Source organism: Maylandia zebra, linkage group LG17, assembly GCF_041146795.1.
Source record: "Maylandia zebra isolate NMK-2024a linkage group LG17, Mzebra_GT3a, whole genome shotgun sequence".
Taxonomy (NCBI): Eukaryota; Metazoa; Chordata; class Actinopteri; order Cichliformes; family Cichlidae; genus Maylandia; species Maylandia zebra.
The window spans coordinates 16,662,282-16,732,599 of NC_135183.1; the positions used below are offsets into that span (position 1 = coordinate 16,662,282).

The 70,318-nt window shown below is 43.3% G+C and overlaps 5 protein-coding genes across 6 annotated transcripts in view; 2 read left to right on the plus strand and 3 right to left on the minus strand.

Moving 5' to 3' along the window:
* Positions 1–659: 659 nt before the first annotated feature.
* wnt16 (wingless-type MMTV integration site family, member 16) lies at positions 660–7,972 on the minus strand. Its single transcript, XM_004564915.6, has 4 exons — positions 7,799–7,972; positions 6,554–6,780; positions 2,562–2,851; positions 660–2,483 (listed from the first exon to the last, which is right to left on the minus strand). Exons 1-4 carry the CDS (start codon positions 7,888–7,890, stop codon positions 2,025–2,027), a joined length of 1,068 nt encoding a protein of 355 aa, XP_004564972.3. The 5' UTR covers positions 7,891–7,972; the 3' UTR covers positions 660–2,024.
* An 865-nt stretch (positions 7,973–8,837) lies between these two features.
* Positions 8,838–36,623, minus strand: cped1 (cadherin-like and PC-esterase domain containing 1). The gene is made up of 21 exons (XM_004564975.5): positions 35,920–36,623; positions 32,906–33,080; positions 31,103–31,197; positions 30,941–31,025; positions 30,684–30,753; positions 30,467–30,614; positions 30,192–30,325; positions 29,815–29,887; positions 29,118–29,276; positions 28,632–28,736; positions 28,448–28,551; positions 28,313–28,365; positions 27,470–27,656; positions 26,731–26,899; positions 11,248–11,347; positions 11,004–11,140; positions 10,677–10,897; positions 10,487–10,588; positions 10,141–10,228; positions 9,920–10,066; positions 8,838–9,848 (listed from the first exon to the last, which is right to left on the minus strand). The coding sequence occupies exons 1-21, from the start codon at positions 36,112–36,114 to the stop codon at positions 9,627–9,629; spliced, it is 2,769 nt and encodes a 922-aa protein (XP_004565032.2). The 5' UTR covers positions 36,115–36,623; the 3' UTR covers positions 8,838–9,626.
* A 4,594-nt stretch (positions 36,624–41,217) lies between these two features.
* Positions 41,218–47,809, minus strand: ing3 (inhibitor of growth family, member 3). The gene is made up of 12 exons (XM_004564914.5): positions 47,648–47,809; positions 47,435–47,506; positions 45,376–45,476; positions 45,164–45,229; positions 44,405–44,501; positions 44,246–44,317; positions 43,444–43,560; positions 43,200–43,366; positions 42,474–42,667; positions 42,207–42,399; positions 42,072–42,110; positions 41,218–41,989 (listed from the first exon to the last, which is right to left on the minus strand). Exons 1-12 carry the CDS (start codon positions 47,673–47,675, stop codon positions 41,873–41,875), a joined length of 1,263 nt encoding a protein of 420 aa, XP_004564971.1. The 5' UTR covers positions 47,676–47,809; the 3' UTR covers positions 41,218–41,872.
* A 379-nt stretch (positions 47,810–48,188) lies between these two features.
* On the plus strand, positions 48,189–55,954 carry tspan12 (tetraspanin 12). 2 transcript variants are annotated; one of them, XM_012922906.5, is made up of 7 exons: positions 48,189–49,393; positions 49,816–49,898; positions 50,086–50,221; positions 51,491–51,556; positions 54,186–54,293; positions 54,435–54,578; positions 54,691–55,954. In XM_012922906.5, exons 1-7 carry the CDS (start codon positions 49,244–49,246, stop codon positions 55,021–55,023), a joined length of 1,020 nt encoding a protein of 339 aa, XP_012778360.1. In that variant the 5' UTR covers positions 48,189–49,243; the 3' UTR covers positions 55,024–55,954. The 2 variants fall into 2 exon arrangements, with proteins under 2 accessions (XP_012778360.1, XP_004564970.1); XM_004564913.5 differs by having other exon boundaries at positions 48,349–49,358.
* A 14,181-nt stretch (positions 55,955–70,135) lies between these two features.
* Positions 70,136–70,318, plus strand: part of gpr19 (G protein-coupled receptor 19) — an 8,273-nt gene continuing 8,090 nt past the window's right edge. Inside the window, exon 1 of the mRNA XM_004564912.2 lies at positions 70,136–70,257. The gene's annotated coding sequence lies outside the window, so the exon portion shown is untranslated. The remainder of the gene's footprint in view (positions 70,258–70,318) is intronic.

Here is a 70,318-nt window from a genome sequence, read left to right on the forward strand (position 1 = left end):
TAAATTATTTACAGGGTTAGACTGATCAAAAAAATAAAAAACTACATTCCAAGAGCTACATCTCAGACTCTACAGGCTTCAGTTAGCAGGTTAAAGGTTAGAGTTCATGACAGCATGGTTAGAAAAAGGCAGAACAGGAATGGCTGTTCAGAGGGGCTGGAGGAGAAAGCCTCTTCTCAGTAAGAGGACATAACAGCAGGGATCGGGTTTGTAAAGCTGCATCTGAACAAAGACTTCAGGAACAACATCCTTTGACAGATGAGACCAAATGTAGATGTTTGTCCATCACGCACAGCAAACAGCTTGGATCAAGTGTCAGCACGGTGGAGAAGGGATGATGATCTAAGTGCACCTTGAACTTCTTTTGTGGTTCTTCAGTGTGAGGCCATCTGTCCCACAGATAAAGTTGGGACCAACCTGGGTCATCAGCAGGACAAAGATCCAAGCACAGCAGCAAATTTGCAACTGAACGGCTGAAACAGAAAAGAATCGAGCTGCTGCAGAGCTCAGAGAGCTGTGCACAGTTCAGATCAGTTTGAATGTTTCTCAAATTGTTTCTACGGTCTGATGTTTCATCAGCTGTTCTTTTGTTCCTGCTGTTTAAACTGTCAAATGAAAGAAGTGATGGATGCGTTCATCACCAACTGACAGACAGGATACTTTCTCCTAACTTTATTTAAACACATCCATGTGAACAAAGCTGTGCAGGCTTAATATGTTTTATATGCTTGTTATATTTACATCTTTCTGATGTCTTTAATCATTCTTTTATTCAAAAATCAAAAAGAAGACTCTTCTTGGGTGAGGTGGAGGCAGAATAGGCAGGGCCTTCTGTGATCAGATGTAATGAAGTACTTTTACTCTACATCATCAGCTGCCTGTACAGCTATACTGCTGTACTTCCAGCTGGAATGTAGTATTTCCTGTTTCTGGATTATTCACAAGGTTTCCTTCTTTCAGGATGCCTTTTTGGGAATGTTTCTGGAATATCTTGTGAGGAGTTTTATGGTTTGTTAAAGACAAACTGAACCAAATCTCCTCTAACATTTTCTCTACCAGGCATTTTATTTTTTATTAGTCAAAGTATAATAAACCGTATTTGTGTGGAACCTTTAAACAGACTCACAGCTTTTTGTTCTGTTGTTTTCATGTTTTTGTTAATAAAGTTTGCCAACAGAAATTGAACAAGGAACTCTTCACGTCCAAATTTACGGGATCATTTCACCTTCTGATGTCAGTTTGATTCTTTTTGGACAGAAATTATAAAAATATGATTCCATACCAAATAATCAACTTTTAAAAATTATTTACACATAAATATCTTTATTTTAAAATATGAAATCAGTCTGTGGGCTGCAGAACTGGTGAGACTGATCAGGAGTCCATCTGGTGTGCTTCAGTCATTTAGATCTTCAGATTGAGTGTGCAGCAGCACTGATCCTCCTCCTGGTGGCACTCTGAATGCTTCAGAAACATCACGTTGGAGAAGTCTGTCCAGTCTGAAACATTTAAACGTTCAGGCAGTAAAGTCCTGTCCTGGGTCTGCTGCTCACAGGTGAACATGAAACAGCTCACACAGGAGGCATGCAGGAGGCTGTCACGTGGCTCACCTGGATCTTTCCACATGGAGCAGCAGCTCCGCTCTGAGCTCCTCGCCACATCGACAGGTAAACTTAAGGCTTCACCTTCACTGCTCGGCCCTCAGGCAGCTGCTCACCCATTTCTTCTGTGACTCTTCTGCAGGTTTACTCTAATGGTGATGTTATCAAGAGAGAAGGTGAAGCTGTGCCATGTGCTGCTGTAAATGTACCAAGTACTGCTGACCTCAGATTGGTCCAAGGAGGATCTGTCTTCACCTGAGAGGTTCAGTCCTTCTTATGTTTACACTCTTTCAGATCCAGATGTCCAATTTGTCTCTTCCCACAAATCCTTCTTTTATTCCAGGTGTTCTTCTATTACCAGGTATCATGCTGAGGTGAATGAAGGTAAGCTACGTGTTCCACGTGTTTCTGTTTCCAGGTGTGTTACTTACAGGTGTGCATGTCGTTCATGCTCTCGCAGCGCCTGCAATGGACGTAGCAGCACCACACAAACTTGCACTCGCAGCGCTGGACGTGTCTGACCACGTGTGTGTTGTATCCTCTGCCGCAGCACAGCAGGTTACAGCTGTCCGGCCCCGTGGATGTCCGGTTGCACCGGCGCCCTCTGGTGCCCGCGATGCCCCGCCGCCTGTCCTCCAGACAGTAGTTTGGAGACTTGTTGAGGAAGATGAGCTGGTGTTTGTCCACATGGAGACGCCGCTGGTCCTTCCACTTCATCTTCCTCTTGGATCGCTCCGTCACCTGCATGCTGTGCTCGTATCTGTCCTTCAGATACGTCCCGACCCGCTGAAACGGCGCCATCGTCCTCCAGCATGTCTTCACCGCGCAGGAGCCAGAAACACCGTGACAACGACAGTCTGTGGACATCGTCCTGTTGATCGCCTGCAGGATGCAAACAGGAAGTTAATCACACCTTGGACCTTTAGACTTTCAGCTTTAGTTTGAGTCGTCGACGTTCACCTGTCGCCCGGCCTCGCTGTTGTGCTGGTTCATGGTGCTCAGCGTGTAGCTGCTGCGGCTCGTCGACATGTTCTTCAAGGTGTGGTCCATGAACTTGCGGCTGAACCACGTCCCGTACTGGATGTGATCTGAGCAGCCGCCCCAGTGCCAGCCCTCTGCTGCTGAGCCGCCGCCCCGCAGCCGAGCATCGCAGCCGCACTCCGTCATGTTGCCCTGGCTGCAGGAGCGCGTGACGGCATGGACGAGCCCTGCTGCCATCACCGCATAGATGAACGCTGTCTCTTTGGTTCCTGCAGTGACAGAATGGGCAGACATGACACTTATTTCAGGAGGTTTCATGAGGTATACTTTCATCGTCTCAGATGCTTCTTTGCTCATTGGTTAACAATCTTCACCTGATTCAGAGTACCCCTCAGAAATGAAGGCAGAACCACTCTGTACTGGTCACACTCCAGCTGCTTTTATCTTTCAGTCCAAAACTAAAAGCAGTCAGTGTTAGCACACAGGCAAAGTCCTGTCAGTTAAAATTCACTGGCTATCTAATAATTTAATATATAATTAATAGATTTTATATTTAAAAGTGTATTAAAATAAAATATTTAAAGTCTGTGTAAATGTTTTAATATTTATGCTTATTTTAATTTCATATCATCACTTCACATACATTTTCATCATCAGAAGAAAATGGATGGATATATGGATGGAGGGTTTTTCAGACTGAGGTGCAGTCTCTGTGAGTTTCACAGTCTGTAGTCTCTGTAAAGTCTCATATTCAGACGCGCTGTCTGAAGTATTCTGGTCACATTGAGGAAGTGAAGAAATCATTTATCGCTAAGACTGGTATTGGTGCTAAAGGGAGCGCTGCCCTCTACAGGCAGAGACAGGAACTGCAGAAAAAGATTTAAACGATTTCTGAAACCTGAATTTTCTGCTTTGAAGTCTGAAAATTTAACTGAAGGAGAAAATTTCTCTCTTTGATGAATTTAATTTACAAGTCATTGAATGAAATGAGGTCATGTGACTACATTATGGGTTTATGTGCACTCTGACCATCACAGATATACATAAGTTTGTTAACCAGTGTTTTTCCTCAGACTGTAAAAGCTGATTTTACTCTCAGCGACCTCTGACCTCTCACACTGTGACCCTTGATGGTGTTACTGAATGCCTTGTTGTTGTAAAAATTCCTACTCTATTTACCCTTTTCCTCACTCTGCCTCACCTAACCAGACTTATTTTGTTTCCTCTTTTACTGTCTCTCGACTGGTTGGCTCTGGAGTTTGTCCCCTAATTAAACTCACCTGGCGCACATTATACAAAAATCGAATCTATTCTCAGAGAAGCTGAGCTAACACACGCCTGAGTGGAAAAAAATACATGGTTTCAGTCAGATTCATTTCAGCCAATCAGAAGCAAGCTAAAACGGCCACTGTTCAGTAGGATTCTGTGGCTGCTTTTGGAGAGCTTTGGAACAAATAAAGTTTCAGTGAGCAGTGGTGGTCAAGTTACTTAAAAACAGTAATTAGTTACTTCTCCAAATCACTTTATTTCTCCGAATCCCTTTACTTTAGTGATTACTTATTTTCAAAAGTAATTAGTTACTTTATTACTTAGTTACTTTTTAAAAACATGATAAACAACCTGAATATGTAATAAAGCAATAGACCTTTCAGCCTAATTCTATTTTTTTCTGCATAATCCATCATATAATATTGAAAATTCTCTTGTTTTATTAGTTTTAATCTTTTAACTTTATGCACATTTCATCAAGCAAAAACTAAATTATATTCAACTGTCTCTGACTAGAAGAATTTCTTTTTACATTTAAACCAGATTTGAAAACCAGATTTAAACCAATCTGCATATTCCAGCATATAAAATAAATTATTTTTTGTGTTTACAATCACTCTTTCAAATAAATGCAAGTTAAACACAGCAAAAAATGAATAAAATCGAAGATTCAGCATCACTTAGCCCTGTCGCTCTTAAATCTTATTTTCACCAGTTTCGCAGGAGTGGGGCCGTCGCAGGTTTTCCCAGTGCTGCAGCGGTCATGTCAATGGGGAGGATCTGGGGATTTCTCTGTGAATTTCACATTCCTGTGGCAGCGTGCTGGGTGCTTGCTATGATTTGTAGTTTAATTTTTTGCTGTAGAAAGAAGTTTTTTTCACACGCAGAGTGTACAGCAGACACTTCTTACAGAATCAAACTCAAAGTAAGGTAAGTACTTCCAAGCTTTAAACACCGCACGGTCGCACTCTCTCCCGCACTGTTGATCTGCACACGTCTGTTGCTGCCACGGACGTCGCATGCTATTACGTCACTGTCATAAGACACTGACAAACAAAATCAGGGTTTAGTAACCCAGTAATACAGCCAGTGGCGGTCCTAGCCTGTTTGGCGCCCCGGGCGAACACCCCCCCCCCCCCCCCCCCCCCCCCCCCACACACACACACACACACAAAACATATTAAGGATTGTACATTAACATAAAACTGTTGTCGGAACCACACTGAATTTCGCCATAGAAACACACACATGAAGAGAGAGAGAGTATGCATAGTATGCAAACAGCTACCAAGCAGCCATCATAATTCGTCATACAATGAGAACGGGATGAATCAACAACTGACAATGACTAGTTCATATTAAAATCTGTAACATAATGTATTGTTTGGAGTTTAGTCTGTTACTGTTGCTATTTTTACCATTTCTTCTTGGAGCAGCTGTAACGCACATAATTTCCTTAGGGATTAATAAAGTATTCTGATTCTGATTGTTTCAGGATGACCTGCCATTATCCAATGACACATCTGCTTACCTGTATGTTTTGCTCGTTTCTCTTCCTCTTCGTTTCTATTTTTTCTAAACTGAGCACCTGATGACTTTGAACTTTTCTTGTCCATCTTACGTTGGCTTTAATTTTGCACTCCAGTATGAACACAAATCCCCCAACTCGAGGATCACCACAACATGATCTAACACACCTACACCTTAGTTCACAGATTCACTTTGTCTAGGGTTTATTTCTGGGATTTCACACAACCCAGGATTCAAATCATGAATACATAATGGGCTTGGATTTACATCATTATGAATGAAATGTGCACTATTTGGAAGCAGCGGGTCTCCCTTTTCGACGGGTTGTGTGTGAGACTTTAAATCATCAAACTATAAATTATAAATTTTAAATTGTTATTGATCCCTTTACCCCTGGTCCTAAAGTGTATATTTATTTTCTTACTCTTCTTATATTTATTGTTTGTTTACTTGCACTGCTGTAACTGGAGCCTCGTCGTCTCGTCTCTCTATATACTGGACTGTATGTAGCGGAGATGACAATAAAGTTTACTTTGACTTCAGCAGCGAGCAGGTGCACCGAGGAAAAACATCGGTGCAAATTATAAGTCTGTATCATAATGTCTGGTGTTTTCGTGTTTGTTGGTTTGTTTTTGTTTTGTTTTATTCTGCGAGTTGGTTATTAGATGCTGCTCCAGCCAGTCAGTGAATCCCCCGCCGCCCCGCCCTCTCCTCCCTGTGCCGCAAGCAGCAGGCGCACCTCGCAAACGGAGGGCGCCCTTACTCCCAGCAAATGGGCGATAGAAAACCGATCGGTGCCTATGCCATTCCCAATATGCGCTGGCTGATGTGGGGGCAGCATGAGTACGAGCAATTTTTTATTTTTATTTTTTTGCCGATGCCCCTAATGCCGCCCCCCACCACGATGTCGCCCGTGTCGCCCGTATTAAAAACCGCTACTGAATACAGCGTTCTTACGGGAAAGTAACACTAATCTAATTGCATTTTTACAATAGTAATCCTTTACTATAATCATTACTTGAAAAAAGTAATCGGAACGCGCGTAACTGCCCATCTCTGTCGATGAGTGAAGCCTGTATTTGCTCCATGACGGTCCTGCTTCACCTGAGCAGTCACGCGTCCAGGTGAATCAGAGGGAGGAGTCCCCACCCCCGTTAAGTGATCTTACTCACCGCTCGTGAGCTCGTGCCCGAACACGGGCACCTTCTGATTGGTGGAACAGTTCCAGCGCTCGTGCCTGAACTGTCTCTGACACTCGGCCACCCCGAGGCGCGCGCCCTCCCGGACTCCCGGCAGCAGGATGGACTTCCTGCTGCACAGCTCGCGCTGCCGGGGGCTCAGAGACAGGTTGGAACACCCCAGCTTCTCCACCAACCCCGGTGACGTCACACCGAGCCACCTGTCGACAGAAATCAGCAAAACTTTATTTAAAATAAGGAAAAGTTCAGACAGCACACCTCTGATTTATTCATTTATTACCTGTCCATCCTGCACAGGTGTGAAGTGAAGCACTAACTCTGACGTCACGTTGTGCAGCGTTCCTGGCTGCGGGGTTGCTTATCATACAGCGTAACATCTAAATGAACGCTTGTATGTACCTGAGATGTTCCGTTATTCGGGCCGAAATCGATAAGAAACTTCGAGAGTGTGCTTATATGAAACGTGTAAATACTTGCTGTATTTATACTAAAATAAAACACATATTAGAGAAAGTGGTCGCTGTGTATGTGTGCCCCCCATCTGATTTCCGAGCCCAACCCCCCCGGCTCGGCGCTCATCTGCGCCTTTTATCAGGCTCTTGGCGTAGAGCAGGTCTCTTGCGCGCGTGCGCTGCTGCGGATTAGAAACGGTCTGTGCACGCGCAAAATTCGGATTCTTGGACATTACCGTGGAAAATCCGCGCGTTTCAGCCAAAAACGAGATCCAAACCTCATCAGCTGAGTGTGTGAGGGTCACAGAGAGGTCACACCGAGTCTGCGCGCATTTCTGTGAGCGCGAGAAGCTTTTAATGAGCACGAAAGAAGAGGCGCTCTTTAACGACACCGTTAATGCTCCTGTAGGCTGAGCCGGTGAATTCGCTGTTTTCCAGGCGGACTCTGCACTCAAGTTCTCCGCTGCCCTGCAGCTCACAGCCAGCTGGCTCCGTGTGCTCCTCCGGGAGCTTCATCTCCATAAACGTCTTCACGCATGACTCTGACAGCTCCGTGCCAGCGCGCGCTTTGGCACGAGACAGCTGAAGAAAACTTGAGCTTTTATTTAGCGTGTGTGTGTGTGTGTGTGTGTGTGTGTGTGTGTGTGTGTGTGTGTGTGTGTGTGTGCGTGTGTGTGTTTGTCATTGGAGCTGTGTGTGTGTGTGTGTGTGTGTGTGTGTGTGTGTGTGTGTGTGTGTGTGTGTGTGTATTTTGTAACATACTTACATCCAGCTGCCCCTGCAGCACAGCGGGCACACGCACACCAGCAGCAGACTCAGAGCGTTCATGTGTCGGACTCCGCAGTTCCGCGCCTCCATCCCTGCTCAGCTCCGCATGCTGACAGCGACCCGGCCCGGAGCAGGCTCCTGAATCCCGCTGAAGGAGTCCTTTCGCTACTGTGCTTTCCTCGATCTGCAGGAGAGGAGAAGCACCTTGGACCAGTCCCAGTCCCGGACGGTTCTCATTGGACCAACTCAGGACTCAGCAGCTGACGTCAGAGCTGGGCTATAACTGGCTGGATGGGTGAGAGGCTTCATGATAAAAAAAAACTTCGTGCTGACATCTGATCCCCGAAAAGCAAATAAACGACGGAACACAGTAGAAAAAAAAATCTAAAAGTGGCTGATTTTTGAATGAGGTTTGGTGAAAACATTTTAGTTATATAAAAATAAAACTTTAAAAGATTAAAACTGAAACGATTTTGTGAACTTAGAAAGCAAACCAAAATGCAAAAACGATACGGAGGAAATATGCTTTTAATATCTGAGATCAGATTTCATTACAACTGATGAGAAAACGTGTTTGCTGAGAGTCACTGCTTTCAGAAAGTTCAGAGTTTATATTGTAGTGCCTGTACTTAATAAAGATTAAAACTAACTAATAACACCGAAACTATTAAAAACGAAACATTTTTGAAATAATGAAAACTAAAGGAGTAAATTCTCCCTGGAAACTAAACTGAACTAAAACGAAAAAGTCTAAATGAAATAAAAAATAAACAATATTTAGGAAACAATAACTCTGTTGGATTTTTTTTTTTGAAGAATGCTTGTCAAAAAAACGTAAAGAAAAATTTCTTAAAGCAACTTTTGTCAATATGACCAAAAAATGCAATAAATAAAAAACAATTTATTTCCTAATTCTGGAGCTTTCAGCCTCCTCTGTGGACCTCCAAAAGTTATTCAACAACCTAAAATCTGTCCTGATGAAGCTAGAGATGATAATAACAATAATAATAATAATAATAATAATAAAGAGAAAAAGATGAGTTTTGTCCACTGGTGTTTTATTAAATGTTATAAAGCCATAAGTGAGACGGTGTTTAAAAGACTGAGTGGTTGTGGTTGTGAATGTGTTCACAGTTCAGGATTAAAAACTTTTGTTTGACTTTTTGTTGTTTGTATGAAGAGCAGAATGAGCACAGTCATAAAAAATATTAATTTCTTCTGTTTTCAGCTTATAAAAAGACACATTATACATCTGTAGAAAAATATAGAAATATAAGCAGAGTCATAAAAGATGCTTCTGTCACGTGATGAAGAGCTTTCATCAAGTCTTTGATGTTAAAACTGGTCTGACATACAGAATCGATCAATCAGTGAGGCCTGAGGCTAAGTCTGAATCAGGAAGCAGCTGCTTGAATCCACGCTAACTCATATCACTGTCAAACACACGGGCCAGCGAGAAGCAGCTGGTGCAGTCAGCAGAATTATGGTAGAGGATTTTTCTGGTTCTGAAATGGAAAATCCCAGCAGAAGGTCAGAGATTAACAGTCCTGCTGCTGGGACTGAAATGCTGAAAACTTTAAACATCTGCGAGCAGCAGGAACCAGCTGAGCGATATCTCGAGTAACCTCTGCTTATTAGAAGCCAGCAGCTGAGTCTGAGACCCTCAGCGTCTCGTCGGATTGGTGCTCCTGAGCTGCACAGTGAGGCTTCTGTTCATTCTGAATAATCCACCTCCACCATTGAGTCCCCCACCCCTCTCTGAAGTCCACGTCCTGGAGGGGGACAGGTGACTCTCCCGAAGGATTCACCTGGCCCCTCCTAGGTGTTCAGTTTCGGGTAATGGGACACAGGCGGCTCAGAAGGATCTCAGAGTATACTTGGTTCACTGGTCCTCTAACACGATAGGTTGTGGGTTGAGACCCCGCCTCCTGCTCCGTGTCTGGCAGGGTTGATTGGCTGCCGAGTGTATGTACAGTTCTCTCTGTTCTGGTCGTGTTCGCGGTGGACGTTCTGTCACTGGAAAGTTTTGTGGACCAAAACTTCTCCACCTGAGAAAACAGAGCAGAACATCAGCTGTGAGGACTGCAGCCCTGACCACTGGAAGCACAAGTTGTGTTACCTCGTGAAAGTGACAGGCACAGCGTCCCTGCAGGAACTCTTTGTATCGACCCATCGTGATGCTGAACGTGTCAATCACTTCGTACCCATGATGCTTGGCGGTGGTGATGATGTCGTCGTTCTCCCTGTACAGGTCCTGTATCTCTGTCTGAAATATTGATCAAAGAAAGCAGCTTTAATTCCCATAGAGGGGTATGAATGACAGCAGGAACAGGAACCTACCAGACTGAGAGACCTGATCCCGTCCACAGGCAGATGGAAGCCCATCCCTAAAGACTTCACCACCACCAGGATGTTACTGAGAGATTTACTGAGGAGGGACAGAAGTAACCTCACGTTACCATAGAAACCAGAGTCCTCAATAACATTGCTAATCCCGAACGCTAAACCCCGGGTTACTGTCTTTACTGAAAGGGTTTCTCATGTTACAGGAAATGCAGGACTGGAGTACAGGTGAACCTCAGGGATCAGCGTTAGGTCCTCTGTTCTTTAGATCAGTGTAAGCCCATATGGAGATAACACTGTGGTTTATACTGTATGTAGGTGGTGTTACACTGTGTCTCCTCACTTGTCCAGCACTTCACTGACTGTCCTCAGGTGATTGGTGTTGAGCCACTGGACTCCTCCCACAACCAGAACTGTTTGGTTAGAGTTCACCAGAGGCTGAGACCTTAACAGACAAGAACAAGAAAAGTCACCTGTTAAACATCTCACGGCTTCATGTAACATGCCTCAAAAGTGGATTGTTAGGACCTCACCTGTTGAGCAGCTGCTGCAGAGCCTCCCTGAACGTGGGTCGCTGCTTCTTCTCCAGCCAGAACTGAGGATAGTACGAGTAGCTGACCAGAGTCCGTCCTCTGTTCAGGTTCCTGTAGACCAGCGTGTCGTGAGCTTTGTCCCAGTCCTCCAGGGTGGAGTTCACCCTCTCCATCAGGAAGTACATCATCCCACGATTTGTTGAGTCCCCGATAAACAACAGCTGAGGAGCAATGAGAGAGCTGGTGATGTACCTCCATCAGGACGACTGCCACAAACTGAGACATCTGAGATGGACTGGTTCAAATCAGCTGATCAGGTGACCTTACCTTTCTGTCCTTCATACAGTCCTGCAGCAGTGGGTGGTCCACTATTGGGTGATAACAACCATCTGCCTGCCAGGAAACTTCCCTCCAGTCGCACGTCCTGTTGTCAGAACAACTGAGGCATGGAACAACCCAGCGTCCTGTCAGGCAGGTGAGACACACAGGTGAGGTGGCGAGAACAAAAAGTCACTTGACTTAAATTTGATGTATTATCTTAAGGAAGCAGTCCACCGGCAGGACCTCAGACCTGACACGTGTCCCGAGCTGCAGGCATTACGTTGACTCTGGGATTCGCTGTGGGGCTGAAGACCGCAGGAGCGATCTGGCTGGACCAGCAGACCGCAGTCCTGAACAACAGACATCAAACTGTGACAAATTTGCAATCAGCACTTCCAGGAAGTTCTGAACCTCCTGTGTGTTTTATATTGTTATTTGTTGTATTTTTATTCTTTTTAATTTTGTGAAAATTAAGCACTTTATGATTTTTATTTCACAGAATTTTATCTGTGAAAAGCGCTATATAGATACATTTTATTAACTTCTTATATAGCATTTTTCTTCTGTATCTGAGCACTCAAAGCATTTTACACAAATTGCCTTAATCACAAGCACTTTTTTCGATGCCCTTTCGTGTAAGTACTTTCTATCTAACATTCATACGCATTCAAACTCCGATGGATGCATCGAAGAGCACACAGACTAAAGCAGATGGGGATCAAACCACCTACTGATAAGTAGGTGATCTGCTCTACCACCTGAGCTACAGCCACCCCAAATAACACACTTTACCACCCAGAACAGTAATAGTGGAGGAATTGAGATGTTCTGGACACAGATGAAGAGGAAACAAAGGAACCCTCAGAGGAAGCGTCAGTCTGAAGTTTCCTTTAAAACCTGAAACTGAAACGAGTTTTTACTATTTTGTTTAATAAACACTTTACAGCTGGTTACATTGGTAAATCGAATAGATTCTGTTTTCTACTCATAGAAAATTACACATGAAAAACTTAAACACATGACTGCACCATCTTTTGTTTTAATCACTGAGTTTGATTCCCTGCAGGGTCAGAGGTCGCGTCCATCCCAGTGAGCTTTGGCCTCTGAAAGTAAATCTGCTGTTTGAGATCTGAAGCTTCTCGCTGTCAAACACCACGTCTTCTTCTTCATGTGCTCGCTGCTTCCTCCCTCAGAGCTTCTCTTTCATCCTCCTCTGTGGATCCGTCCCCGTCCTCCTCTGCTCAGAGGTCAGGAGTCAAGCAAAGCGATCCACGCTCACCTCAGAGTCCCCGTGGGAGCCTCCAGGTCTGGCGCAGACTTCACAGCCACCGCCATCACAAACGCTGGCTCTTCTTCTTCTGCTGCTGTTGCAGGTTTCGTCGTGGCGGCGTCACATTCCTCACGTCAGCGGCACAGCTCGCAACAAAGTGCGACAAGAAAACTTAACAGGGATTTTCTTGTTCGTACCTGTGCTCAGTGTACACGCTGCTCCGAGATCATCTCCAAACACACCGCCTCCAGCAGCAGCGGACCGTTTGAGGCCTCGCCGCCGCCACGTCGCCCCCAACTCTGACTTCATCGAGGCCGCGGCCACGCGCTCCTCTTCCTCACTCGGACTCAGAACAGCAACAAGAACTACAGCTTTTAAAACTGAGAGAGATGTGAGCCTTTCCTTCTGATCAGAATTTAATTTCTGCTTCAAACTCTATCACAACGCGACGAGAGAGCACAAATGTCAGTTTAACCATGGCGTCAGCTTTTGTGTAAAAGCAGCTACTGAAGCCTGATGATGTCAGATATGATGTGCAGTAAAAAATGATTTTCTTTGTCAGAATCATTTTTATAACTTCAGAGGCAGGGCTTTTTGCTTTTTGCCTGGATGATAAAAGAAAACTGTATTTTATTTTTTTATTTATTATCAACTGGGAGTTTAAATATGCAAATATAATAAATCATTTTCAAATCTCGTGTCCACAGGATAGGACAGAGCTGATAGAGTGCCACAGAGCAAACGCCAGATCACAGGTCTGAAACACTCGTCAAACATTAAAAACTAAATGAATTTGTAAATGAATGTGTTTAATGTGTCAGAGTGCCGTAATTTCCTGCTGATAATGAATGTGACGTGCTGTTTCATGCTTAAACCTTATTATTATTCCTGAACAGGTTAATTTTTTGGATATTTCATCAGTTTGTAAACAATATTTTCCTTCATTTTGGAAATCAGTGCAGTTTTTATTTTTAGTAAATAAATATTTGATTTTTTAATGATCACACTATAGTTCATTTCACATACACTAGATGTTTATGATGTACATTATTTACTTTTAAATTATTTCTAATAAAACAAGAATAGAAACAGGGGAGACCAGGTGTGGTTATAACATGGGAAGAGTTGCAGCAGCAGGAGTTGCACCGATTAGGGATGAGACATCAGGGTTCACCCACTTCTATCCCTGATTTTAAATGGGGGTTGTCACAGGCATATGCGGATATTACTGAGAAAACAAGAACAGGAAAATAATTTTTTCACACAGCTGAAGATTAAATATGATATGACTTAGAGTACATTAGTACTTAGTGAAGCACTTGCTAGTTTCAAACCACTATGCTAATACAATTAACTAAACAATGACTGACAGGGGTGGGGTGGATTGTAACATGGAAACATGGACCGAGAGGTGTACCTGCTGATATTTGACTGACTCACTCTTCAGTCAGATCAGTGATGAAGGAACACAATGAGCTGATACTGCAAATCATTGCAAACGCTGACACAACAGCGGCCCAACAATCTTCCCCGTACTGGTTACAGGAGCAGCAATAAAGTTTTCTGTGAAGCACAGGAGAACCAGCCAAGCAGCAGACCCGTGTCATGGACTGACTCCACGTCAGGCAAGATGACAAGGCAGAGAATACTAGCATAGCTGCCTCAGCAACAGAAAAGCTTTTTGTGTCAAGGTACATTAAGTGCTATTCTTTCTTTGTTTCAGGTTCAAAAGACAGACAAGGAAGGAGAAGCAAAAATGCAAGAAAGAATATGTCAGTGAGGAATGAAGGCAAAGAGAAGCAAAAGAAAAAAAAACCTGCCACAGAAGTGTCGAACTCTAACGCTGCTGAGACAACTTGTTATAACATGGCACCGATTTGCACTTCAGGACAACCAACATCCATTTATCATAACTGTGAAAGGGATTAAGAATGTACACACACACACTGGCACTGATTTTTATACACATAATAAAAAAGCTTTCAGACCTAAATGCTTTTCACACGGTAACTGTTCCTTAAGCATTCATACTGTCACGAAAGTTTGTTCTAGTACCGTACACTAATTTACACACAGCGGTGTGTTTGAGTCGTAGTTCAACACCATGTTCTCTGTTTTTGCTTCTTTTATTTAACAGCTAACGCTGGTAGTGTTGTAACAAAGGAATGCCGCGTATTAACCATGTGAGAATGTGTGTGTGTGAGTGTGAATAAATAAAAGAGAAAAAGACAAACTGCTGAACATGAAAAGAGGATTCTGAGTTTTTTCTCCGCCTGCAGGAATGAGGTGTGGGTGGGGTGGGCTGTTTGTGTGGTGTCAGCTGGAATCCATCATAGAGGAGCAGAAACACTCCGATAATCCTCCCATGTGATTGCAGAACTGATCTCAGGTCTGAGAATCTTGGTAAATCCGGATCAGCGCTCATTAGATCATCTGAGCCGCCGCCGCCTCCTGTGGGAAACTCAGACCTCCAAACGGAGCAGTGGGTGGAGATGGGAGAGGAGGAGGTCTGACCAAACCAATTGAGAAGAATCAAACACACACGCAGCAGTCCAAATACATTCAAAGAAACATCTGCAGCAACATCTGCCTGCTGATGGGGTTCATAACTGGAGAAGTGGAGGTGTGGAGGCATTCACACAAGATGCTTGGACTGAACCATTAGTGCACATGCAGTGGGGAGGCTCATGCAGGCCTGTAACCCAGAGCTGGAGCAGAGGTGGACATGAGTGGGTGGAGACAGCTGGACTCAGACCAGCGCTTCAAAAGCCTCATCAGCTCTGAGGCGGGTGGAGGGCGGAGGGCAATAGCAGAACACGGCATTGAGGAAGATCACGACAACGAGCAGTGGAAGATGCAGACTTTAAATACACAAGGCAAATGAGGGAACAGAGCACAGCTAAACATAGTCTAACTAATAAGACAGGGAAGCCAAACACAACATCCTGCACACAGGCCAGGAGACTATCAAAGTAAAAACCAAGGTAAGAGCGAGGGACAGAGAGAGAGAGCGAGGGATGGAGAGACAGTGTGAGGGGAGGAGAGAAAGACAAACATAAATTACCAGACATGTTGGGCTACACAGTGAAATAACAGGGAAACAGACAACTTAACATGGAGAAAAGACTGAGTTCAAAGAAGGACACTGGGACAGGAAACTAGACACAAGAGGACGGGGAATGAAAAAAGAAAACCTCCGATAACAAGCTGAGATCTGGGGATACAAACAGATATCAAAAGTATAACCAAAACAAGGACCTTCACCTCAGAATATTATATAAACCAAAATCAAAAATCCAAAAGAGAAAAAATCCAGGTACAAAACCCAGGATCATGACAGGTGAGGGCGGAGGGCAAGCGCGGAGCTGGGTGCAGCTCAGGGCTTGGGAGTGGCTTTGTGGTCATTCTCTGAGCTCAGCATCATCTGAAAGTTGATAAATAAGCTGCTGCTCTGCATTTCCACAGAAACAAACAGGCCTAATGGGATCATGCTGCAGACACGAGGTCAAAGGTCAGAGAGTTGCAGCCAAAACATTTTGTTCTGTTTAGGTTACGAATGAAAAGCTGCTTCACGCTACCACTCCACATCCCACACAGTCCAGAGAGGGAGGAGGCAGAGCCTCCAGAGCATGATGTTTCTGATACTGATCCATCAGCTCTGGCTCACCCGCCTGCAGAGACAGGCCGGAGGTCTGAGACGTGCTGGTGTGCACAGGTGTTCTCAGAGAGATTCACAGGTGAGATGTCCTCACAGAGCTCCAGCATCACAAACACATACAACAACGAACCCCCACCCTGCTGTCTCTGAGCCGGCCAGTGTTCGTCTGTCTTTAGCTGACCAATCAGGACATGAACATCTGCAACAATGAAACATCTGGATGACACATCTGGACTGAGCTACTGCTCTCACAGAGGAGCTGAAGGAGTGGGTGGGTGGGGGGACCAGCTAGAAGTGATTTATTCAGACTCACAATGAGCTTCAAACAACAACTACAATCCTCACAATCAGCACACGTCTCTGGATTCTGATTGGCAGCAGCTTAGGATCCAGGGTCACATGTCTTCAGGTGAGCACAGACACAAAGATTAAGCTCAGCAGCTCCATCAGATAACCAATGAAGACATGATTGTAACATGATACACTCACACACACACATACGCAGGAGTGTTTATAGTGAGTCTTTGTCTTCACTCAGTTTAACCTGCAGAAACTCCCGAGGCCTCAAAACTCTTATTGTAATAAAAATAAAAATTATTATTAATTTTGTTATTTTTATTGTTGTTGCTTTTATGTTTTTGCTTTGATGCAGTGTTATCTTTAGTTCTCGTCAGCAGACTCGACGTTTTACTTTTAAATGTGAGTACAGGTTTGATTCCAGTGTGACTCTGCTCCCACCTGCTGGAGCTGCAGATTGTCTGCAGAGAGAAGCAGCCAACGCCCACTCCTGAGCACTCCACAGAGTCATCACACTTCAGTATTTCTCCCGTTATGTCTTCCTGTCTGAGTTTAGTTATTAGTCTTTGAGTGTGTGATGCATAGAAAACACATGCTAAACACAAGCTCACATTCATGCACATATCAGCAAACATCTACACTGACTCTGACTCTGACTACTGATCCTGGATAAGTTACTGGTGACCTGATGAGCCTGCTGGTTGAGCATCAATGAGCGCTGTGTTCTCAGGGGCCAACCAAGCCCGCTGAACTCCGCCCTCTTTAGCTCTAATTGAGGCTCACAGGTGGATCAAAGGTGGATGAGAGGGGGGCAGCTGGAGGGAGATGAAAACATGAATCTGAGAGGGATTGGGGCTACGTGGGGCCCCACACAGCTTTAACCTGCATCAGGTAAGATCACCTGTTCAGGACCTGAAACTGATCCAGATTAAAGCAGATTACCGTCTTCTTCCTGAACAGACTGAAAGCTGGGAGCTGTTTGCTCACTGGAGATTTAACTGTGACAGAAAAGACTTACAGGTTACCTGAAGAACATCATCTGAACGTTAGAGACAGAAAACCTGAATCCTCTACACCCTGAGCCGAACACCAGCAGCTCCTCACACACTTCGCTTCATTCTGCAGATGTTCTTGTGCAGTCCTGAGAAACATCCATCTGAGGTCACAGAGGAGAAGTTGATGGAAATGAGTGCAGATGTTGGAGAAGCATCAGCTTTGCGAATGCTTGCTCACGCTTCGCCGCAGGCGTCGAGCTGTTAGCGCCGCAAAGGGATGTGAGAGGAATTTAAAGGCAGAAACAAACGGAGCCAACATTTCATTCTTCTCAGAGTGTCGAGGTCACGTCGAGATGGTTTACTGAGACCTGGAGCAAAGCCCAGAGCTTTTTTATCAGGCTGATCAGATTCAATCAGATTTACTGAAGCAGTAGAGTGTGAAGGAAACAGATGTCAAGACAGACAGAGTTTTCTGTGCCAGGCCTGCTCTGCTGTGTTGCTCTCTGACAATCATAGTTACAATAAATGACCAGCAGATCCTGCCAAACTCATCTCTTCACCTTATCTGTACCCTGACTTACTCTAAAAACCAGATAAAAGATAACAAAAAGAGCCAAAAAACAACCCAACAGAGCTCAGGCAGACACTCACCTGTCCTACCTTTGCAAACACTGGAAACTCAAAAAGGGCTCAAACATCCAGGCAACAACTCACTTTGTCTAACTGGAGTAAGCAGAAGGTTTGAAATCAGACGTAACACACAAAATACACCTGTTCCAACCTTGTTTTACAAAATCCCGGACAAACCCCCAAGTCATATAATTCTTATAATGGAGGGGTGAAGCATCAAGGAAGGCAGAATGAAATAAAATAATTATTATAAAAATAACAGTGAATTCTGTATGCCTGTGAAACTGATGTAATAATCAACACAAAATAATAAACAACAAATACATGTGCCCCTATCCTGGGTCATTTGACTCAGCATTTTGAGTTTTAATATATTTTGATGTTTATGGTTTATGTTTAAGTTCATTAGGTTATATAAGTTCATTTTTATTATGCCTAGGTGGCTGTTATTGTTCATTGTTTATTAGATTACCCTAGTGTCTTCACCTGGTGTGTTTACATTTCCCTCGCCCTTTGTGTTTCATGTCTGTGTGTCCAAGCTTGTGTTGTGTCTGTGTCTCATTATGTTTCCTGTTTTATTTCGAAGAGGTCTGGTGTCCCATGTTCATTGTGTTTAGTTTCACTTCCCCTGTGTTGTCATTAGGGATGGGTTTTATCTGATACCGGTGCCAAACCGGTACTTTTGAAACGGTGCCGGTGCTTAAACGGGCTGCTGCTGCCATCATCATCCGTCATCATTTCTGCTACACTGGCAGGGCTAGGGGCCAGGACTCTACTCTTCGGGTTCTTGGGGGATGTTGCTAACACCAGGTCCGATAACAAGCACCACACCCGCAGTAGACGTGCTCGGTGTGAGGTCTTGCAGCAAGCTATCAAATATGGTGCATTTCTCGGTTTTTAAAAAAAACGCTATGTCTTCTCAACACCATCTATTCTGACCATGGTAATTCAAGAGGAGCAGCAATTTTAGCTCTTGATGCATACAAAACCTTTGATCAGGTTGAGTGGTTTTATATGTTCGAGTCATTACGGAAGTTTGGGTTTGGTGAAATATTTATATCTTGGGTAAAATTAGTATACGCAAATTCAATCTGTTCAGTTCTCACAAATGGAGAGAGGTCGGCGCCATTTCCTTTGCAGCGCTCTGTTCAGCAGGGCTACCCCCTGTCCCCTGCTCTATTTGCTCTGGCATTAGAGCCCCTTGCGATTAAGATAAGAGCACATCCAAAAATACAAGGGCTCTTGGTCGGAGGGGTTGAAACTGTTATTAGTTTGTACACAGACGATGTACTATTATACCTGCGTAATGCAGAAGAATCTGTACCATCCCTTCTTAATCTGGTCACCTCATTTAGCAAAATTTCAGGATATACAATTAACTGGGTTAAAAGTGAACTTGTGCCTTTATCTAAAACCGGTTTGCCAAGTTTTCTTTGTAATGTTCCATTCAAAATAGTTAACGACCATCTCACATACCTTGGATTAACTGTTCCTAAAGATCCCAAATAAATTTTTAGCTTGAACTTTGCTGAATTCTTATCAACATTAAAGCATAACATCGAGTCATGGAAAATTCTTCCCCTATCTATGGTCGGTCGTATAAATTCCATAAAAATGGTCTCTCTTCCTAGATTTCTGTATCTTTGCCAAAATCTTCCTATTTATCTTACTTCCTCTTTCTTTAAGGAGTTGGACTCAATTATTACTTCTTACATATGAAACAACAAGAATCCTAGGATTTAAAAACTACATCTACAAAAATCCAAATTGGAGGGAGGTCTGAGTTTACCAATATTTAAACATTATTACTGGGCTGCAAATCTAAGAGCCTTGACCTTCTGGCAACAGACATCCCCAGTTCTTGGTGATTTCAACATCCCCTTTTGGGTTAAAATGGAGGCTGACATTGTAAGGGACTCCTCTCTAAAGGCCCTGCTTTTCTCAAAAGTAGGGAGGGCTGAGAGTCTTAAGAAACTGGGGTTTGTTCTGAAACAATCTGTGCAGATTTTAAACCAAATTAGAGGTTTTTTTGAACTGCCAAACTCCTCTGTGCAGGCACCAATATGTGATAACCATGCCTTTTTGCCTCCTTGGGATGATAAATCCTACTATGTTTGGAAGGAGAAGGGTTTAATCAAATTCAAAGATCTTTATATAGATGGAAAATTTGCATCATTTAATCAGTTTAAGCAAAAGTTCGATTTACCGCATTCACATTTTTACTGTTACCTACAAGTCATTTTATGCAATCCAATATGAAGAATTACCAAGATATTCCACACGAACATAACCTTTTTAAGGTGTTCCTGAGCCCTCCTTACTCCAAACATTTGATTTCTACAATTGTACATTTGTTTGAAGTGCACTTCAATGCTCCAGCATTGAAGTGCAGACTACGAGGATAAGAGATGCTTGGAGGGAGGAATTGGGCATGGAAATATCAGAGTCAATGTAGGACAAATGCCTATCAAAAATTCATTCCTGCTCTGTTAACAGCAGACATCAATTAATACAATTTAAAATTGTCCATCGGCTACATTATTCCAAGGTTCGGATACACAAAATTTATCCTTCAACTTCCCCCATATGTGACAGATGTAAAACATCAGAGAGCACATTGGCTCACGCTTTCTGGCATTGCCCCTCATTGATCAATTTTTGGTCCAAAATATTTAATTGGTACTCTAAAGCTTATGGGATTTCCATCTCACCCAATCCAGAAATTGCAGTTTTTGGCTGTGTACGTTCCAGAACTATCCCTGCGACTGTGCGGGTGCCAATCGACCTTGGAATGATGATTGCGAAAAGACTTTTTCTAAAGGAATGGAAGTCTGCTGCTCCTCCCTCCTTCAGTGTCTGGCTCAATGACATGTTATCAGTCATTCAGCTGGAAAAAGTTTGATACCTACAAACACCTGCAGCAAATGTTTTCTCAAAATCCTGGACTCCGTTTTGTACTCACCTTGAGAAAGCTCACGTTGTATAAACATGTACCATGGCACTGCAATTTCCCTGTTTATTACATATTCATGACATTTAATTCATTATGGATACTGGTAGTTTCTAATTTTAATGTTTTCTTTCTTTTTCTTTTGTCTTTCTCTATAGATTATTATTATTGTGCTATTTCTTGCCCTATCATCTCAGCGCCTGAGCTGTATTTGTTTGTTGATGGGGTTTTCTATGCTGAAAAAATTAAAATAAAATATTGGGAAAAAAAACGCTATGCTACGCCAGGTGTTTCATCAGATTCGAGGTGTTACCTCCTTTGCACAGTATCACCTTAAAGCACTTGTTGCAGGCTGCTGAGTTTGCATCTTTTGCTGTGAAGTACAGCCAGACTTTTGACTGCTTCGCCTTGAGCATGTTTAATCCGTAGCTCTGCTCTAAAAGAACGTACGTACCTGGGCCTGCCTACTATCCTGGGAAAGGTAAAATGATTGGCTAGAATCCAAAGTGTATGACATCTCAGGAAAAAAGCACCGAAATGTGCGCTGCTTTTCGGTCTGGTTACTACCGCTTATGTCAGAACATACTGGTACCCATCCCTAGTTGTCATTATGTTCATTCCAGTCAGCTGTTTCCCCATCTGTTTCCACTTCCCCTGATAACCTCCTGTGTGCATTTAGTGTGTGTGTTTTCATTCATTCCTCATCTGATCGTCTGCTGTCATGCCATGTTCCCAGGTCTACATGCCAAGTTGTTGCGTTTAAGGTTTTTCATATCAGGGTTTCCTGTTTATGTTCAGAGTTGTTTAATGTTTAGCCTTAGTTCACCCAGTTTAGGTTAGTGTTTAGTTTTGCCTTTGCCCCTTGTTTGGTATTTTTAAAACCAGCCTTTAACAAACGGCTCGTGTTCAGTAAATATCAAGTTTGTCTCCACGCTTTGTGTTCTCTGCACTTGGGTCCACCTCCTCACTCCACACAGTCTGCTTCAGACAGACTGTGGCAAAACGTTGCTGTAATTGGACCAGAATTTGTGCATTTTGCTGTAAATGATGAACATCCTGATAACAAAGCTCTCTGAAATTTCCTGATTGGTTGTTTCCATTTCCATCAACGGCATCGAAGAGCTTGCTGCTGTGTTTCTCACCATTTAGCTTTCAGGGATTATTCAATCAAACTATCACAGAGTGGGAAGCCAGGTGGGAATTAGGCCTTATTGTTATCGTCTGGATTTTTCAGGGTAATGTAACATTTCGGGGCTCTTCCGGGATTCTGAAACAGGAAGTCCTCTGTGTCCTCTGTTAGCTTCATCTTTGGTGACTAACGTGACGAGAGCAGCTTCAGCAGACCTGATCAGACTGATGATATAACCAATGTTCCGTCTAATTTTTCATGTGTCTGAGCGAACACACAAACTCCCTGAGCGGTCCCTTGAAGCACTGTGAGCAACAGCAGGCGTGTGCACTGTGGTCACACCAGCATCGAATCCATCCAAGTTACATGGTTTATTAAAATAATCAAATTACAGCATTTACATTTATGTTAGACTACTTTTAATTAACTGCTTTAGCCCACTTACAATGAAAATATTAAAAAAAATCTTGTTCATGACCTTTGTAGTATGTTAACACTATTGGAAGTAAGACAGAAAGAGTTGAGCGTGCATGGGCAGAAATGTTGAGAGCGCAAGCAACACATTGCTGACACATTGCGAGCGAGCGCAAATGCAAAACCTGAGCGAGAGGGGCTGCTATTGTGTGTGTGTATATGGATAATAGCAAACACTGAAATACATTTTTTGCACGCAGCAATGAAGTTTGTTCACTCAAATTTAGCTTTTCTTTACGGTGGCCGTGAGAGGCCAAACGGACTGCAACTTCAGAAAACACTTGCAAAAAGAAAAATGCTGCAAAAAGAAAAACGCTGCAAAAGCACACACAACACAACGGAAATGTTTCTGGGGACACAATAAGCGGACGGACCAGTTGCACGAACCAAAACATGCTAACAAGTGCACTGGGACAGGGAGACACTTCAAAGAAGTGGAAGCGGAGCGGCCAAAGAGTAAACTTTCAAAAGTAAGTTCTGAATATTATGTCACTTATTTATGTGCAAATGTTTAATAATGAAGAACATTAAAACATTGCTGTTGGCCACATGCCAGCAAAGTTATGTGACATTAGCGATGTTTGTACTTTGGGTTAACTTTGTTTTAAAGCCTTTACTTTATATGCCGTTCAATAGTTGACCTTAATCCTACAGAGAATGTGATGATTCTATGGATAATTAAAGTCAGTCATATATCCACAAACACAACAGGCTGAAAGTCAGTGATGCTGCTCGGTTTGCAGTCCTGAATATCATGGCACAAGCAGGATTCACTGCACTGTTAATGTTAGCTATGTTATATTGCTGCCTCTGTTCGGTGGTGTCGAGCCAAACGGACTTTAACGTGTGTTTGAACGAGCTGACGGTTCACTCGTTAAGCTGGAAGAAAGATGCTTTAATCACAGGAGTCACACATGTGTCCACTGTACCATCTGGGAACTCTTCTTGTTTAGCACTTGTAATAACACAAACACTAAATCCTCCTGTTTGTAGCAGTGTATACACCTGAGACTGTCACCTGTCTGTCTGTCCTGCACTCTCTCTCTGTTTCTTTCTCTCTGATTGTGTAATAAAAGTATGAACATGTGTTTATAAGTCACACTTGTGTTTGAATCCTGCAGCTTATCACACATTTGATTTCCATGTGTGACAACTGCAAATGTCCAGAGTGAGGACAGACTGAGGGACCCACTGCTGCACATCATCTGTGAGGCTTTGCACCCCTGATGATCCACCAGGACAAAGCAGTGTGTGAGGAAGAGGAGAAGGAATAGCCAGCAGCAGCTGACAGATGGAGAGAATAGACAGACTGTTCCCTGTTTGTGAAGGACTGCTAGGAAAGTTTAAAATAACTAATTGTCTGTCCTGAATCAGTCTTATTAGGTAATGTTCAAATAATATTATCATTCCAGTGTTTTCAGTGTGGGAGAAAGTACTCAGGGCCTTAAAGTTACACACTATGAAAGGCAGCAACGACTTTAATGTTCAGAAACCTAAAGTATGTATCAGCAGCAGAATGGAGCTAAAAATAAATGTTTGTTCCAGTTCTATGAAGCTTTGAGTATTTTGGATTAGTAGCACTGCAGTGTTTGTTGCATCATATTGCTGTAATTGTTTATATGCTTTATATATTCTGAGGTAAGTTGATCTATAGTGTTACACCATATTCTATAATGATGTTATGTGTTTGTAGACTTTCTGCCCAGTTTGACCCATTTAGCAGAAGCCAGCCTGTTTAAGGCTCTGATATCTATTCTGTATGACTTAAAGCAGTTATGACATGATCTGATTTTCTCACCCAATAAAGGAATATTTCATATATCAGTCTACTCTTCATTTTATCAGAAACAGTTATCACAGCTTGTACATTTTCTTTTTACACATATATATAAGCATTGAGCCAAATTTAGTAATGCCAACATATTAAAAGAACAATATTTGTCTCTTATATATAATACATCTATCCGGTTGTTCAGTGATGACGTGACGAATCCTACTTCTGGGCCTAAAGTAGTCTGCGTTTAATATGGCTTTTGTGTTGTTAACATGTTTAATGCTTTGTATTTTCTTCTATTTAATCTCAAAAAGCTCCTAAAACAGTCAGTGATCATTGTTGACCTCCCTCGGCTTTTATTACCGCTAATCATTTATTTAAGCTCAGTTTTTAAAACCTTACTATGTAACTACAGCCCAGCCCATGCAGCAGTATATGAATGACTAACCTCATATTGTGGATGGATTATCTCAGTTGTTCTCCTGGCTGAAGTTTGGTCCTTTTACAGCATCCTGCCATGTGATTACATTTGTTCCTGACCACTGAGAACACTCACATTAACTTTTATCGAGTGGAAAAAAAGTTAGCTTGTTTATATTATGCTAACATAGCTGTGTCGCTAGCGGTCACGTAGCACATCATTATATACCACCTAGCCAAACTTCAGTCACTGCTTTTTAGTTTTCTGTCTTCATTTATGCTGGAAGTGATAACAGAGCTGTACGTTTTAATTTGTTTCCAAAACCCCGCAGTCAGGACATGCTATATTGTATTTAGATAGAAGCTAGCGAGCTAACTCCCTGCTAACTTCTAACTCCGTTAAATGTCCTAAATTCCGTTTTCATGGATGCCTGGATGTTAAACTCAATTGTTGCACCTGGTAGAGCAGAACGCTGATCATTTTATTAAAGATGAAAGACTTTAGACAGTTTTTCAACTCTCAGTAATGCCATAGTGATCGTTTGATATATGGACCTGCAGCGGAGTTTAGACCCAGACACGGCTAGTGACATCAGACTGAACAACCGGATAGATACACTGTCACAGATACTTGTCTTTAAGTGAAGATTTAAGGTGATAGGAAATATAAATAAATGCAACTTGAATCTTTACTGAAGCTCAGTGTTTGGCACAGAGTTCATGTTCACTGCTGTAATAACTAATAATGATTAATATAATATTGGCCATATTATATTTACATTACCAAAGTGAGATGACTTTAGTCTCATGAACAACATTAGCTAATTGTTATTTACTAGCTAATCTTAAATGACTGTTCAGTAGAGAAATGAAGCCCAAAAATCATGTTTTACAGTCCTGTGGTCTCAGCCTCAGATACTTATCAAATCACACAAAGCTCATGTAGAAACAGATGTACAAAATATGTTATCCTTCATTTCTGTCAAACAAAGCTGTATGAAACATTTCCATGGAGAATTTTTCTTTTTGCAGCATTTTTCTTCTTGCAAGTGTTTTTCTTTTTGCAAGTGTTTTTCTTTTTGTAGCATTTTTCTTTTTGCAGCATTTTTCTTTTTGCAAGTGTTTTCTGAAGTTGCAGTCCGTTTGGCCTCTCAGGGCCACCGTATTTCTTCGCTGAAAAATAGATTTCTCCTCAAACACTTGCAACTGCAGTTTTTTTTTTTACATGCAATTTTTTTTATGTCCGCTCAATTTTTTTTTAACGTGCGCTCAGAATAGTGGCACAAAAATAACGCCATACAAAACCACCGTCACTCCTAAAACTTCCTCCCGTTTCTTAACAACTAATTGCCATGTTTTGATTGGTTGACATGGTACATTTTTCGACCAATGGGAAAGGCTGGGGGGTGTTGGTTTCATTTTTGCTCACAGGCGGAGAGTGCTTTCGAGCGTTTTCCTTATAAAATGCCGTTTTTACCGTTCATTCCCACAGTAAATATAAACAACGATAGTATTCAGGAAGAAAAACAAACACTGCATATTTTTTTAATCACAACTCTGGTTTTACCTGGCCTATCAACACAATTTAAAAACTGGTATAAAGTCCACACTTTTTCCGTCAATTGTTCCGTCTGTCCTGCTCACATCTCCAATGGTTGTCCACGTTGTTAACGTGGCTTCACTCCACATCAGCCACGGCGCTTTGCCAGCTAAAACACCGGTGTCGGCACATAAGGACGCTGTCATAGCCTGTCAACGACGTTGATTAGCTGCGTATATACGTGAATGTGAATCGCGTGATTGGCTGGACTATGGGATAAGAGAATGGTTCTAATCCTATACGGGAGCAGCCAGTCACTTACTGACTAACACTGCAAAACAGAATTGTTAACGTATTTACATTAATTTCAATTCAGGTTAGAATTTCTTTTTTGTGCGCAACGCAGATTTTTCCTGCGCAGAGACCGTGCCAGCAGTGCGCAATTGCGCACGCGCGCAGCTTAGAGGGAACATTGGATATAACTGATGCCTTCAACCTCATTGAAACAGCAAAATACAAACTTAAAGGAGACTTTGTGTTTGAAGAAATGAATGTCACACATCCTGCAGTCCACCAGCTAACAGAAAAGCTCCTACCTGCACAAAGCTGCACATCACGTGATATCCAAACATGGGCAGGCTGGGCCGACTCTCCCTGTAAACGTGGACAGTGTAGATGGACATGATAACAGGCTCCGGGTGGCTGCCGTCCATCACCAGGATGCTGATCTTGCTGTTGCCGAGGCCAACCGGGTAGTTCGCCATCCTGAAGGAAGAAACTTCTTGTTAATCCTGCTGTTGTAAAAGTGGCTGCAAGGAGGTGCTCTAAGGTTATCCTCTGTGAAAAGGAGCAAATGGAGCTACAAAGCCAGATTCACATTTTATTTGAGTTTCATATATCCAGCATGGATCACAAATCTAAACTGAAATAAAACAACTCTTGTGTCCCTTCCTTTTTCCTTATAAAAGCCCAGCATAATGCTAATGCATGACAGGGAGTCCTCCCTTGATGGCACCTGTTTCCAAACCATGACTCCAGCAGACGTTAGCAGCATAGTTAAAGCCCAGAAGAGAAGTAGTAGTAGCTGGTTGCTGTCAGTAGGCTGCTGCTTGCTTCATGCCCCAAATCAAAATGGCGAATGCTATAAAGCAGTTCATGCTCTGATTTTACTTCAATAGAAATGTGTTAAAAGAATCTAATAAAGGAAGTACATCTGTTGTCTGCTTAAACATGCTGTCCAATCAAATGTCACATTTCGAGGTTCCTTTCATTCAGGACTATCTCGACTGCACCTTCTCTGCTGTAACCTGTTGGTTTTTACAGTCCTGGTCTCACCTGGGTCCTCGGTGTTCATCCAGGTGGATCCTGCAGGCCGAGCTGACAGGCTCCGGCCGGATCCGAACTGTCATGGTGTCAAAGGTCACCTCTGCGTGGTACTCCTTCACCAGGGGATGGAACGGGGGGTTCAGAATGAGGGGGGGGTCTGTGTAGATCTGTCGAAGGTGGGGGTCCACACAGAGACCTGAAACAGAAGAATCAGCATGACGTTCGATCTCGAGGTTCTACTTCACTTCACCCATGACACCCACCACTAATGAACAGAGCTTTCACAGTAGAGTACTGAGCAAGTCCCGCTAGGAAGCCCCTGAACCTGTTTGGGGGTAAAACCATCTCCTGTTTCCTCAGGTAGAAACCAAGCATCATCCTCTAAGGCTGAAGCTGGAACTCCGTTAAAGAAAAAAAACTTTGCGGATGCTGTGATCACACTTTGGCTGCATGGATCAGAAAACCTCTGCAAACTGCATCCACTAACCACAGCTTCACTTCCACTTGTACGTTAAAGCAGATAACCGTCAGTGAGCTGATGCTTTTCCATCTGCAAACAAATGCCATTTGTCCTACCGCCACCAGGAGGCACAAGTGAGTCTGTCCATATCTACATTAGTGTGACAGATATGAGCAGTACCAGGACCAGCGATGAGCACATTCTTCCTGTGCTTCTCTCACAGGTGTAGGTGTGAATGGCTGTCTGTGTTAGCCCTGTGACAGACCGCGTACCTCTACAGGTGTAATTGCCTGTCGCCTTGTGACACCTAGAACAGGTTGTATAGATTGAGCAGCATCATGTGACCACATGTGTTTCCAGATGTCAGGACAGGTCTAAAATCCACATCTCACCTTCGTCCTGTGAGGAAGACAGAGCTGGTTGCTGACTGGGCGGTTCGTCTGTCCTGTGGGAACATCAGACATAACCCTTCAGTGAACATCTAAGTTCACACACAATGGATCATCTCACACCTGTGAGCCTCTTACCTGCAGCTCCTGTTTGTTTTCAGCTTGTAGAAACCTTCGATCTGGGTCAGGAGGTCAGAGAGGCCACGAGGCAAGGATGAGGAGGAGGAAACACTGGGATAGAGCTGTGGGGACAAACAAGGCAGACACACACAGTTAACACTGCTGAAGAAGAAGATGATGAAGGAGGTGGGGCTTAACTAACCGGCTGAAACGCTGATGAGGTCTTCATCAGCAACTGAAAGTGCAGCAGAAGAAGAAACTCGTCTTCAGACAAACAGACGCCAAGTGTCCCTGTACAGCCACCGTACTGACACACACACACACACACACAGAGTCAGGTGGGTGACATTTAATTTTTTCATTTATTAATAAAAACAAACAGAATCTTTTTTTTTTTTATGAATCAAATAAATGTCTGTAGGATGTCCATCAGTTTTAATTCATTTTAAACTCAGTGTTTCTAATGCTTTTATTTATTTCATTTTATTTGTTTTGGTTAATTATTCAAAAAAATACGCTTTTTATTAGTTTATTAAAATATTTATTCTTTTTCTACACATTTTATTGAGAATCTATTGATTATTTATTGTTATCTTTTGCATTAAGTATTCATTAATTATTACTTATTCATTCATTTTTTTCCTGACATGGAAAACTCCTACTCCTTTAATGACAACACGCTACTCACCTGGCTCCCCTCCCTCTCCGAGGACAGGTGTGTGTGTGAGGACAGGTGTGAGAGTGGCGGCAGCAGGAAGTCCAGTGTGTCCTCCAGGATCAGGTCTTTGGTGATCTGTTGGTCGAAGGCATCGTTGCTCAGAGCTGACACGTTTAACTGTGTGTCCACCTGAAAAGGAGAGGCAGACCAATCATAGAGCAGCTGAGGTCAAGGCGCCCTCTGCTGGTTATTCACCTGAACACCTCAGGCTGGTTGTATGTTTGAGGTCCAGTAAAGTGTGGTTATTCTCAGGTCCAGTCAGAGACGGAAGCTCTGCTGGGTCATCATGTAACTCAAGGGTGGGCAACTCCAGGCCTTGAGGGCTGGTGTCCTGCAGCTTTTAGATATCACCCTTGATCAACACACCTGAATCAAATGATTAGTTCATTACCAGCCTCTGGAGAACTTCAAGACATGTTGAGGAGGTAATTTAGCCATTTAAATCAGCTGTGTTGGATCAAGGACACATCTAAAACCTGCAGGACACTGGCCCTCATGGCCTGGAGTTGCCCACCCTGATGTAACTCAACCTCCAGGTGTCTCAGCAGCTTGAAGCTTCTTCTCTTCTTCATGAGTTTGAGACCTTTCACCCAGAGGAGGCAGAACGTCTCTGAAGACCAGCTGGAAGGCTGAGCTGAACTTGAAAAGATAATGGTCAGACTCTTACCTGGACTACCACAGGTGTGACAGAGCCGCTGAAGAACAAAGTAAAGGTGAGCAGCTGGAAGCACAACAGACACCTGAAACACACAGTAGTGACAATATGAGCCACCACTGGGCGCAGACTGCACACACTCAGTAGACATGACAGATCCAGTCTGAGGCATTTTCAAGTTTTCAGCTGAAACCAAAACAGACACCCAGACACTGCACCATCCTTTCTACCCACCTTTCTTTCTTACTCGCTCCCTACTTTTCTACCTTCATTTCTTTCTACCTTCCTACTTTTAGCTGCAGTTTGAAGCAACTGCAGACAGACAGGTGTGTACTGAATCTGGATTGTGAAACAGGAAGTAAAGTTAAGAGTTTCAGCTCAGAATTCACCTGCTTATGGTTCGCTGCTTCTTATTGGTCGACGCTGCAGCCGCCTGCAGCACTTTACTTATCACCTGCTTCACCTGCCTCAAAGCCTGATGGGAGGCTGCTGGATCAAGGTGCTGCAGCAGGAAGTCCCTGAGCTGACAGGAAGAGGAGGAGCTAAAGGCTAACAGCAGTGGTCAATGATAATTTATCGTCCCCAATGGGAAACTGATTTGCAAGTGAAAGAGGATGTGCTAGCAGTGAAGTGTTAGCAAGTCCTACACAGGAACATGTTTTACCTTCACAGGTCGGCCCCTCGGATGCTGAATGGTCATTACCACGCTGATGTCATGCAGGAAAGAAGTCAGCGGGGTCACTGAGGTTACCAGGACATAAACATTCACCATGGCAACCAGAGCAGGAGGCGGGGCTTGGCTGTCAGGGAAACTTTAGAGAAACAAGAAACGTTACCTTACAGAACTCAGACAACTTCCTGTCAGCTGGTCACATACAAACCTGTCCAGAGGAATCTCCACCTTCTGATTGGTCGATCCACAGGCATGAGGGTTCATGGGTAAACTAGACTCTGAGAGAAACAGCAAGAGGTTAGCTGAGACCTTCAGATTAAAGCTCAGTTCCAGGCAGTGCTCTTATTTGGCAGTAATGTCTCATGTTGGATGAGCACAGATCATGCGACTTAGGCCACAATCAGCTGATCTATCACATTTAATCTAGATCAATAAGCTGATTTGATTTACCTGCTGCAGACTTACCTGTCAGCTGGAAGTGTGTATAGAAGTGACACAGACCTCCACCTATGTTTGAAAATGCCTCTATCAGCCCAGGCAGCAGGTTCACCTGAGCACACACACAGTTTAGCTGTTATGTCATCAAACATGCCGTCAGTTGACACAGACAGGACAGAAGGGGCTCACCGTCTGATGACGCTGCAGGTGAGAGAAGGAGATCCTCCTCAGACAGCTCTGCTCTGACGTGCTGAGGCACAGCAGGAGGCTCCACCCACCAATGCCTGTAACCATGGAGACACACAGAAGCCTCACCTGTAGTTTAGTGGAGCTTTATTCACAAAGCGACAAATCACGTCAGTCAGGTAGACTCAAATCAACGGCAGCCTGTGAGGGACATCGTCTTCGTCACACTTTCAGAGAGAATAAAAGAGCCACCTGCACGAGTCCCAGCTCGCCCCAAACTCCTTTAACTGTGAAAGACCACAGAATCCAAAACCACCGGAGGCCTTTTCTGCTTGTTTTACACAAAGAAAACGGGAACATGTGGAAGCGATTGTTGACAGGAAACGCTCTGCGGTGGGCTTTTTGCTGGAGCTGTTAGGTTTCAGCAGAAAGAGAACGAAGCAGGATGTTCAACACAGACAACTTTACTTCAACAGTGAGACCATGCTCATGCTGTGAACCAATAATACACAGATTTAAACCTGATGTCCATCCCTCCCTCTATCTGTCCTTCTGTCTATCCATCCATTTGTCCATCCATCTGTCTGTCCATCCATCCATCCCCCTACAGTGAAGACGAGTTGAGCTTCTGCTTAGTCTCTTTCTGTGTTGTTTTATGACCAAACATGAGCTAAAGGAACTTCCCGTTCCAGCTTCCTGTCGTCCTCGGTCTGCAGAAAGCTTCACTTCATGCTCTCAGGTTTCTCTCAGCTTCTCCTTAAACCTCAAGCTTTACTGTCTCACTGCTCCTCAAACATAGGGGGACACAGACAACACAATAATGTGCCTGCCTCTGATCACATAAGCCAGTCAGTGAAGTCTTTATTACTCTGATCTACAGGTTCAGGTAGAGGCTAGGTTATTGTGTAATTAATAAATAATAATACATGACTAAAGCCAACATGTTCTTACAGAGATGGTGTAAACAAGGCCTCTGGTGATACTGATATAATGTTTCTTAACACTGACCTAATGAAAGGAAACATGGTGATGAATCTTTGATGAAGGGTGTTAAGAAAATATCTGATAGAATCATCCAATCAGAGGTTCAGATCTCTTTGCCTCCACAGGATTCAGTTGATGTGGTAATGAACATGTGAATAAATCTGCATCATCATTGTTACCCTCACATCTCCCTGAATTGTTCATGATGTTCAGTGCTGTTGATAAATCATCTCTGAATTTGACATCAGCAGCTGGATGACCCTCTGGTCTGTTTTTTTTGAGGCAAAGTGGGTGGGGTTAAACCCAGAGTGACAGGAAGCATGGAAGCCCCTCCGTGGTAACAGGCCATTTTTCGGTCTTGTGCATGCTCATGTTTCTCTGCCGTGACATGCACTACTGAAGTGATTTTCCACAAACACTTGCTGAGGTCCATCTGCTTTCACAGGAAGTCTCCACCCTCCTCCACCCACAGGAAACCCTGACCTCTGCTCGCTCATGTCGCTGTTTAAAGCTCCAGCAGGGCGGGGCCGTCTGAGCGCGCTCACACTGTTTACATGCTTGATATACAGAGAGTGTGTGTGTGTGTGTGTGTGTGTGTGTGTGTGTGTGTGTGTGTGTGTGTGTGTCTCTCTCTGTGTGTGTGTGTGTGTGTGTGTGTGTGTGTGTGTGTGTGTGTGTGTGTGTGTGTGTGTGCGCGCGCGCGTTTGTCTTTCTGACAGGTTGAAATGTTTAAAGAACGGTTCATTCAGGATCAGATTCAGAGTGTTTATATTCCCAGCAGCACCTGAAGCCAGCACAGCACCCCCTCAGATGTATATTTACCCTGCGTGCTCCTCAGGAAGCTGCTCGTCTCGGCGTATCTGGACAGGTGGACCTCGTAGTCCATCTGCTGCAGGACTCTCTGGTACAGCTGGACCTCGGTGTCTGAGGTCGGGTGTCGCCCCGTCAGAACCACGGCCCGGCGCCGGTGGGGGGTCCTCTGAGACGAGAGCTGCAACTGAGGGGGCGGCAGGAGTTCGTGTGAATCAGAATACGAATCAGAATACTTTATTAATCCCTAAGGAAATTATGTGGGTTACAGTTGCTCCAAGACAGTAATAGACTAAACTCTTTAAATAATACAATATGTTACAGAGTTTACAAAAGTACAAATTGGTGTGGAGAACATTTTTGTGATAGCTTTAAGAGAGTTTGACACAGCTGAATGACACCCGGCATGGTAGAGCTCCAGTTCATGAAGCACTCAGAGATGAACATTTAAACCATGAAGCTGTGTTAGCCCTCAGACTAAGGTCAGCTTGCCGCTCTGATGATGGCTGTCTGCACACAGCCTGTCAGGTGTTTCTTCTCACCAAAGAAGAAGAAATGCAGTCAGCTCAGGCCTGCAGCTCTGAGGCTGGGATGCTGTTTTCCTGTCGGGTCAGTGGCTGTGATGTCAGCCTCACACTGCTTCCTGTTATGCTTAATCTAACACCTTCAGCTTCCTGTCAGCTGACACAACGAGGCAGCAACGCTCCGCTGTCTGGACTCCAGACAGATCGATCACAGACAGTTCTTTATCAACTGGGATTTTTACAGAGAAAATTCCAGATTAACTCAGCAGGAGGAGCAATATCAGACCATCAAGCCCACATTCCAGACTGATGGACTGAGTCACATGACCCAAAACACCCTCATCTCACCCCCTCCCCGGTTTTAATGTCTCACTCAGTTTAACGTGATCTGTGATCCCAGCGTGTTCACTGCTACAGGATTAGAAATGAGAGAAATGATTTTACACATAAATACATTAGAATTATGTCATTATAGCAAATATTAAACCAAATGACAAACACACATTTTTAATTAACCTGTCCAAACAGCCAATCAGAGTCCAGCTGATGGATCAGACTGTTTCAATTACGTTAACCCGTTCAGGACCCACTGACCATCACCCATGGACTGGACTGTATTTTCTGGTTAGTCAGAGTCTTTTCAAACCTCTGAGAGCTCATGAGGTAACATGGTGTGCTTGTCATGGTCCTCTGCTCCTGTCAGACTGGATTAAAATAGATGTTGAGAATCTGCTCCCAGCAGTAAATCCTCACGTCTGACTGGAAGCTGTGGGGAGGAACCAGAGAAATGAACAGCTGATGGCCAACAGCTGAGAGTCAGCTGACACAAGAACAACATCGACCTTTGACCCTGAAGAATGGTCAAAGAAAAGCCCAGAAACTTCCCGAAAGACCTTAAAAGGTTTCATAACACATGAAGACACTAGGGACGGCCTCTCAAACATCAGACACACCAAAGAACCCTGAAGACACAAAGACAGAGCCTAGAATTTCCTAGAGGTGGAATAATCAGGCCCTGCATCACCCGGACACCAGTACATACCACAAAATACCTGTAGCATTCAGAAAAACCTGAAAGACTCAGGAAAGAACCCTCCTGAGAGACTGAGAAAGACCCCAAAATACTCTGAAAGAGAAGGAATCCTGCAAGAATACTCAGAAGTACCCTGAAGTCTGTGGAGACCATTGTGTTCAGGGTGACCTGCACGGTGAGCCCTCCTCTGCTGTCGCTTTAATTCTGCGGAGGTCGAACAACACACACAGCAGAAATACAACATTCAAACCTTTATTTAAAGGATTTTTTTTACGTCTTACACGCTAATGAAGACCGTTCAGATGTATTGATGAAGTTTGTTTGTCTTCATGCATAAAGACTCAATAATAAATTCCTTCTCAGATGTTCCCGTCCTGTGGGTCGGCAAAATGTTTTATCGATAAAGTTTTACTGAGCCACAGCATTACGAAGATGTTACAGCTCTTCTTGAGTGGTGTAAATCTAAACTCATTATCAAGTTTTCAGATGAAGATGGAGTGAAAGCTCATTAAAGCCTCAGCGTTACTCCAACTCTGACCTCTGAGCTCTGAACACGACACTCAGTAAAAGGTGAAGGATGAGCAGACAGGAGTTTACAGCCCTCATAAAACAAAACAAACACTGTGAGTGTGTGCGTGTGTGTGTGTATGCATGCGAGTGTGTGTGTATGTTTACACTCTTGTTATCTGTCAGAAACTGGATCCTCGTGGCAGAAATATTTCTATCGGGACACCAAGCACCAGGACACACTTAAAATACCCAGAACACATGCCAACTGGATTGGCTGGCTCTGATTGGTCCATGCAGCTGTCAGTCACCCCGTGGTAAAATAAAACCCTCTTGCTCACAGTCGTTCATCCGTCTGTGTCTAAAAATATAGCAACAATGAGACAGAAGGAGCCTCGGCCCAGCAGGACTCCTCCTCCAGTGGATGCATTCAGAAGTCCATTCAGATATCAAAACGTTTTAAGAAGAGTTCACTCTACTCTGCTGTCTCAGGGTCGTTCACATGTATTTGAAGTGTTTTAGTTAAAACAGAGCTTTGGGGTCATTTTGGGTTCAATAATAAAGTTTATGTGGAACCAATGAGACAGTACAGTAATAAAGCGCCTTAGGAGAAATCTAAACACATTTGAGGAAGTTTTAAAACAATATGATTTTCACTAAACTCTGACACATGATAAAGTGGAGTACAGTTTGACAGAGTTTAACTGGAGTGAAAAATATAGTGTTTGAAAGGTGACGGTCATCTAAGACTCTGGAAATAATAAAAACAGCCTGACATTTGGTGATGGGATAGTGGGGCGGAGCCCTCAGGTGCCTGAATCTCACTGGCTCAGTGCAGATGCTCCTTAAATGTTTGCTTTTGTTTTAATTGAGTTTGGTGAGCAGCTTTACTAAACTGATGCTGGTGGGGGTCATTATGGGCCACTCAGAATGACGTCATGGTGTGACGCAGATATGCTCACCTGTGCGTGTCTCTGCAGAGCCTCCAGAGTGCACACAAACCTGCGGGTCAACATCTGGAGCGAGGGTACCTTGTAGCACACATCTGACCGCACCGGCTCGTCCCCCACCATCAGGTACACACAGAGTACGAGCAGGAGCGCGAGCAGCAGCAGGGGCGGGCCGGAGCGCCGGCGGAGCTGCGGGACGCACCGCATCACCGGAGGGCGAGCTTCACCGTACCTCCGTCACCTCCATCACCTCCGTCAGCTCAATCTGAGCCCACTTAGGTCAGCACAGAGCATGCGCAGTTTGAATCCTTCATTAGAAAATAAAGTCCTGCTTTTACGTGTCCCGAAGACACGGGTGAGCGCGCAAGAGAGGCCGTGACTGCCGTGCTGCTGAGCCGTGCGCGGACCTGAGATCAGACGGAGGAGCCACGAACTCCGCAAACTCCGAGCTCACTCCTTTAAATGGACACTGTATGACTCCTCGAAGTCAAATCTGCGCCGTCCTCCCCTCATTATCTTCTCCTACTCCGTCTAAACTGCTTTACCTCCTGTGCTGGAGCCACGCATCAGGCTGGAGCTGCTGTGGAGTAGCGGGACACCATCTGGTTTGAGTTAAAGCCAGCAGCAGGAGGAGGAGGCTCCGTCGTCAGGTTTCAGGTCCTGGGTCCGTCCTCTCCTCCAACTTTTCTGCACACAAACAGGAGGAAGCTGCTTTTCCCCCTCTCTGCAAGGAGTCTGCAGGAGGTCAGCTCCTCCTAGTCCAGATATTTCAGGCGCGCGCACTCCACGTGCGTGAGATATGTGTGTGTATATATATATATATATATATATATATATATATATATATATATATATATATATATATATATATATATGTGTGTGTGTGTGTGTGTGTGTGTGTGTGTGTGTGTGTGTGTGTGCGTGCGCGGATGTGTGACTATGTGAGTTAAAAAGCTCTCACTGTTTCTGCTGACCAACAACTTTCAAACTGCATCTTTCTACTCTAAAATCTGGAAGACTGGCTGGCCCAGAACTACAGCTGGCTAAACGTTCCTATTCCAACGGGACCCCCACACCCACCCACAGAGCTATTAAAGGGAAATTATCCACAGAAATGTAAACATATTTATCTGCTATTTTGACCCGAGAGTCTCCTGGCTGACCTCTGCCGGACGGTAGAGGAACTGCAGCTACATCAACTAATAAAAACAAACTATAAAGCAATGATGTGAACTGGCTCTGTGGTCTTCAGCAGAGGTGGGTAGTAATGAGTTACATTTACTCCGTTACATTTACCTGAGTAAGTTTTTGAGAAAAATGTACTTTTAAAGTACCTTTTTTGCACAATACTTTTTACTTTTACTTGAGTACATTTGTGAAGAAGAAACTGTACTTTTACTCCGCTACATTTGCAAAATTCGACTTGTTACTTTTTAAAAAATAATGCCACCCAGGCAAAAGAAAAATAGAAAAGTATATTGTTCTAACAATATACCTTTCATGTTTGTACAATATAATATCACGTTATTACAATACACATAATTATCACGTTCGTACAATTTAAATATTATATAGGCTACATCGCAGCTCCAGTCACGGCTTCCATCACTGTCTTTTAGTGATGTGTAGGTCGCGAATGAAATGGCTCTTAGAGCCGGATCTTTGACGTGAACGACGCGAGCCGGCTCCTTATCGCGAGCCGTGGGTTGTTTTTTTTTCTTTCTCTCACCCTCTCTCTCACACTTTTTTTTAAAATTATTTGCATATATATGAGTTCTTGTGTATAAATACCAGAGTTGGGACTAACGCGTTATTAAGTAATGCGTTACAGTAACTACGTTATTATTGTGGTAACGAGCACGATAACTAGTTATTATGCCAAAATCAGGAACGCGTTACTCGTTACTGGGATTTAGATAGGGTCGTTACTCGTTACTTCGTGTGGTGGCTATCGCGGAGCTTCCACAGATTCAGTAACATTAGCAAGTGGTGGAGGCCAGCAGGTGGATGAAGGAAAAGGGACGCAGAAGGAAAAGAGACCCGAGGCGGCCGTCGGTCCAAGTGTGAACTGAACTTCAGGTAAGAAGTTATGACCTGCAGTCTCTCTGGGTCAGATATGAACCAAGTTTAGGTGGAGTTTATTTTCGTTATTCTGACTTTTTCCGTACTGCGTGCTAGCTAGCATGACGGAGTTTCTATACAGCTGGGTGGGTGCTATGAAGTTAATGATGTTGAACTTTATTTTGTTCATAAGTTATTAGAGTTGCCAACCTTCCCGTCTGGTATTCAGAGAAAATATTACACGTTTCTTATTGAGGTGAAAAGGAACAGTTTGTCCCGTAATTCAGCTACAATGAAAAAGGCACAAAGCTGGAGTTATTCTGTGTCTTTGCTGCACAGCTGCCTCTTCTCCTCTCATTCTCCCCCCCTCCCTCTCCCGTTTCTACTTCAATCATGAAAACTGATCAATGATCAGCTGATCGTCTCTCTTGTTTGTTTATCGCCCACTTTGCACCGAAAGAGGAAACCAGCGGATGTCGCGCTAAACAACAGCAGCGGTTTAAGCTTGATCAGCTGTTGTTAGAATTTATTTAATATTAATTTCCAGTATCAGCTGATGTTTGCTGGAGCCACAGCTGTAAAAGCTGCTGGTCATGATGTCGGTTTGGATATGTGGTGAGAGGGAAACATGAAGATGAAACCAGGAGATGTCCTTACTGAATCATCAGAGCTGAACAGGTGATGGAGAAACAGGTTTACCTTTTAGGTGACATGAATGAGTTGAAGGGAAGTTATGAACAGTTTCTGAGAGACTAATAACCCCAGGATCCTTTTCTAAGTAGCTGACAGCTGGTAACTGTGCAGGGGCGGGTCTAGCAAAGTGTTGCCAGGGGGGCATGTAGGGCATTAACAGGGAGAGGGGGGCACAAAGAAATACTTTTCTTTCTTATTCTCATTTAAAATGTCTAGCTTTTAAAAAATAATTATCTGAATCTTACAACAAACGATTGATAGATTGATGCATATATACCATCAGAACAGTGTACATCACTGTCACAACAGTGTTTGTTTTCATTCAAAGGCTTTATGATTTTTCCTATAATGGTGGGCCGGTCTCTAGTCAAAATGCCCGGGCCAATTTTCTGTCCCAGTCCAGCCCTGTATGCAGCTCATCTGCAGTCTGGTGTTACCTACATCTTCCTATTCAGAAGGCAGATTTTCCGAGTTCTGAGTACAATCGAAAGCACCACGACTGCAGTTTTTGTGTTGGATGTAAAAGGCGCACATGACTCTGTGACGTAGGCTAGAATCATGGCAGCAGTCAATGACAGTCCAGGCGTGGGATTTCTCTCGTGGAAATATGCACGTTATCATATCCTTTCTATTGGTAGGTGGCACAGTGCACTTGTGGCAAGTAAGCAAGCTAGAAGACTGGCAAAGTAATGGAAGCAACACATTAACAAGAGAATTCTGAGTAAAACCAAAGTACTTTCCCTAGTAACTAGTTACTTTGAAAGTAACAAGTAACTTGAAGTAACGGAGTTACTTTTGAGAGAAGTAACTAGTAATGTAACTAAGTTACTATTTTAAAGTAACTTACCCAACACTGATAAATACACAAACAAAACACATATGCTTTCAATTGTGTAATTTAAGTGATCTAGTAGCTCTGTTTTGGAAGTTCAGTTAATGCTAGAAATGTGTTTTGGAGTTTGTACGTGTTTTGTCTCTAGGGGCCACCGCATATATTTATATATAAACATATATAAATAAAACCACTTTTTTTTAACATTAGTAATTCCTTTTGTGCATAATTTTATATTATTGTTAATAATAAATTAATTAAAGCAACAAAACAACCTGAAGAGCCGGTTCAGAGCCAAAAGAGCCGGTTCTCTAAAAAGAGCTGGAAATCCCATCACTACTGTCTTTCTCGTCTTTTCCCAGAGTAACAGCCAAACATTGGCTAGCACTGCTTAGCCTTGCACGCATTCTTATTTTAAACTTAATCTGGAATTCATTGCAAACTGTTTGTGTGGGATATGAATGACAAGATTTTGTTTTTCTACAAGAGTTAGTAAAAACATCTCCAGTGTGATCAAATCTTCTTGCCAAACATCTGCAGCTTGGCAGTGTATACAGCACTATAATGACCAGACCTAATTCTTTTGAAAACCATACATCTTCCACAGGTCTCAACTTCATCAGACATCACCTAGACTCAGAGGCCAGCTGAATGAGGCCAGCACAAACAGTGGCCTAACCGACTAAGATGATGGATCCATGGGGTCAGGAAAGCCAGAAGCAATGGAGCTGGAGAGGTACCTTTCATGTCCATTCACTGGAGGTGTGGATCTATTACATGGCGTTCCTCACATCAAGAAGCTGTCGATCAAAATCAGTACAGCTCTTCCTGCATCTGGAGCTTGTGAAGGACTTCTCAGTCATGCAGGACTCCTGTTCACTGCTGAACAGTTACAGCTTCACAGAAAGAACGTTGAGAGCAAACTGCTGCTGAAGCTTAACCATCACTTCACTGAGTGAAGAAATGGCACATTTTTGCTAAATATGCAGAAATAGATGCACACCCATACAATTTATGGTAAACTGAGCTCCCTTGTATGTACATATGTTGAAGATGCCTCGTTCTAATGTTTTCTCTGAGGCTGCTGTGGCATTTCGAGCAAAAATGAAAATAAAGTTGACAGCATATCGTGTCACTGGAAATTGTTTGCACTGTTTATATATTTATATTATTTACTGTAGGCATTGGTGAAAAAAGCTTTATGTTGTGAAAAACTGAAATCTGGAAATTAGAATTGTTGTGCCTTATTTTGTTGATCTTTGTACATATATTCCTGTTGAAAATACTAAAATCTGTATATTTATTTTTGTCTGATAGCATTTATTTAAAAAATAAATCAGACATTTCAAACAGTTACTCGCTACTTGAGTAGTCTTTTCACCAAGTACTTTTTTACTCTTGAGTAACTTTTTTGAAGACTACTTTTCACTTTTACTTGAGTAATAATATTTTATGGTCCAGTAATGCTACTCTTACTTGAGTACAATTTTTGGATACTCGACCCACCTCTGGTCTTCAGGCTTAGAAACTTGCAGATAATCTTTGTACACGGACTTCAGAGACACACAGATTTAATGAATAAACGGCACTACGTGGCAGCCTGAAGTTCTCACCCACCAGATGTTTACAGTTGTGACAGCCGCTCACAGCAAAAATGAAGGAAAACTGTTTCCATCAACGCTTCCTGTTGATCCCATTAGGTCAAATAACAACAACGCACCAGCTGATTTACCAAAACATCGCTTTATTGGACTCTTCATTTTAACATTTGTCACACACACGCAAACCAACACGGCACAAACCAACACACACACACACACACACACACACACACACACACACACACACACACACACACACAATACATTCTGGCTTACTATGGAGGTCAAATGAGACTCATCTAATTTGGCTCCAACAGGCATTCATAGTTGTAGTCCAACAACCCATCCTGTTTGTAGTTTTAAATGAGTGAGAGGGGAGCATGGCCTCATGGGAAATAATTTCAGCTCTGGGAAAAATCTGCATATAATGGAAGGAGACAAAAAGACCTGGTTTACAAACTTGGCTATTCCAAGTATAATCCCAGATTAACCAAATATAAAACCTGGGTTGTATCTGTGCTCTGACAGAAAGACTCATTAATTATTCTGACCAGTTTAAAATGTCAAGATTAACTTCACTGAATCTGAATAACAAAGACTAGTTTTGGCAGAGACTGTGGTTGTTTTTAGGCTTAGACTGAACCCAGATTTTATTTCTCTCAGAGCTGACATCACTTCCTCCACACGGCTTTAAATCCTCAGTGTCTGATGATGAGCAGTTTGCTGTTGGTGACCTCTGACCTCAGCCGCCTCTAATGAAGGTTACAAGGAGATGTGTCTATTTATGGCGGCTGCCCCTCCTCTTCATGGCCGCTGTGCACTGAGGGCAGTACCACTTCCCCTTCGGGGCCTCCGTCAGGCCAACACAGCCGTAGTGGAACCACTCGATCGGACACTGAGGACATACACAGACACGGTCAGCACATACACACAGACACCCGTTTCCACGGGTCAGAACCTGAAGGTAAAAGACTCACGTCTGTGTTGTCACAGCCGACCATCTCTCCATAAGAAACCTGAAACACAGAAGAGGAGTCACCATCATTCTATGAGGCCTCGTCAGTGATTGGTCCATCAGCAAACCTGATGTATGCGTGTATGTGTGTGTGTACCTGGTTACAGATGCAGTATCGGGGCTCGTTGGGGTCGTAGGTCCAGTCCACCTGACTGTTGGCCTCGGCTTCAGGCAGCACCGATGCCTGCTGGGAGAGCTCCTGAGCGAGCGCCGATGACGAAGAACAGGACGACAGTGAGGAGGAGGAGGACGACGAAGATGACTGATGGTTGGAAGACTTAATGCTGCTCCTGTAAAACAGAAGAAGAGTGAGTGTTTATCCATGCTGAGCGCTGGAGGCAAGAAGCCAAGATGGTGGTCTTACTTGGACTTGCGTCCTCGAGAGTCAGAGGTGGTGCTGGGGGTGAGGGTCTGAGTGAGGGTGGAGGCAAGGGCGGAGGAGGAGTATCCGGCAGTGCTTTCCCGGGACAGAGCGAAGTCCCTGCCCAGCTGGAAGTCGTTGTTTTTGATGGCCTCATAGCTCGCTTTGAGGCTGGACGTCCGCCGGCCCTCCTTCATCTGCTCACATGGATACATCAGCAGTAAAACGTTTAGGTCATGCATGCATGCATGTTATACTCTGTATGATACTGTATGTGACAAATAATAAAGCTTGTTTGTTTTGTTTGTTTGTCAGTAACACAGACAAGCACATCCCGTAGCCGGATGTCAGATTTTCTACCATCTTTCAGTCCTTGAACTAACAAAATGTGATTCAAGATGTCTGATTTAAAAATTCTTTGACCTGCTCATCTCAGACTGACAGTTACTTGAAATTTCAGGTTTGAGTTATACCGGAAACCCAACTAACACAGCAAAGCAGCAGAGCTGAGGCACTGATGATGATGAACAGGATGTCTGCAGATGACTTCAGAGGTGATGGAGACAGATCAGCTGCTCATGCGTTCTCTGTGGAACAAACGTTTCTGGAAGCTGTCGCTTTTTTCAAAGAACCTTTAAAAGATTTTAACTGATCCAAAACGACAAGTTTGGCCTGCAGGTGAAAACACCTGAGAAACTCCACCCCTTCTCTAACTGGATGTTCTCTCACCTGAGCTGTGGCCTGCACCGCCTGGGCAGCAGCCATGGTGATGGCACCGGCTCCAGCTCCAGCTCCGGGCCCTGAGGACAGCGAGCTCAGGTTGTAGGCCATAGGCTGGGAGGAGTTGACGCTGTACGCATTGTTGGTGGACGAGGATGTGCTGTTGGTACGGCAGCCTGCCGAGGACACACAGGTGAGGCAGGCAACACATGGCAGGCGGTCAGAGTGCTCTGGTGAGGGTCGTGGCTCTTACCTGGCGTGTTCTCTTTGGAGGCGTCTGACGTGAGCGTGGACAGCAGAGCTTCAGACTTGAACTTCTTCTCTGGGACGTGTTCTGTGGTGTGGTGGCTCGGAGCGCTATATTTTCTCTCTGAGAGCACACAAACATGCAGTTAGCTGACACTTCCTGTTTCAAACTGAAAACAACACAATACCATCATCATGTCCCGCCCCAAATTCATCTGAGGTTCACACTGCTTCAATCTGACACCATGTTTATGTTTGCTGCTGTTACCATGGTGAACCATGGTGTGGCCAAGAGTGGGTGATTTCAGTCGGTTAAATCAGTGTGGACAACTCAGAGAGGCTCACTGTGCTTATGTCACAGCTTCCGCATCAACTCAAATGATCCCGAATGACCTCAGCAGGTAAGGTCTAACGAGAACAAGTATCGTGACGCTAAACTTTTAAAAGTTGCTAACAACAGCACGAGGACGAAGCCAGAGAATGAGGTTAGTGTGGTCTAAAACCCAGGTTATCACTGCAGTTCAGGTTGATGCGTGATGTGTGACATCAGCAACTGGGAACACCTCCCACCTCGTTTACATCAGCATGACCGCTGCATGTTTCTGTATTCTAACATTTTAACAACTATTAATCATCCTCAAAAAAATATTTTTATTTCTCATTCTCAGATGAACGACTACACGACTCTGAAGACGCTTTCAGGGATTCATATGCATGGATTAGGTGGTCAATCAGTATGGATCAGGAAAGATGCAGGCGATGATCCAGACAGCAGACAAAAAACAGATCTGGTGTTGCTGTGTACTCACTCTCTGTGGTGGCGTGTGAGTGAACGTGGTGGTTGTTGACAGGCTGAGACGGGCTGTCCATCTCCAACGATCCTGAGCACAGATGTGTGACAGGAAGTCAGGCACACGTTACAGGAAGTCTAACATTCCCCTGCCGAATACAACCAAAGAGCTACTCACGTCTCTCAAGGATCTCAGTGATGCCAGCGTTGTCAGCCTCCAGCTCCATCTTGAACTTGGCCAGTTCCTGGTCCAGTTTACGCAGGTGTCGGTCCACCTGAGACACAGAGGATCAATGAGGTCAACAACGAAAACCAATTTTAAACCAATCAAGCAGCTTTTCTGTGACACATGAATAATCTTTAAGTGTTGGGCTGATGGATGTCTGGATGTGTTAATAATCACACAGATGCCCCCAAAAGTTGATTCTTTTCATCTGGACGTAGCATTTTCAATGGGAGAAATGTTTCGTCACTCATTCAAGTGACTTCTTCAGTCTCAGCTGACTGCAGGTTTCCCCAATCTCATAAACAGTACATTTGCATTATGACTGAAACTAACACCACTGAAGGAACAATGGGCTGGAAGGTCAGTTCCTTGGCCATTAATATGCAAATTCTCATAACCCTTGATCAACATTGACTGATCAAATCTCACAGATGAGTGATCAATCTAACCAATCAGTGATTTATAACTGAAGGGTCTGAGTTTAGCTGGTATCTTTCAGTGATAGTGACCATGCTCTCAGACTGCAGGAAAAGTAACTCCTTGTGCTTTTTTAGTGGCTCTTCAAGGTTCTTTCTGCCCTCTAGTGGCGGCTGTGTGGAATAACTGAGGGTTCCTCTGAGATTTCTACACGTTAAAGCTGTTAAAGCCTAAATGTGCACCTTTGCCATTCTGTGATCACCTGAGTGACACCTGAAGGAAACCTTTACTCACCAGGTCATAGATCTGATTGGCCAGCTGGACTTTCTCATCTGCATCTTCCAGAGCTTTGTAGTAATCCTAAGAACACACACAGGTTTAACCCAAAAACCCAAGACACACACCACCCACACACACACACACACACACACACACACACACACACACACACACACACACACACACACACACACACACACACACAAGAAGAATCCGCCACCTCTGACCTTTTTAATGACCTCCATCTGCTCCTCTCTCCACTCTGGTTTGTTCTTCTTGGCGTTGACGAAGAACTCGATGACCTTCTGCTCCAGCTGATCCGTGGCATCTGAAGGAACAAACAGGAAAGGACGTGAGAAAACGCAGCACTCAGCATTTTACCATCACGTGTGCAAAGTCTGACTGCGGCCCTCCCTCAGGTGTTTCCTCTCTGTTGGTGAACTGCAGATTTATGCTGAGCCTGGGGATCACCTTTGGACTGTAGTTCTAATGAAATCAGAGCTGAGGACTCACCTGGTCCACACTAACCTGAGTGTGACTCCCTCAGGTGATTTGTTTTTGAGTGTTTCCTGCCAGCTGAAACCTGCAGCAGTGAGTGTGCCATGTGTGGATAATATTTGTTAGATTTTGTTGATTCGTGATTGGATACGCTCTGCAGTATAAATGTGCAGTATAAATAAAGTTTGATTAAAACTTTATTTCCCCAGCTCTCACTCAGTGAGTGCTCCTGTTATGTCACAGATCTGTGCCTCTGAACCAATGTGACTAAAGCTGAAGCAGTTTCATCATCTATTTGCAGCAACAAAAACATAGTATTCCAGAAACATGCTTTGCTAATTCCAATCAGCGCATCCAACATTACCTGCCCGAAACCGGAAGTGGCGTCATCTTCGCAGAAAATACGGTTTTTTCCTATAGAATACGTTGGTGGTTTTTAAAATTCATTTTTAAGTTTATGGCTTTCTGTACAGTTTCTGGGATGCTAAGAACTCAAATTACACTGCTGGAAATAGCTCATGCTGTTTTTTGCAAATTTGCATTACAATAATTATTTTCATTTTTCCTACAGTATATAAAAATCTGTGTATGTCAAAAATAAAACTATGAATACACTCAAAATAGATTTCCTGTGGTTGGAACCTATTTTGCGCAACTTTTTTGCATTTACAGTTTTGAGGGATATACCCCTGAAATTTCTCTAACTAGAAATATGTGTAAAAAACAAACAAGCAAAAAACAATGTTACATTTTTTTTGGTAGTTTTATTGCACTTTTTTGCAATTCATGTAGTTACTATAGCAAATTGAAATACTCCCAAAAAATATCACTACACCATCTAAAAATATATAGATAAGCTCTGGTGGACTTGGTTCTATGGTAGGTCTTAAAGGGTTAATATCCTGAGGTTTAAACAGATAGAAAAATGACAGCAAAGTGTCCAGCAATACTGGCCCTGTATTTATTTGGTATCAGATCAATACTTAAATCTGCAGTATCACACAGCACTAGCGCCCAGCACAGGCTCATTCAGAGTATCCCTAACACTCATTTATTATTACACCTTTCAGAGTCGCGTTTATACCATTGTTACAACATTGTTCTTTTTCTGGCTGCACACACAAGCGTTTAGAAAGTGGTTTAATTGATCTAACTCTAAGTCCAATTAAATTTGTGTCAGTGATTGAAACAAAATATTTTAGAGGAAATGATTACTATTTTAATAATCCTTCATTTTAAATTTCAGTTCAAAATTATTTAGTTTGTTCAGCAACTTCATAATTTATCAAAACATATTTTACTAAAACCTTTTTTTAATTTAAACTTAAAAAAAATAGATATTTACAGAAATCCTATTAAATAATCTCAGTTTAGACCAAAGAAAACTGATTATTTTTTATTTATAAAGTGCTAAAATAGTGATTAGGACCTCCTGTGAGCGTCTAACAGCGATAATCATTTTAAAGTTGCTTTATTAGCAACTTGACTTTTAATGTGCATGAATGTGAACTTTCGGATCGGCAGTAATAAAGGGGAGGGGGCCCTGTGGGTGGATGTGACCCTCCAGGTGGTTGCTGCGCTGCAGTATCGTGCTGGTATCTACTGGGTTTCAGCCCGTTAGCCGCCTCTGCTAACGTGTGCTAATTAAGTAAGCGCCATTGGGCGGTCATCAGCGCCGGGACGCGGCTCTGTTGCTTGGACAGTCCCAGCAGGGCTGCCGCTATGTGTGCATGCCGCAGCGCGCGTGTCCCCGGTGTGTGGCGCCGTTGGCGGCAGGGTTGTACGTACTCTGAACCTGCAGGTCCATCTCCCTCATTTCCGTAAACCTGTCGCGGAGATCCATGGGTAGCTGCTCGATCACTGCCAGGAGAAGAAAAGGCGGTTACCTGCTAGCACGGCTAGGCTAACTGCCGGAGCCGACCTGGCCGGAAAATAACACCCATTTAACGCGCAGCAGAGCCCTGTGACACCGCTGCCGCTTCGGTGCAGTCCCATACTCACTCTCCAGGTAGTCCTCCAGGTACAACATCGTGTTTAATTTAAGGTGTCAGTCGTTTTCGCCGACAATTCTCTGCTTTCAATATGGCGCCGCCTGCCAACGTCTGCTCAGAAAAAAATACCCAGAAAAAAGGAGGTCACAGATGCTGACGCAAGCGTCTGCCCGCGCTCTGATTGGTTCACATACAGGCAGGCGTTGACAGGACAGATGCATCATGGGAATTGTATTTATATTTACACTTCTTTACGTCTTTTATGCACTACTATAGTAATCCTTTATTTATTTATTTGAAAATAAAAAGCAAGAGGGGTGTTTTTCTCAAGCCTTGTAAACTATTTCATTTCGACTGCACATTTACACAAAGCTTTTGGACATTTTTTTTACCTGAAAAATTGCATTAATGACCAGCTGAAAATTATATTTACTTTTCTACAAGAATATGTGGACAGAAACAACTAAAGAGATTAAGAATAAATCCATCTCACCATTTCTGTTCAGATATGTTTGCTAATGTATTAAATATTCGATTTGTGCGTTGTGGTACTAATTTAACACATTTAAAGTATGTGGACAAACAATATAAGCTGTGTGGTAACTTCTGTCCACATACGCTTGTGTTTTCACACATGTTCAGCTGTTAATTAAACATATCCCACTTCATGCGACTATAATTATTCATGAACCGAGCAGTGATTCTATTTTAATGATCATATATTAATTATAAGTTCTTATCAGTGATTTTAATAACTGTAAAATGAGTGCACGTGTTAGCCTATATACTTTGGGGTATATATATTGTTTTAGATTAGTGTTATAAGAACCATCCATTTACCATTTAGACAGCCAGTCACATGCGTTCACATTATTTTGATTACAAGTGTGAGCAGAAAAACAAACAAGCAGCCTAAATGGCCAAAATTATGTAGACACAAACGACATGTCTTACTGTATTTCCGTGGAAGTTTATGTCCACATTCTTTTGTCATACATTTTTCTTTCTACGAGTTTATGTTCAGTTTCCGGCAGTGTGTAACATAATAATATATGTGCAAATAGTCAGAAAGTATGTGGAAAATAATTACAAGGTAGCCTAAAGTAAGTTTCCACATAATTTAGGGACAAAAAGTGCTACTGCAAAGAGTTTATGACCAGAACTATGTGGACAAACACTCCAAGCGCTGTGTGTGTTTCCTGCAGCTTCATCCTCTCAATCTCGGCCTGCTGACCCCACGGTTGTGCGGCTGGAGGCGGACACATTCCTCTGTCCTCCCCCCGGACACTGTGAGAGAGGAGGCGGAGCTGCTGCTGCTGCTTTAATTAGTGAAGAAGGAGCAGCAGGAGGAGCAGAGGAGCGGACGGTTCGGATTGTTACGCAGCAGACTGACGGAGCTGTGTGTGCGTGTGTGTATTCGTGTATCCGGTGACAGTCTGGAGGTGTGCGGACAGCGGTGACCGGTTCAGAGCGTGCGCAGTGAGGACCACCTGCTGCTGGTCACCGAGCGGGCCAGGGCGCGCGGGGACGGAATGCGGGTTTCACGCACGGAGCACGCGCAGTTCCTGAGCGCTCCGTGCTGTGTGCGTGCAGCGAGCATGTTGCCATGGTGCCCCGGGCTCAGATGAGCGGCACGCGGAGGAGCTCCGGTCGGGATGGCTCGCGAGGACGCGGTGAGGTGTCTGCGCTGCCTGCTGTACGCGCTCAACCTGCTGTTCTGGGTGAGAGGAGCGGGCACGCGCACGACTACAAGAGTGTAATTGCCCTTTAATGATCAGCGTGTTTGAGTCATTATACTAAAGCAGTCAAACAATGCAGTATTTTACTGCAGTAACTGTAGGTACTATGTCTAGTGGTAGTTGTTTGTATGAAGTACTGTGTTTAGTGGTAGTTCTGTGTACAGAGTACTGCGATTAGTGGTAGTTCTGTGTACAGAGTACTGCGTTTAGTGGTAGTTCTGTGTACAGAGTACTGCTTTTAGTGGTAGTTCTGTGTACAGAGTACTGTGTTTAGTGGTAGTTCTGTGTACAGAATATTGTGTTTAGTGGTAGTTCTGTGTACAGGGACAGGCGGCGCTGGGGTGAAGCAGGCCGGGTGTTCCTCGCTGCCTGCTTCACATTCTCAGATGTTATTATAGGCAGCAGAAACATATCCATGTGTTTATTTCTGTGTGTCCAGCTGATGTCAGCATGTGTGCTGGGAGTGGCGGTGTGGATCCGTGACTCTCTCAACACCGTCCTCACCCTGACGGCCCACACCAGGTGAGTCTGACCTGGCTTGCAGCTCAGGTATCAGAGCCAACCAGGTGACAGCACCTGAAAGTTTTAATCATCTTTATCTGACACACCTTGTCTCTGATAGATGATCCAGATGTGAACTAAACAGCTGCTTTGTGAAGCTCGGAGCATGGAGGCTAATTCGTGTGTGTGTGTGTGTGTGTGTATGCAGGTTGGAGGAAGCTGCCGTCCTCACGTACTCTCCAGCTGTTCACCCCGTCATTGTTGCCGTGTGCTGCTTTCTCATCATCGTGGCAATGGTGGGGTACTGCGGCACGCTCAGGTGTGACCTGCTGCTGCTCTCCTGGGTACGAATGCTCACATCACACACTTCAGAAAGGATTTTTACTTTAACCAAAGGCGACATTTATCTCAGATTTTACAATCAGAAGCAGGAAGTCCATGTCCTGGATTCAGCTGACATTTAACAAGAAACAGTTTCTGAGTGCTCTGACACATTTGGAAAAGCACAGATGAAGTCTCTGTTTTGAATCAGCCAGCAGAGGAAACATTTTTAGCTGCTCTGACTGTTGGTCAGTGTGTTACCTGTATGTTAGCATGACTGTTGGTCAGTGTGTTACCTGTATGTTAGCATGACTGTTGGTCAGTGTGTTACCTGTATGTTAGCATGACTGTTGGTCAGTGTGTGTTGGCGTGACTGTTGATCAGTGTGTTAGCTATGACAGGTCTACACTGAGACTGATATCATGACACAAGCACCCGCGGCTCCCACCTTCCTGTGGCGGGGTTAAGGTTCAGTGGCATTTTGCGTACACAGTGAAGTGGGAACATCAGAAACCTGGAGCTGATGTCTCTGAACCTGAAGCCCTATGAGCACTGAGGCAGACTCACCTGAGCTTCATCATAATGACACACTCCTCAGGTAGACTGATCTCTTATCAACTGGTTCTGCTGCAGCCTATCAGAGCATCATCTGCTCACCAGCTGCTAAACAAGGTGAAGAGGTCAGCCTCCACCTCCACACGCTCCACCCGCCTCACACACCTCCATATGGGAGGATTGAGCTCAGTCCAGAGTCCACCACTGTCAGCAGGTGTGCAGGTGTATGATGTCTCACACACACAGCCTACTCTGGACTCTCAGGTAGAGCCCACAGAGGTCACACTGTCCACCTAACTGTGTGTTTGAGCTACACCACCTGTTTTCTGTGCTCTGATTAGGCGGGACCAGGTGTTGGGTGCCCCATTGTTCCCAACAGGTGATAAGATTGTCTCCGAAAGATGAGCTGCTGAGAGGAGCTTCAGTCTGCTACAGGGACTGCCCCAGGGCATGATGGGAACCCGCTCAGCCAGTTCCAACACACACACACACCTCAGTTAGCTGTGAGATTACATAACAGTAGAAGTCTCTCATGTTTGTGAGTGAGTAGGTTATTCAGGTGGACAAGAAGATAAAACCAGCTTCAGACATCACACATTACTGTGCTGCTCAGGGTTAAGAGCTGCAGACACCTCGGGGCTGTCACTGAGGGAGAGGACGAGGTCAGCTTCATGCCTTTTTGACAGAAAGGTTTTAGGTTGATTATCAGACTAAACTCGTCTCCGCCTGTGTTTCAGTACTTCGGCAGTCTGTTGGTGATCTTCTGTGTGGAGCTGGCCAGTGCTGTGTGGACCTACGAGGAGGTGAGAACATTGAAGCTTTGAATCCCTGAACATGTCATGTAGTCAGACGTGAATGTGTTTAACCAACAAACCATCAGAGCAGGTAAAATTATAATCGTGATTCATAACTGAGCCTCTGTTCATGTGAAATTCTGCAGCTTTTTCTCACTGACTGATCGTGATAGTAACGAGTTTGTCAGTACGGAGTTACGGCGGTGTCGCACACATGCAAGTGTTTCCGTCCTAAACGGATCATTTCTCGCCTCATGCACCGGCTGGACTCCAGTCTCTAATAATAATCAGGAATCTCAGACTTGTCCGGCTCCTCTTTCAGCGCTGCCGCGACACGCCCGTCACCTCACACCCACCTGCAAAGTACTCAAATACATCTACTCCAGTACTGCAGGGTACATTACCTGCAGTAGTTTGTAGTTTCAGTGAGTGTCAGACTCACGCTAACAATAACAAAATAAATATTGGAGGCTTGCTCCTCTGGGAGAGCTCAGAGAGCCTCGAGTAGCGCTTTCTGACTCATTTCTTACAGCCTGAGCTTTTCCTGCTGATTTCTCAAAGTTCTCAAAGTTTCAGGTGATCTCCAAACATTTTCAAATGAGCCAATCAGATTTTAGGGGTGACAGAATATGTTCTTTCGTTTGTTGTTTATAAAGTTTCATTTTGAATGCTGTCTTTGAAGCACAGCAGTTTGAGCCTGGCTTTGAACTCTGACCTCAGGCTCAGTTTATCTCTGCATTAGCTGCCTGCAGGGGGTTGTGGGTATTGTAGTAGTGAAGGTTTTACTTTTTTCTTTATCAGTCGAGCAGACACTCACACATGGACCTCAGGTTGGTCCCTGTTTGGGGGGTTGCAGTAAAAACCTGAAGTCCTGAGTGTGTGAGGCCTGTGGGTTTGTCATGTGGAAAGTGGCTGGAATTTTTGCAGTACAGAGGAGGAGGAAGGTAAAATCAGAACGAAACAAAAGCCAAAACAGTGCAGAAGAACTGGACAAAGGACACGAGTAGATTGAGATGATAAATACCGGAGGTAATGAGGCCAGCAGAAGGAACAGCTGGCAGTAATCACAGGACGAGGCAGGGGAAGTAAATACAAAGCACAGCTGACAACAGACTACCAAAGATAAAATGAGTAAACAGGCGACAGACTCACACATTTCACAAAAGTGAAATAGCTCAGACAGCGGGGTACACATAGGAATAAACTACACAACAACCAGTGTTGGGAAGGTTACATGTAAAATCTATTCCAGTACAAATTACAGAATATAGGCCCAAAATGTAGCTTGTAACGTATTTTGTTAAGTTACTCAATGTAACGTATTCTGAATACCTTAGATTACTTGATATATTGTCATGCTTTTTAAAACTACATGAATGAAGGATACTTGCCACTGAGCTAACATTCTTAGCTGGCGTTAGCTGAGGTTCGTTCAGACTGTTAGACTTGATGGATAGCATTAGCAACCTGGTAGCTGCAAATAATCATGTGCAGCTCTGAAAGCAATACCAACTAGATTTTTAAATCTTAGTATAAAATGAGTAACAGTAGGGTGGAGATTAGATAAGGCTGCACTTTTTGCAGGGATCTTGTGTAGAAAACTATTTCTGTATGACTATGTTTTCTTTCTGTCTGCTTTCAGAACTGCACATGATTATTAGCATCTAGCAAGTTATAATGCAGCCTTCAGTAAATTAATAAATCACACAGCAATAGTGCATCGAAGATACTGAAGTGGCACATAACCCAGGTAGCTACCGCATCTAAAACAAGGTAGTTGCAGTAGGCTAAGGTTAGTTTTTAAAAAAGAACTTACTTCCGGATGTTTCTTTAGGTTGGAGGCAGAGTCTTTTCACACTGAGAGTAGCTTGGTTGGTGGCAAATAGAGTTTGCATTGCTCGGTCAGATTTCGCCCATCCCTTTCGTCTTTAAATGTGACGTGGTGTCGGAATTTCAAAGTAAGAAATGCATTTTGCCCATGCACTGCTGGCTGTGTTTGTGTAAGTGACACCACCAACATTAACAGGACGCTTACATTAGAGCCTCTTAGAGCCTCCTTTCCTGCAATGCGTTTAATTACCAAAATTAGAGAGTGGATAAAGAGGGGATAGCCTAACATATGAAACAACGTAACTGTATTCTAATCATTACCTATATAAATGGTAACTGTAATGGAATACAGTTACTCATATTTTGTATTTTGATATGTAACACCAGTACAGGCATTCCGATACACCCCAACACTGACAACAACCAAACTCTAGCTTGCTCAGCACAGCGGTGAACCACACTGATCCAACTGACAACCAACAGAACATTAAATACTGTTTCAAAGACCACCACAAAGCCTGGGTCCAAACCCAGAATGACCAGCTGACGTATGTTCATATGTTATGAAAGGAGCGTGATGGAGAATACACCGCAGCTCTGTTTCCTTCATCCTGAACCTGAACTTCAGTTTCCTGTTTTTGACCAATCAGGAGCCACGGGTGTGTGACTCATGTTTCTCCATGGGGAACAAGCTGTAATGTTTCCAGCAGTGAGCTACACCCGTTTAAGATCTTATTTTTACTTTTGTTTCACTGTAATTGACATGGTGTGTGTGTATGCGTGTGTGTGTGCATGTGTGTGTGCGTAGCCCTCAGTGCAGCGCTCTGACATGATCAGCCTGAAGTCTCGAATGCCAAACTACGGTCTGCAGCGTTACCAGTGGCTCACGCACACCTGGAACAGCTTTCAGACTGAGGTAACACACACACACACGCACACACACACACACACACACACACACACACACACACACACACACACACACACACACACACACACACACACGGTGTGGTCAGGTGACCTGTGTACTCACAGATGTTTCTTCACCTGGCCTCAGTTTAAATGCTGCGGTGTCATCTACTTCACTGATTGGCTGGAGATGACTGAGATGGAGTGGCCACCTGACTCCTGCTGTTCCAATCAGTATCCAGGCTGCGCTCGCCATGCCCACTACCACGACCTTAGCGACCTCCACCAAGAGGTGAGCCACAGCGGCTTCTCACTGGACAGAAACATCAGAGGACACGCCCTCTGATGACCCAGCTGCTCTTAAATCCTCCTCCTCTTACATGTGTGTTGTGTGTTTGTTTTAGGGCTGCGGTCCAAAGATCTACACCTTCATCCGTGGGACGAAGCAGTTGCAGGTGTTGCGTTTCCTGGGCGTGTCCATCGGTGTGGCTCAGATCATCGCCATGGCGCTCACTCTCACACTCCTCTGGGCGCTTTATTATGGACGGAAGTCTCCAGAGCCGGACATGCCCACACTGCCGCCACCGGATGACCCCGACCCTGACACAGCAGCACATGCAGCCTCGGCGGACGCTTTAAAGTCGGGCTGCAGCCGCTCAAATAAAGGCTGCACCAACATGGCTGCCACCACACCGAAACAGCAGTTTGAGATGGAGCGACTTCACGCTGCCGCCTAAAAAGCTTCGTCCGGCTTGTCCAACACCAGACAACCTTTACTCAGTGAGAACACGAGCACCGGCAGCTTCAGAGCAAAGCCACACCCCCCGATGACCTCCTGACATCGCTGCAGCTCCAATCATCACAGAACAAAATGCGTGTCAGCGCGTGCCTGTAGCTGATAGAGAGGACTCATCATCAGTTTTATGTTAAAATTTAAGTCCTGAAGTTAAACTCTGGACTTCCTGTTTAAATAAGGCAGGTCATGTGCTTTTTCTACAGGAAAACAGGAAAATAATCTTTTATTTTTACAGTCTTGCTCTATCACATCCTCTAAACCGCACCACTGGATTATTGTTGATATCAGATGTACATGTGTGCAGCCTCTCAGCTTCCAGTTGGTCAGAGTGAAGGCGTTCCCACTCTTACAGTCTGACAGCTGATCTGATGGTGATGGGTGTAGCTGCTGCTCTGTTCGTGCTTCTCTCTGTGAACTGTGAGTCATCTGAAGAACAGACTGTAAACTGAGGATGGACAGAATGGTGACTTACTGCAGGTCTGGAGGAGACAAGTGAGACAGGTGAGGAAGAGAGGAGGCTGTTCCTGTCAGACATCGTGAACTCTAAAGGAGCTGATTTTGTTCTTCGGGATGATGAAGTCAGAGAACATGTTAGAGAACAGACTTCCTCCTGTTTGGACTCCCCGCCTCTAATGAGACCAAACATATGGACACAGCCGGCTGGAGACGGACTCCAGATATTTTCCTGACAGCTGTGTCAGGAGCCACTGGAACATTAGATGACTTTTGAATTGGATTATTTATGGAGCTCTCTGAGAGACTGTACACCCACAGGAAGTGTGAGAGTCTGTGCATGCTGTTGGATATTTATTGTTTGTTATTACAGCGTTTTCACTGGAATAAAACGAAATATTAAAGCTGTTTGAGACGGACGGCTTCTCCTCTGCACTTTAATGGCTCCTTACTGTAACAGCTGGGACTAAAGTGACCTCCCTGCTTTGTTCTGATACTCATGTGAGAGCATCTGTGGACGACCCAACTCTCACAAACTGTTTGCTGTGATGATATTTCAGATTATTGAGATGGGGCGATGTGGGAGGAGCTTCTGGATTTGGAGTGAAACCTGTGACATTCCTGCAGCTGCTGGGAGAAAGCGGAGACGGTAACACGGATACAGGGCGTCAGCTGCTTGCAGTGAAAAGCTCTCCAAATCCAGCGAGCATGAAATCCTACCTCTACTACCACTGTACGCTTTATTAATAGGTCGCTGAGTCTCGGCGCTCCGGCCTCAACTCTCCAGCGCTGTTTCATTCAGGCTGCCAGCGTCTGTGAGGGCAGACCGGCTCACTTTACTCGCCACGTCTATTTTTATATCACACGGCTTATCGTACACTCATCTGATCATTGTGTAGTTTCACAGCATTTCACGTATTACACAGTCCTCTGAGACTCTCTCTGATCGAACACCGCTCTCAGATCAAAACCACGTCAAACTCGTGTTTCCTTGTGTTTGATGAGTCGTGTGATTCAGCGTGCGACAAACTGAACTTCATCTTTGTCTGAGCTTTTTACTCACAAACCTACGCACCTGAACCCAAGCCTGTCCCTTCAAACAGAGACAAGACCGGCTCATAAATCATTCTGTCTGTCCTGTGGCCCTGTGGGTTATATTCAGTGTGTTTCACAACCTGCTGTGAGGCTGTGGATAGGCTAGCATTTGTGTCAGTGTGGTCACATGACCAAGTGTGAAAGGCACATCTGGAGAGCTGTTCCTTTCACACTTAGTCATGTGACAACAGTGACATGATGGCCATGACCATGGAGCTCTTCATATCTGGAGCTTGAGTCAGCACATTTATGGATATATGACAGCAGAAGCATCCCGACCCCACACAGGGGTTGCTCTGAGGGGCAGGCAGTACTATCAGCAGTGCAGTGTGAAGACTCAGAAATGCGTCAGTTCCTGTTTTAAACCGTACACGTGCACACACGCATCACTCAGTGTTTGTATAAAAGAACACGCTCACAGAGACGTCTGTCATCTTTTATCATTTTCTGTGTTTAGTCCTCAGTGAAGAGCTCCTCAAGGTGTTCAGGCCAAAAGAGTCTCCCAGCATCCCGAGTACATTTTTAAAGGTTCCAGGGGCACCACGGGATGCATAGCAATATCTGCTCTTATTTTAGATTCTATGTTTAGTTTAATATGGGGCCATGTGCCACCTGTGCGTAAGAGAGTTTTGTGATTTTCAATATTACTGAATAAACAACTGGTTGGTCTGAACCTCAGGAAGCCTCCAGCTGCTGCTGGCCATCACAGTAACGACTGACTGTGAGTTCCAGGGGAACAGGATCTGCTGCGGTGGAGCAGCTGATGCTCATAGAGGAGCAGTTGTTCCAGTGGTGGCTGGTTTGCAGCTGCAGACAGTCTGAAGCTGGTATAAAAGTGATGTGGTGCTGAATCCAACCATCACCTGCTCTGTACCTGTCCATCGCACACCCACCTGTTTAACCTGCACTCATCTGCCTTGTATAGTCATGGTTACTTTGAATAACACTAAATTATATTTCATTTTTTTTAAGATGTTCCATATTAAGAATGGAACTCTGGCAGCACATAATTCACACCTGAATTATGTTTATTATTCAAACATAATTCAGGTGTGACGCAGTAACTCAGCTCAGCTTCAGATGTAGAACAGCAGCAGTGGAAACACTGGGACTCAGAGGCCAGGCCCTGAAGTCTAACACAGTGTGCGTGGTAGGATCGGATAGTTGCACTTCCAGCACTGATGTTACTGATATGGCAGAAACAGGATGTCACAGAAATGACCTTTCCCAGCTGTCCATGTTTGGGAGTCGTTCCCAGACCTCCCACAGCTGGACATATTCTGGATTCCTGCTCTCTGACTCTGCATGGGAGTATAGTGTCACATGATCTCTGGAGCCATGTGTTTACATACAGTCTGTATGCAGCGCTCACACTGTTAGTGTTCGTGCTTCATTTATGTATTTATTCAACCCCAGTTCCAAACAGCTGGGATGCTGTCTGTTTGTATTTCTGTCTAAATCATAAATACAAACAGAATGTGATGGTTTTCAAACCTCATGAGCTCATTTTATTCACAACACAGAAACATCACACGTTTAAACTGAGAAAAGGAACCATTTTAATTAAAATATTAGCTTGTGTAGAATCTCATGGCAGCGACATGGCAGTGAAGTAGGACGGGACTATGTTTCCTCTCTAACATCAGTCTGTGATGGTTTGTCAGCTGAGGAGAGCACCTCTTCTGGTCTGATGGAGCCTTTCCAGATGTGCCAGCTGCCAGCCTCATAGGCACTGATGATGGAGCCATGATGGTGCACACATGAACCTGCATGTGTGGAAGGCACGGTGAACTGAGTTGCACAAGGAGATTTCTCCAGATGATCTGAATCTTGTGATGTTGTCATGTAGTGTTGTTGAGGATGTTCACAGTGAGAAACATTATTCTGAAAATGTTCCATAGATTTTTTTCGTACATGTGTGAACCTCTGCCTCTCCAAAACGCCCTTTAGACCGAGTCGTGTTACAGACCTGCTGCCAACTAACCTGATTAGTTACGCAATGTTCCTCCAGCATTTTTCAGTATCCACCTTTTTCAGTTTAAACATTTATTTAATGTTTAAATATGTTTTCTATGTTCTGGAGTGAATACAAATTGAGTTTGAGATTTGCAAATAATTTTACGGTTTCTTTAGGTTCAGTTTGAAGCATCAACTCTAATTTGCACAGATAATAAGTTCATGTATGTGATGCTGATGGTTTCTGCAGACAGAAGCTGAGTGACTGATGATGTGCATGAGAGAACATAAAAGCTTTGCTCAGTAGAAGATGTGTTGTATGAATCTGATAATATTTATTCTTCAGAGATCTTCTGCAGGCTTCAGGCTGCAGACAGAAACATGATTCAGCTGCTTCTCTGTAACTTTCCAACATGGTGTTTCTCTCTGACTCCCAGTGGGGTAAACAAAGGTCTCCAGCACAACCAGAAAACTCATTTGTTGATGCTGGGAGGAAGTAAAGCCTGGACAGCTTCCTGCTCTCTGTGTCTTCCTCTCTTTTCTCCTGTGGGTTGTGCACAAACTCAGATTTCAAAATTAGAACAAACTACTGTCACCACACTGATGTGTGAGTGACCTTCTGCAGCAGCCGGCCCTCTTACTTCAGAAGTGCCCTGCTTCCTCTCAGAGATACTCTGGATTTCTCTCTGAACACTCACAGCTGTAAACACACCCACATCCACAGTTGCTCTCTGTAAACACCTCTGCAAATATGCAACGAATACGTTCACCACACGGTGGCAGCGTCTTACCAGAAAGGTTCAGTGTGATGACCAGCATTACATTCTGGTCTGTAGATCTGAAATGACTGCAGACTTCTAAAGTTTCTGTGTTAGTTTTTAAAGCTGCAGTCTGAGCGCTTTCAACTGCTAAAATTAATCAGGTATGTATTCCAGGAACATCATGTCTGTACAGATGTTCATCTAACACTAATATAACAATAATGTTAGCGTGCCTCAGGGCAGGCTGGAGGCTTCCAGAGTCACAGCACAGTCATGTGGTTAAGTGTGGGATTACATGAGTGCTGCCCACGCCTATTAACATACATAAAGTCAACCATTTCTTTACATTCTGTTAATTTTACAAAGTTTTAAACTCTTTAGAAAGTAAAAGTTCTTCATGAAAACACTGAAGTCCTGCATTTAAAACCCAGGTCACTGCTGTCCTCCAGCTACACTCTGAAGACGGTTTGTCTGTGGATGGATGGATAAAGTGCTCACCCTTTGTGGTCGTTTCTTCTCGGCTCGCTGGTTCTGGTGGTAGATTCGGCTAAATTTGACAGGGACCGGCGTGCCACTTAGAGAGCAGATGGAGCTGAAGATCTTCCCCATAATGGTCTTTGGTACCATGTCGCCATATCTGAGAGAGCAGAGAGCCAGAGGTCAGCCTGGCTGTGATATATGTGCTGATATAACATGGAGAAAAAAGAGCAGACAGAACAGTCTGCGATTCGTGTTCTTTAGTGAATCGTCCACACAGAGCTACAAAGTTTAGTTCGAGTGTGTTTCACTATCAAACATGTTACTTTATACCACACACACTAATGTTGGAGCATTTCTCATGTGGACCCACTTTATAAACAAGTTCGAATCCTTTGGTTCTGACTCTGGGTGGCGTGGTGGTGCAGCGGTAAGCACTGTCCCTTCACAGTAAGAAGGTCCTGGTTTGAATCCAACGGTTGGTTGGTTTTTGTCTCAAGTCTCTGTTGGTTCTCTCCAGCAAGCATTTATCATTTCTAGGCTGGACTACTGAAATTTGTTATTATCAGGATGTCCAAGTTAATCCAAAATACTGCAGCAAGAGTACTGACAGGTACTAGAAAGAGAGAGCATTCCTGTACAGAGGAACTATGATTAGTTAAACAACCAAGCAAAGACTAAAAACAAACAACAGGTGAGCTCATCACCTCCAGGTGTGTGAAACTGAAGGGAGGGAGCCAAGGATACGTCCTGCATGTGAAAGACAAGGCCAGGTTAATTCACACACACAAAACTCATTCACATGAGTGATAAGAATATACAGGATGATTGTATTGGAGGCTGAAAGATATTTCCTATCTTACCACTAGTGCCTAGCTGTAACCACCTCTTGTATAGGGCCTTTTTCTTTCCCTTTTCCTGTATTCACCACCCCAAGTAACATGCTGGTCTGCCAAGTGACACCACTGAGTCATATGAATCATCTGTGTAAATCTCATGTGCTTGCTAGAGATTGATACTAAAATCAAACAATGAAAGGAGTCACTCATGTTGAGGAAACTAAATGTAATTCTAATAATTATAGGAAAATTATAGAAAATGGTTTTATTGGCTAAAGAAATGTAATCAAATGGCCAGTGAAAGTGAACATGTGTGTAATGTGTGATAAACTGTTATCTACAGCAGTCTTGTTATTGGTAATAGCCACGGGGAGGCCACAAGCAAGTATACTCCTAGACACTGCTAAGCCCAGATAAACTGTGTTAAAAAAAATACATTAAGAAACAGATTATATCAGATTTATATTTCAAATATGACAAAAATGCTGATTTTACAGCAGCAAAATTATTGTATTTCTGCGGTTTAAACATTTAATAAGCTGTGGATAGTCAAATAAATTGAATCATCATAAATACATAAATACATTATTTTATATTTATTACTTAATTTTTTTTTATTCTTATTACTTTATATTTATAACACTCGGAATAAATAATAAGGGAAGGACACTGGATCAGCACCATGATGCAAACGTGCGACCGTAGTTTATACAGTATCTGGAGAAGGTATTAACATGTCACTGTACGTGCGCGGGCGTGTTTTAGGGCTAAGGGCCAAAGATCTACAGCTTCATCCGTGGGACGAAGCAGCTGCAAGTGTTGCGCTTCCTGGGTGTGTGCATCGGCGTGGCTCAGATCATTGCCATGGTGCTCTCTCTCACACTCCTCTGTGTTTGTTTGTTTTATGTGTATAGATTTTTTTTACATTTTGTTACATTCTTACCCTACAATGACAAGCCCTTTCTTTTGCCCTACTAATATTCTGGTTTCAGTTTATTTCCCACAGTTTATTTTAAATCTGTTGCCTTATGGTTCCAAGAGCTGTCACTGCATTTTATTATTATCTCATAACAATTGTTTAATCAGCTGACATTTCTCCTATGGACTTTCTAATGTCTGCAGGAGCAGAAGCAGCAGGAACCCCTCAACAGCAATTTTGTGGATTTTTTATGACATATATACCTACACTGGACGTATACTCATATATACTATGTAATCATATATACTCATATATGCACATTTGTACTGGAGTGTTTTATACATTGGAATAACATGTTAAGCATTTAACACAGATGTTCAAATCACAAGACCCATATATTTAGGTCAAATATTATCTACAATTATATTAATAAAGTTTGTGCCACTTGTTGTATGAGCACATGCGGACCAATCCTGTTTGAAAATCTAGTAATCAGGATTAATAAGTAACCTTTGATCGTGTTATGGCCAACGGTGAACTTTGGGTTAATTCAACTTGGCACTGCTAAGTATGCACCTGGGACTCTCTCTCTGCACGTCTCCTATAGCCGATATGGTGAACAAATCTGGCCCTGCTGAGGATTCACCTGGGATTCTGTTTTCTCGCTTCAGTTACCCAAAGTCTAGAAAAACCTTTTCTTATTAAATATAGTAGCCTACTTCTGGCAACAAAAGCCAACAAAACTGTCATGAAGGTTAACCTTTAACTGCAGTTTTGCAGACTTTTGGACCCACTTTGGCAATACAACTGTCAAAGGGACCCAACTGAAAATGATGGATGACAAGGTGTTCGAATAGAGCTTGGAAAGTTATGGCATAGTGCCAGAGAGTTTTGTAACACAAATGTTGGAGATTAAAAAAGGAACAAAGTGCAAGTAGGATTGGCAACAGATTGGAGAAAAGTATTGACAAACATATTATATTGATAACTGAGATAATATTGACATTTGTAGAGTTGAGAAAATACTTATTAGTAGAAAATTAAAAGTAAAAAGCAAGGAATGTAAAGTTACCCAGCAGCTGGAGGAGGGGTTGATATGCCCCAACTAGCTTTTTTTCCTCTCTGTCCATTTTGTGTGTTTCCGCTGGCTCTACACCCCAGAGTTCACTTCACTTTGCTTGCTATGTGTGTCTTGCTGTATTTGTACTGTTTTTGCTGTTCATATGACACTGTTAAATGAACTTTTCAAGATTATGTTTTTGAGTGATTTGATTTTAATTGCATCTGAAAAGCAGAACCTCCACAGCATTGGTGGGATAAGGTTATCATACTGGCTTAAGAATTTGCGACTCGACACAATATTGTACCCCATCAGGTAAAGGTAAAATTCAAGAAGCCTTTGGCCAGGCAGCAGACAAATACAGCATGGTTCTCTTTACTGGTGGGGATCAACTTGAGGACACGTCTATAGAGGATTTCTTGGGGGAAAACTTAGACCTGCAGGAACTCGTGGCCAGATGTAATGGCCAGTACCACGTCTTCAATAACAAGAAGAAGGACCAAGCTGAGGTCACCGAGCTGCTCATGAAGATCGGAAGTATAATTCAGAAGAACGGAGGAAGCCATTATACCAATGAGATGTTCCAAGAGGCTGAGAGAGAAATCGAGGAGGAGAAACAACGAGTCCTGAAAGAGAAAGAGGAGCAAATACGCAGAGAAAGAGACGAACTGGAGAAGAAAATCCAGGAAAAGTATGAGAAGGAGATGAAGAAAATCACTGAACAATTCCACAATGAGATAGAGAGATCAAACATGATGAGAAGATTAGAGGAACAGCGTCAAAGAGAAGCTGCAGAGAGCCAACGAAGACTATTGGAAGACCAACTACAAAAGGCCAGACGGAGACCTGAACAGTCTCCTAAAGGACGGAGACGATGTTTAACAATGTGATTTATGCAGTGAAAGCCACTCTGTGGTCTTAGTGGAGGAAATAGTGTCAGTCAGTGTCATGACAACTAAATTCACACATTAGAAAACTCTAATCACTGTATTTGAGCCTCATGATATAAAATTAACACTTAACAGGTTCAGCTACTGAAAACTACATGGTTGTCTTTAAGCAGCATAACCACACTGCAAATATTCATACCTGTAGCAAAGTTTCCATTGACTTTTTATTTTTATTGAGGTGTTGGTTTGAAAAACACAAATAAACATAAAAAAAGAAAAGTTCAGTTTCACTTTAAGTATTTGATTTAACTGTTTCTGGTTTGACTTAGGCACTAAAACACCTGTCAGGTCATCACAGACCCATTTTACACCTATGTTCATTAAGGAATTTGAATAAGCTCATAACAGAGAGCTGCACAACCAACATGCATGTATGAAGCCAAATTAGACAGGCAACATCCTCTACATTTTCAACTGATAATTAGCAACACGTAATCCAGTGGTGTCCAACTCCAGTCCTCAGGGGCCGTTGTCCGGCAGGTTTTAGATATCACCCAGGGTCAACACACCTGAATCAAATGATTAGTTAATTGCCAGGTCTCTGGAGAACTTCAAGAGAAGTTGAGGTAATTTAGCCACTTAAATGAGTTGTGTTAGTTCAAGGACACCTCTAAAACCTGCAGGACACCTGGAGGACAGAATAAGTGATTTGAGCTTAATAAAAATAAAATAAAATAAAAGCTAGAAGTGCCACTGTTGGAGTCAAATTGTTAAATGTTGTCATTGTGTTACTTAAATTTATAAGTCTTAGTTCAAGCAGCATGATCAAAGACATTCCTTTGTCTCCAGCCAGTTTGTTGGTGGGGGAGGCTGAAGCGTTTTATTAGGGACATCCTATCTGAAAGTTCTGTTTACTTGTGTAGTGAGCTTCTGTTACGGTTTGGAGCAGGACTCAAGCGCAGGACTCCGGTTCTGATGTTCACAAGAAGGGTTTATTTACAAGTCACCAGGTGTATATACAAGAACGTGCGGGGGGGGGGGGGGGGGGGGGGGGGGTTATATACAGCTGAGTGTGGGGAGAAGGGGTCTCCAGGGAAGTCCAAGGGAAAGCACGCATTCTTCAGAAAATCCACTCACACGATCACAGGCTCACACTCCGACACTGCCACACGGGAATCACACGGGGAAAAATCCAGGAAGCTCTGTAGACAGGGAGACAGGGTTAAGAAAGACGCACAGAGGAAAACACTCTTAACTAAACTTGCTGTAGCTTGACTTCACTAACGCGTGGTAGACAACGATCCAGCGACGAACTGCAGTCACCTCCTCGCTTAAATGCTGCTCCCCTTAATGAGACCCAGGTGTCTCATCTCCCGAGGGCGTGGGCCGAGGGCGTGAACCCACAGTGAGTTCCGCCCCGGCGAGAGAGAAGAGGAAGAGAGGGAGAGAAACAGAGAGGGCCACGCTGATCCGCCTGGCCGTGACAGCTTCCTGCTTTTATGATCCGTTTGTGGGCAGGAGGTCACACAAACGCACCCCCAAACACACACACGTGCTTACACGTGCTTACACGTGCACACACATACACACATAGTGCCTTGTCTTTTGTAACCATAGGGGGGGTTTAAAATGGGAGGTGCTTGTGTGTACTGTAACTGTTTTCAATAAAAAGGCGGCAAGCGGAGGTCTGAGTCGGGGTCATTTTGCGGTAGGATTCAGAGTGCTTTCTGAGACAGTGACCGGGGCCTCCCTTGTAAATAGATCGAGTAAAATAGATCGATAAAATAGATCGATCGCTCTGTGTGTTTGTTTGTTACAGATTTAGATTTTTTTGTTACATTCTTACCCTACAATGACAACCCCTTTCTGTTGCCCTACTAATATTCTGGTTTCAGAATACTTTAACAATTCTGTTTTGCAGTGTTGGTCAGTAAGTGACTGGCTGCTACCGTATGGGATTAGAACGATGCCACCTTATCCATAGTCCAGCCAATAATGCCATTCACATTCGTATATAAGCAGCTAATCAACGTTGCTGACAGGCTATGACAGCATCCTTATGTGCCGACACCGGTGTTTTAGCTAGCAAAGGGGCGTGGCTGATGTGGAGAGAAGCCACGTTAATGACAATGTGGACAACCTTTGGAGATGTGAGCAGGACAGACGGAACAATTGGCGGAAAAAGTGTGGACTTTATACCAGTTTTTAAATTGTGTTGATAGGCCACGAAAACCAGAGTTATGATAAAAATATCTGCAATGTTTGGTTTTCTTCCTGAGCACTATTGTTGTTTATATTTACTGCGAAGAAATGGTAAAAACGGCGTTTTATAAGGAAAACGCTCGAAAGCCCTCTCCGCCTGTGAGGAAAGATGAAACCAAAAGAACCCACCCTTTCCTATTGGTGGAAAAATGTACCATGTCGACCAATCAAAAATTGATATGGCAACATGGCATTTAGTTGTTTAGGGAGGGGGGAAGTTTTAGGAGTGACGGCAGTTTTGAGATGTGAGAGATTTGCAACGTTTAGCACAAATCTTGTGTTAGTGTGTAGTGTAGTCAATAGTTTTGTTGTGTGTGTCAGAACAATGAGGCGACTACTGAATGTTACAGGTGTTACAGGAGTGATACACCTCCTGTTGTCAGGCCTGCAGGTATCAGGCTGTTCTCCTTTATCTCATAGTGGACAGAAATTATTTTTTGGAGTGGCACAAATATTTCAAATTTGATGCAGAACAGCTGATTGTTCTGTAAATAGTTTGAAACGTTTATTTTAAAAAATGCCTTGGCTGCATTTTTAGGTAAACAGCTGCAAAAAACTTTGTTTGCATAACTCAGTTACTTTTTTGAAGAAGTAACTATATAATTATTGCCCAACATTGGTCATTATTTACTGTATTTTGCAGACAGAGAGTTACAGGACTCTCTCCCAGACCACAGACTCATAATACAAGTCAGAGCTTTATAAAAAAAAAAAGAAAAAAGAAAGTTGTGTTTTCAAAATTGGAGTTAAAGTTATTTTTACTTCCAATAGTGTTAACATACTACACAGGTCATGAACAAGATTTCTTTTACATTTTCATTGTAAGTGGGCTAAAGCAGTTAATTAAAAGTAGTGTAACATAAATGTAAACGCTGTAATTTGATTATTTTAATAAACCATGTAACTTGGATGGATTCGATGCTGGCGTGACCACAGTGCACACGTCTGATGTTGCTCACAGTGCTTCAAGGGACCGCTCAGGGAGTTTGTGTGTTCGCTCAGACACATGGAAAATTAGAGGGAACATTGCTTGTGTATAATATAAAAGAAGATTGATTTTATTCATCAGTAAGATACATAACAAATATTTTCTTTCAATGTTAGCAGCCAAGATAGAGACAGTGTTTGTTATTGCCATTATTGTGTCAACACTACTCTGATTCGTATAATCCAATTGCTACTAGGCCAACATCAGTTATCCTAATCAAAAATACATTCACTGTATTAAAACTGTCATACTAATGTTACTAATGTTTTGTTTGTTTTTTTTTATCTATGTGCAACATGATTTTTAGTCTTATTTCTATCACAATATGTAGGAAGTTGGGTAAAATTCTCAAAGGTCATAAAAGGTAAGAAAAAAGGGAAACACCAAAAACAAAAAATATAGAAATAAAACGTTAATCTGTAGAAGGATAAATCATGGAACATTTTTCATTTTAGGACATCAAATAAAAATGCTTTAAAAATAATTCAACTATTAAATAATAATTAAAAGTGTGATTTTTGGCTAAGTTACACATAACGTTAGATTCTGAGAAATTTCCCCTGATAGATTTTCTTGGTATTATTTACCTTCCGTACTTTCAGAAACCTTTTACATATTTCAGTACAAATAAGACCCAAACTCAAACTAAATATTTTAAAAACTTCATCAGCTGATTAATATTAATAATGATTAATATTGCCAAATACAAGAGCACATCAACATGTTTGATTATTAAATGTAAATGTTACTTACCAGGTCAAATCTGTTACTTTAATTCCAAATATTTTAAATTAAAGTAATAGTTAAAGCTTTTTCATTGGCCAATAATAACAAATAATGACTTTTATTAATTTTTTATTTGTATCTCACATAAATAAATAAATAATAAATATTTAAATTCTATTGTTGGCAGTAATTGGATACCATTTTAATTCATGAAACACCAGTTTGAAGCGTCTTCACCTGGTTACATGAACGAGTGTCTGAAATATTTTCTTACTACCATTTTTACTGTCTGTTATGATTATTCCTTCTCCTCTCTCATATTAGCACCATCGTTGGTTTCCCATAGCAACTGGCCTGTTGGTCTTCTCAGCACAGTGGTTGTCATGGTGATATGCTGCGCAAGCAACCCCCATCAGCATTGGACCAATAACCACAGATGGACGACATCATTTCCTTTTATAGAGCCAACATGTTGAAGGCCTGGGAGACAGAGATAGCGGGCTGACAGTGAGGACGGTCGATGGGAAACACCGAGGCTGCAGGACGCTGTAAACAACAACAAACAGCAAACACTGAACCAGCCCTGCCCTGTGTGAGCTCAGGCCCCCATCCCACCAGAAGGGGCGATTCATTGGCCAATTTGAGTCACTGACTGATTAAAAGGGACCAGAAGAAGGGGGTTAGGGTGTCAATGAATGAATGGGAAAGGGAAAGTTCGTCTTCATGATGCCTGATCATCTCTCAACATAAGGATCAGTGAATAGGCCTATCTATCTCTACCAGCAACTGTAACAGCCAATATATGAAAATGACAAAAGTAAAGAAGAGGTCAGAGCAACACCTTCCAGTCATGTTATGACAGCTAATGTTGCATTGTTTGTCCACCAGAGGGAACTCTGCAACTTACCTGTTGGCAACATTTTTGGAACAAACAGGCAGAACGTGAACAAATTTAAAAAATGAGTGCTTACTTTTTAAATATCTGTCTTAAAAAATAGGTCAAGCTCTAGTTGCTCATTTAAAATGTTTTAGTGATCTTTAAAAACGTCTCACTTTCAGGCACTAAAGATGAATCTGTGAGACATGGATAACGATGGGGGTTTGGATTCAAATAAAAGTGTTGCAACTTCTTGGGACAGACATGAAAAATACTGAAATACATCAGCTTGTATCCATGAACATGAACTAATAAATGATACTTATATGATGTTTTTGTAGTGCAACCCAGTTGCAAACTCTGGAGCTGTGATGGACAGGTTGTTAGCCAGCGCCCTCGCTCATCCACACTGCTTTAAACCCCTACAAAACAAAACTTTTGGCTTTATTAGGACAAGAGTGAAAGACTCACACCCAAGGTAGCCGAGGGACGTCATACTTTGGATTATTTTATTTATATCATTTTAATCATAAAATTGTTTTTGTTAATGTCTATATTTTTGTCTCTCTTCCTTGAAGCCTGGGTCCTCTAACAGCCGTTCCTAGGACTGCACTCTTCTGGACAGAGATCTCCAGTGTTGTTTATGGGATCTGAGATTATACAGTCCATATCAAAAGTTGTGGACCATTTGAAAAATGGCGCAAAAAAAATCATATTTTGCATGTTTGGATCTTAACAAGGTTCCAAGTAGAGCTTCAACATGCAACAAATGAGAGGAAGACAAGACATATTTATTTGAGCATGCAATTTATTGAAAACAACACTTAAACTGAAATAGGCTGTTTTACAGCTGATCAAAAGTTTAGGACCACGTGCCTTTAAAAGGCCAAATCTGTGCAAAAATATGGATTCATTGTCATTTTCTGTCAGGTGCTCACACTGTCATCACCTTCTGATGGCAAACGCAAAAAACTTCCCTTTTTGAACGTTGTTGGGTTGTTGAACTGCATAAGCAGGGTTTCTTGCTGCACACCATCACTGCTGAGGTCGGACGCAGTAAGACAATCATTTGGAATTTCCTAAATGATCCTGTGGATTATGGAACAAAAACATCAAGTGGAAAACCCCCCAAAATTTTTCAAGCACTGAGCCGGAGGAGCCAATTGGTGACAAGACACTGGACAATCCTCGATCCAAATTAAGGCCGTTACTGGTATAGACTGCAGCCCCATTAGGGTTAGGGTTTTTGCTTTTATTTTTTTGTTTTAGTCTTAAACGTTTGATCAGCTGTAAAAAAAAAAAAAAAAAAAAAGCCTGTTTCAGTTCAAATGTTGTTTTTAATAAATTGCATGTTCAAAAAAATGTTTTGTCTCACTCCCGTTTCTTCTTGTTGCATGTTGAAGCTCTACTTGGAACCAGTCTGCACTTCTGTTAAATTCATGTATTTTTTAAATTTATTATCAATTCAGTTTTTTATATAATTGGCATAAACAGTCTTCTGTACAGCAGTCTTCAGCTGAGGCTCATCATTCCCTCATGTAGCCTCGGTCCGCCCCTGCTGACAGAGAAGAAAACATCCACCCTCCTCTTCCTCAGCTGCAGCTTCATCCTCCAGCTGCCGTGATGTCTGCTGGCTGCTCGGACCTCCTCCTCCTGTGAATCAGACACCATCATGAAGCGTCTCTCCATCCTCTGAGCGCGTATCTGCCTCACCTGCGGACTCCGGGACACTTGATCACCTGCAGGTTTTGTCGGCCTCGTCCATCCTTCATCATCCTCCTCTTCATCAGCAGACATGTTGTTTAGGCAGGATCCGTGACGCCGCGCTGACTGCTGATGGATGGAAGGAGCCGGAGGAGCGGCTAGAATGACGTAAGATGGAGGCTTTTGTTTCCTTATCTTGGTTTTTAATCCGTATTTATTCAGAACATGG

What these genes read in the sequence shown, in the direction of transcription:
- wnt16 (XM_004564915.6), bottom strand. Translation starts at nt 7,890, where the DNA reads ATGGAGGCGCGGAACTGCGGAGTCCGACACATGAACGCTCTGAGTCTG. An exon ending in TGCTGCAGGGGCAGCTGGAT is followed by an intron (nt 6,781 to 7,798) that starts GTAAGTATGTTA and finishes TTCTGTCGACAG; the next exon opens with GTGGCTCGGTGTGACGTCAC. An exon ending in ACAGCGAGGCCGGGCGACAG is followed by an intron (nt 2,484 to 2,561) that starts GTGAACGTCGAC and finishes TGCATCCTGCAG; the next exon opens with GCGATCAACAGGACGATGTC.
- cped1 (XM_004564975.5), bottom strand. Translation starts at nt 36,114, where the DNA reads ATGCGGTGCGTCCCGCAGCTCCGCCGGCGCTCCGGCCCGCCCCTGCTG. An exon ending in CTTCCTGAGGAGCACGCAGG is followed by an intron (nt 31,198 to 32,905) that starts GTAAATATACAT and finishes CCATGGTTACAG; the next exon opens with GCATTGGTGGGTGGAGCCTC. An exon ending in GTGGAGATTCCTCTGGACAG is followed by an intron (nt 30,615 to 30,683) that starts GTTTGTATGTGA and finishes GTTTCTCTAAAG; the next exon opens with TTTCCCTGACAGCCAAGCCC.
- ing3 (XM_004564914.5), bottom strand. Translation starts at nt 47,675, where the DNA reads ATGTTGTACCTGGAGGACTACCTGGAGA. An exon ending in GATGGACCTGCAGGTTCAGA is followed by an intron (nt 45,477 to 47,434) that starts GTACGTACAACC and finishes TTGTTCCTTCAG; the next exon opens with ATGCCACGGATCAGCTGGAG. An exon ending in CGGTGCAGGCCACAGCTCAG is followed by an intron (nt 42,668 to 43,199) that starts GTGAGAGAACAT and finishes CCATGTGAGCAG; the next exon opens with ATGAAGGAGGGCCGGCGGAC.
- tspan12 (XM_012922906.5), top strand. Translation starts at nt 49,244, where the DNA reads ATGGTGCCCCGGGCTCAGATGAGCGGCACGCGGAGGAGCTCCGGTCGG. An exon ending in ACCTGCTGCTGCTCTCCTGG is followed by an intron (nt 50,222 to 51,490) that starts GTACGAATGCTC and finishes CCTGTGTTTCAG; the next exon opens with TACTTCGGCAGTCTGTTGGT. An exon ending in TTAGCGACCTCCACCAAGAG is followed by an intron (nt 54,579 to 54,690) that starts GTGAGCCACAGC and finishes TGTTTGTTTTAG; the next exon opens with GGCTGCGGTCCAAAGATCTA.